The sequence below is a fragment of the Eptesicus fuscus genome, chromosome 14, assembly GCF_027574615.1.
Source record: "Eptesicus fuscus isolate TK198812 chromosome 14, DD_ASM_mEF_20220401, whole genome shotgun sequence".
NCBI classification, from domain to species: domain Eukaryota; kingdom Metazoa; phylum Chordata; class Mammalia; order Chiroptera; family Vespertilionidae; genus Eptesicus; species Eptesicus fuscus.
In genome coordinates, this window is record NC_072486.1 from 61879929 (window position 1) to 61951292 (window position 71364).

The 71364-nt window shown below is 42.3% G+C and overlaps 2 protein-coding genes, 1 non-coding gene and 2 pseudogenes across 5 annotated transcripts; 1 reads left to right on the forward strand and 4 right to left on the reverse strand.

Moving 5' to 3' along the window:
• Positions 1 to 8420: 8420 nt before the first annotated feature.
• On the reverse strand, positions 8421 to 17678 carry SSMEM1 (serine rich single-pass membrane protein 1). Of its 3 annotated transcripts, none has more exons than XM_054726393.1 (3): positions 17479 to 17678; positions 10771 to 10825; positions 8421 to 9022 (listed from the first exon to the last, which is right to left on the reverse strand). In XM_054726393.1, exons 1-3 carry the CDS (start codon positions 17563 to 17565, stop codon positions 8535 to 8537), a joined length of 630 nt encoding a protein of 209 aa, XP_054582368.1. In that variant the 5' UTR covers positions 17566 to 17678; the 3' UTR covers positions 8421 to 8534. The 3 variants fall into 3 exon arrangements, with proteins under 3 accessions (XP_054582368.1, XP_054582369.1, XP_008152236.2); XM_054726394.1 differs by lacking the exon at positions 17479 to 17678 and adding an exon at positions 17363 to 17430; XM_008154014.3 differs by lacking the exon at positions 17479 to 17678 and adding an exon at positions 14650 to 14880.
• TMEM209 (transmembrane protein 209) lies at positions 17531 to 49723 on the forward strand. Its single transcript, XM_054726392.1, has 15 exons — positions 17531 to 17566; positions 18496 to 18632; positions 18756 to 18814; positions 19634 to 19765; positions 20248 to 20486; positions 22970 to 23168; positions 32169 to 32344; positions 32974 to 33045; positions 35463 to 35559; positions 37091 to 37216; positions 40175 to 40272; positions 42073 to 42187; positions 42282 to 42379; positions 45164 to 45237; positions 48217 to 49723. Exons 1-15 carry the CDS (start codon positions 17564 to 17566, stop codon positions 48269 to 48271), a joined length of 1680 nt encoding a protein of 559 aa, XP_054582367.1. The 5' UTR covers positions 17531 to 17563; the 3' UTR covers positions 48272 to 49723.
• LOC114227254 (U4 spliceosomal RNA) lies at positions 39238 to 39314 on the reverse strand (annotated as a pseudogene).
• Positions 41562 to 41958, reverse strand: LOC114227246 (40S ribosomal protein S24-like; annotated as a pseudogene).
• Positions 43980 to 44081, reverse strand: LOC114227257 (U6 spliceosomal RNA). Its single transcript, XR_003613312.2, has one exon. It is a non-coding gene; the product is annotated as a U6 spliceosomal RNA (small nuclear RNA).
• Positions 49724 to 71364: the final 21641 nt, after the last annotated feature.

A 71364-nucleotide genomic window follows, 5' to 3' on the forward strand; every position in this document is an offset into this window, starting at 1 on the left:
GGCCGGGTCCACCCGCTTAAGGCAACAAAGTTTCAATTATAACCCCAACATAAATGGCTTCGGGCCTCGGAGGGAGTCCCAGGCTTGGCTCTGCTCCAGGCTACAAAGTTTCAATTGTAGAAAGAAAATAAATTCCAGATACCAGGGCTTCCGCTTGCGTTGCCAGGGGGCGTGGCCCGCCTGCAAACCACCACAGGCCCCTCGCTCAGGCTGCCCCACACCCCAAGGGAACCCCACCCTGATCAGGGACACCCTTCAGGGTAAACCAGCTGGCCCCCACCCCTGTACCAGGCCTCTATCCTATCTAATAAAAGAGTACTATGCAGATTAATCATCACTGCAACACACAATATAGCTGCCCCCACGTGGTCAAAGATCCTGCCCCCATGTGGACACAGGATGGCCACCACAAGATGGCCAGCAGGAGAGGGCAGTTGGGAGGCACCTAGCCTGCAAGGGAGGGCAGTTGAGAGGGACCAGGCCTGCAAAGAAGGGCAGTTAGAGGTGATCAACCCTGCAGGAGAGGGCAGTTAGGGGTGACCAGGCCGGCAGAGGAGGGAAGTTGGGGGCAAACAGGCTGGCAGCAAAGTGGTTAGGGGGTGATCAGGCTGGCAGGCAGAAGCGGTTAGGGTCAATCAGGAAGGCAGGCAGGCAAGCAGTTGGGAGCCAGCAGTCCTGGATTGTGAGAGGGATGTCCGACTGCCCGTTTAGGCCCGATCCCAATAGGGATCAGTCGGACATCCCTTGAGGGGTCCCAGATTGGAGAGGGTACAGGCTGGGCTGAGGGACAACCCCCCTCCGTGCACGAATTTCGTGCACTGGGCCTCTAGTTTATTATAAGAATCTGCCAGTGAAATGCCGTGACTCCCAGGAGTGGGTAAGCAATTGGGCCTCAGGAAGTAACTGGAATCAGGGAATTGACAAACACCAAACTTTCCATCACTTCTCTCTGCCCTTCTCCGTTTGTTTCATTCTTTTGTTGTTGTTGTTAATCCTTACCCCAAGGACCTTTTTTCCCATTGATTTTTTTTAGAGTGAAAGGAATGGGGAGAGGGAGAGAAACTTCGATGTGAGAGAGATATAGCAATTGGTTGCCTCTCACAAGTGCCCCATGGGGGCTGGGGGTGGAGCCTGCAACCAAGGAACATGCCCTTGACAGGAATCAAGCCCACCACCCTTCGGTCCACAGGCCAATGCTCTAACCATTGAACACCCGGGTAGGTCTGTTTGTTTCATTCTTTTCTTTCAGTCACAACCTGCTTTCTCTGGTTCCCAGTCTACTTGGAAGGAAATGTAGAGCCTGAAAACCTGCTCCAAGTCCAGTCGTCTAAAGAGACTGCTCTCTTTTCTGGTCTAAATTCTCAGGAAGGGACTCCGATGAGAAGAAAGTCTTACTGCCCTGGCCAGTGTTTCTCAATGGTTAGAGCATTGGCCCTGGGACCAAAGGATCTCAAGTTTGATTCCCGGTCAAGGGCATGTTCATACCTGAATTGCAGGTTCCACCCACAGGCCCCCCCACACCCTCCATTGGGGCGCGTGTAGGAGGCAACCAATCAATGTGTCTTTCTCACAGCCATGTTTCTCTGTCTCCCCCTCCCTTCCTTCCACTACCTCTAAAAATCAGTGGAAAAAATATCCTCGGGTGAGAATTAACAAAAGAAAGAACGTCTTACTGAAAGCCATGCCTGAGCCAGGTGAAGGTGGGGAGGGAACTGGAAGGGTCACACTGTACCAGCATTCATGAGACTTGGGGTAGAAGAGGCTCCCAGAAAGAAGAGGAATAAAGCAGTCACCCCCAAAAAGGCCCACAACATTTACATAGACCTTTATAAATTAATAGCCACAGACCCCATCAAAACATGCATTTTGTTTAGTATTTAACACTTGCGGTATTATAGAGTGCTTCCTAGGTTAAAGGAGCTGTTTTTAAAATTATAGATGCTAAGAAGATGACTAAGACCCTGTATTGGCTGCAAGTAACAGAAAAGCCAACTTAAAACACTTAAACAATAGAGAATTTTCTTGCCTAGTAAGTCAAATAGTAGGATGGTTCCAGAGTTTGCTAACTCAGCAGCTCAGAATTTAGTCTTTTCCACAGTCTCACTCTGACATGTTCAGAGTAATGCCTTTATGGACACGTGTAGCTGTCACAGTTGCAGACATCATGTGCAGACTTGAAATCCTCCACCAAACAAAAAGGGACCATTTCTTCCCTGTGCAAGTCTTTTTTTTTTTTTTTTTAAGACCAAAAAGACTTTTCTCAGAATGCCCCCACCAGCAAACTACCCTTTCCAGAATTAGATCATGAACCCATGCGTGAACCACTCATTGACAGGCCCGCATTGCCATGGTTGGCTTAAACAATCAGGACCTAATTCCAAGTCTTTAAGGGAGGTGGGACAATGGAACAAAAACGAGGGTCTGCTTGAATGGAAGGAAAACAATCAAAGGAGGCTGCCTCAGACCCTTTCTGCAGCTGAAGGGGTACAAGCAGAGAAGAGAGACAAAAAGACCCTGGTCCTAAGTGGCATTTCTCCAAGCCCCTTTGTCTCTTACTCAACTCTGACCTGCCAGTCAGTCTTACTAACCCTGGCTGCAGACCCTTCCACTGGGGCCTGGTTTTTATCTCCCCGTTTCCCCCTTTTGATTTACACTAATTAGTAGCAGAGTTGGCTCCCTGCCTGATGTTCTCACTGCTAAATCAAGATTTTGAACACATGAAACTTCATGGTGAGAGAGGGCCCTAATAAACAAAGACAATTATGGACAACAGACCCCTGTAATAAGGCAGCTTGAGGAACTGCCTGTGAAAGAAGCCAAGCTCAGAAGATTAAAAAAATAATAATAAAATAAGGACAAGAAAACAGTATTGCCCAGGATTATAACATTTTTGTTTTTTAGTTCCTTGTGTGTGTGTTTTTTTAAGCATATTATGTATTTCCTTTTGTGCACTAAGTGGATATTTGCAATGAGAAATGTAATTCATAAAAGGAAAAGTATATATTTTTTTCATAATGCATCCTTCCTCGGCCAACTTCTCTAGGCCTCTCTAAAAACTTCCAGTTGACATTAAAGAAAAAAATCAGTTTTTTATTTTCATCTGTACCTTTGTTAAATTTAGATTAAAAGTGCAACTCGGTTTTACAACAGAAAAGTGACTATAATCTAATATTGTTGATATATAATAGGTACCAAAAAAAACACATTTTCTCCCTTTATCTCCTTCCCACCCCTGCATGTTTGTGCCCTTACCCTCTCAATACCTCTGTGACCACATGTTCCTGACGGAGAGAGAATATCCAGGTGGCCTGGCACTTGGAAACTTGTCAGATGTTATTCAAAGCAATAAAGAACACATCATACAAGTCTCTAGTATATTGTTACAGGGAAACCCTATTTAGAATTCACTAATTGGGAATTTGTAATAATTTAAGGAAGGGCTGGCTGAAGTTAACCTTTGTACTATCCATGCAAAAAAATAAAAAGAGTTCACTAAAGTTTTGAATAGTGTAAACAAGATTGGAAGGGGAATAATTATCTACTTAAAAGAACCAGTTGTTTTGAAAAGCTTTAGAAGTATCCTTTTACATACAAACAGGGTAATTATGATTTAAACAAAGGCTGGCCTGTTTCTAAGGCTTCTTTGAAATGTCAATTACAAATTACGCTTGTCTATTCACCAAGGCTAAACCCACCCCTGTGTACCAGGCAACAGTTGGTTAGCTTGCTTCCACTTACTCTATATAGAAATAATAAACCTTAAATTCTTTTAAAGTAGTTGAATTCAGTTCAGGCTTTTCACTGATCTAAACAGTTGGTCCATCCTATAGTATGGATGAAGATTTTACTAATGACTAGCATACAACAATCAGAAATGCAGGGAGTGACAACTGCCTTCACTCACTCAGTGGCAGAGCTGGTTAATACCAAAAATCTGCAAAGAAAGCTACTCCTGAGCACTGGCTTTGTGGGCCTTTTTTTTTCTTACCGTAGTAAGAAACACATTTTGCATTGCAACTGAATACACACACTGGAACAGAAACAATACTTACCCTTATTATGTGCAATACTCTGTTATTTTCTACTTACTTTCTAATAAATGCTAGTCACAACCCACTAAATTTGATTTCACAATCTATTAATGGGTGGCTGTTTTGAAAACACTACTCTAGAATCTGCTGGGAGATAGTATTCCTTCATGGGAGAAAGGCATGGCAGTGGGGGAAGAGCAGTGGTTGCTACCTGGTTTTCTGAATGCTGTCCTCTCCCCCATTCTCCTTCTCTCGAATCCTTGGTCATCAACCTCACTGCCCCTTGTGCCTTGATACTCAGTGCAAAGTTCATTCTTACCCTCACCAACCCTTCCAGCTAATTTTCTATCTCCCCCCCTCCCCTTTTTATTTTCAAAAGACCCTATGTTGTACAGCCTCTCCACTCAACAGCGTGAGCCCTCTCCAACTTCACTAAACTGCTCCCATCGATGCTCCATTTCTGACTCTGCTCCATTTTCCATTAACAGGCCCCTATTCACTTTGGATTGTTTGGTATTTGGTTTAGTTCACCCAAGTTCTTATCTAATCGCTCTCTATTGAGAACACAGATAATGTATTATCATTGTGGCAAAAACAAAACCTTTGTGGTCAGACAAGACCCAGCTCCCCCACACTCACCAGCTGTATGACTTTGGGTATATCATTTAATTTCCCTACGCCTCAGTTTCATTATCCATAAAATTGGGAAAAGATGTATTCTGCAGGCTTATGAAGGGTAAATAATCTCTACAAAATGCTTACCTTGCTGCTTGGCATATGGCAAGCACTCTCTAAATGTTAGTGTTATCAGTATTATTATTGTTGCTGTTATTTAGATTTTACCTACTAGCTCATTTCTCCTGCCACCAAATCCACACCACCCAGTCCTCAAGGGCAGATACTGGTTCAGAGTTTGAGACTATCTATCCAGTGCCATAGTGTCCAGCTCCCCCAACCCTCTCCAATCACCTACCATGTGTATATTCTCATTCTTCACCACATTCATCTCTGTTGGACTTTTCCCTACATCACATAGTTCCCTGCATGGCAATTCCTGACAAGAATTAAAATGTTTGATGTAAGTGGACATTGCCACAGATGTCAGTTCTGAACAGTTAGCTGCATGGAAGGGCCACATCTAGGAGGCAAGCCCAAGAATTCCATGCCACCCAAGCAGGTCACCACCAGACACAGCCTAGTTTATCCCATTTACCAAGGGTGAACTGAAGAGGAGACAGTTATACAGCTCAGGGACCCCACCCTGATAGCCCACACCAGACTGCATACAAGCAACGTTCAGCCAAGACTAGAGTTTGCAACCCTGGTTCCATGAACTGTCTACCAGATCAATGGCTCTGTACCTTGCTCATTAATCCCATTCCAACATGCCTAGCTAAGCTTTCGCTCCTTATCCCATGCCTTTGCCTTAGTCCTTTGATCCAGTGCATTTCTTTCCTTGCCTTTGTTTGGCCTGTTTTCTGTTTAATGTACTCACAGATTACCCTAGTTAATCCCCTCATACTTACAGGCCCTGGTTTATCTCAACCCTAATTCCTTCTTCCTATAGGTGCTGGCTATCTTCTACCCGATATCTCTGATGTGTTCTAGCCCCATGGATAAGACCATGAAAAGTCTTTGATACAAATGACTCCTCAGAAAATAGTGTCATTGGTTTATATTCTAAACCCACAAGCAAAACATTTGGGGCATGTTCCCTTACTCTGCTATCTAGAAAATAGTCATCCTTTCCTGGTAAGATTATATCTGCTTAGACATCACTTATGGCTGTGTAGGAGGTAGTGATTAACTTACCTTGAAATCAGGATCTTCCATCTTCAGAGAATAATGGTTAAATCGTAGTAATTAGGAGCCCAAACTCTGAAGCCAGATTACTTGGGTCTAAATCCTGCCTCTGCAAATTACTACTATATTTTGAGCTTGTTTTGTTTGTCTTTTGTGTTTTGGTTTTTGTGTTGGTGCTATTTAGATAAACAAACAAGATCTTGATCTTTTCAAGTTAGAAATATCATACTTACTAAGTTTTAGATGTTGGCCTCTGCCTTGCTTTCTCTGTCACTTAGCTTTCCTCAGCTCCTCCTTTTTGAATTTGTGCATCCCTTTGTATATCTATTCAACTGCATTATTTATCTGCCATGTCTGGCGCTGTGCTGGATCACAGAAATACAAAGATGACAAATCATGGAGTCTACTTTTAAGGGTATGTATATATGCATATTCAGGAGTGGGTAAAAGTAGGTTTACAGTTGTGAGTACATGAAACAGAGAGTGAATAAAGCTATTGTAATAATCATAGCCTGCATGTATTTTCCATACAAACTGTAAACCTACTTTTGCCAACATATATACATATGTGTTATATATATATGTATATATATATATATATACATAGATATATATATGTGTATGTGTGTGTGTGTGTGTTATATATATATATATATATATATATATATATATATATATATCACATATATATATAACACATTCATTAAAATGTTAAGGGTGCTGAGATGGACGACTTCTCATCATGCACTGGAGCATTAGGGAGGGCCTAGTGAGTTTGCCTGAGGGAACACAGTGGAGTAGGGTGTGGAGAAATAAACATCTACTTGAGCTGACCTCAAGCATCAGACCTGTTTCAATCGTGAGGCAATCTGAATAAGACAGTCTCCTCAAATAAGCTCAGATATGGCCACCATGTCCTATACTCTAATAGCCTATTGGACTCTAGTTCCAATGGTTGGGGCTCCCACATGGCCCTCCTGGTCTCTTTGTTGTAATCAGTTAAGGAAGCTGCTATTATCAGTGAGTCATGAGTCCAGTGTCAGAGCTCTGTGATCTCCCTCCCCCAACCCCGCATAAAAGGCTCAGTCCTTATGTTGCAATCTTTATCACATGTAGCACTTAAGTCCTCCCCTAAGACCTAAAGCCCTTCTTTGAACTTTACAGCTTAGTGACCAGAATCTCTGCTGCTTATCAATCCTGGCCAGCCCTCTTCTCTGGAATCTGGGTTTCATTTTATATCCCAGATGGGTTCTGCCATCTGGAGAGTGATAGCCAGAATGGCCACCCCCTCCCCTAGGCCTACCTCACTGCTGGGATCCCTACTTAACCAGAAAGCCCAGCCCCAACTATGTCTAGGTTACAGCTTACTTTCGACAAAGACCAAACTTTAAGTCAGGCTCTTCTGAGCCCTCTTGTTGACCTGATCTCAACTCCGGTGTCTCTATCCTATCTTTGGCCTGTCCAGCCCAGTTTTAGCAAAAATACTGCTAAGTAGGTTTAGTGAGAGTGTCCCATCCACCCTTGATCGAGTTCCTCATCTTCCATCTTTCATATATAAGTCGTATAAGTCCTTGGCCTGCCTTCACCAAGAATTCTATTAGGTTAGTTTAGCAGAAAACCCCAATCCTTGATGTTTCCTCCTAATAATTTCTATTCACTGCCCCCTTACCCTGCTCTTTGGCTATAAATCATGGCTTGTCCTTGCTGTATCTGGAGTTGAGCTTGATTTCTCTCCTCTATTGCAATAGATTTGACCCCTGTAATAAAGTCATCCTTACCATAAGTGTCAGAATAAATTTTTTTTTAACATTTGCCATGCCCTTTGGACAATAACAATGGACAGCCCCTGGCCCAGCTGCCCTTCTAGGTCTACCTTCCCTCCTTAGTTTACTCCAAGAATCAGAGATCTCATTCCAGGCTCTTGAGCTCCTCCTCCTCCTCCTCCAGCTGACGCATGTGCAGCAATACAGCTCAGATAGAGTTAGTCACCTGAAAATATGGACCTGGAGAATATGGGCCAAGTCTATTCTAACCAACTAAACTTAATTCCTTGTCAGTCAGATCATCAAAACATATAATTGTAAATGGTTTCTGAACATAAATATATTTTTAAAGAGCTTCCTTAAAAAAAAAAAACAAAAGAGCTTCCTTAAACAAAATACATACTCAAGGGATAAAATATCTGTCTTGTGCTCTTTTGAATAAAAAAATCATAGTGGATGAAGATCTCTGATGCTCAGTGGTGCCATGAACAAATTCGTTTGTTTTTGGACAAATAATTATTTGAAATTTTACCTCTTGGGTTCCAAGTATTTCTGTTAATGTTTTAATTTTTTTTTAATCCTCACCCAAGGATCTTTTTCCATTGAATTTTTAGAGAGAGTGGAAGAAAGAGGGAAAGACCGATAGAAATATTGATGTGAGAGAAACACATGGATTGGGATTGGTTGCCTCCTGCGTGAGCCAACCAGGGCCCATGCTGGGGAGGAGCCTGCAACCAAAGTACGTGCCCTTGATGGGAATTGAACCCGAGACCCTTTGGTCTGCAGGCTGACGCTCTATCCACTGAGCCAAACCGGGTAGGGCTTTGTTGTTGTTAATAGACTTTATTATAAAAAGCCTCGTCACCTACAGCTCTGGTGATTTTTCATGTTTTATCTCTTTCATTTAGCTTCAAATAAGGTAAGAACTTGATAAAATTCAAAATTTACTGAATTTTGTGTTAATGTCAGGTACAGAATTTTCCTCTTGACTATCTCCCTTCCTTGGGGCTGTTGCTGTTGTGTTCTGAAGGAAATGGCGTGCCAACCATTCGCTGGTTCTCATGGCTTTGCAGTGGAGGCAGGGCCTTTCCCTGACTTGGTAGCTTCCCACACTCTTTTGCCTCTGAACTGTTTTTCTTTTCCCACCGGCTGGTGATGGGTGTTCATTTTCACTCTCCTTCCACGAGGAGGCTCCGGAGTCAGATTCTTCACTGTCGTACTCAGTAGTATCACTGTCAGGTTGGGTCTGGTTCACCTGGCTGAATTGAGAATGGTGCCTAGATCGTCTTCGTTCAAGATAGGCATTTACCAAAGCCACTTCTGAGTCAGTTATAGGAGTAAGCTGGATCTTTGGTTTTTTCATCTTTGGTGAAGAGTCCCAGGCACCATCTTTGTTTTGCCACTTACGGGAAGTATCTTTGCTTGCTAACAATCAATGAAATAAATCAACAAGTTAGGCACATTGTTGGTTACCATACCTTCACATTACCTAAGAGCCCTGATATAAGATCAAGGGAAAAGTCTCTAAACTTTTCTAGAGAAGGACCCTTTCTCCTTTGAAGTCTTAAAGATTCACGTTTATGTGAATGTGATTTGGGTAGCAGGAAACTAAAAAGAATCTTTTTTTTTATACAGTGGTGTACTGGAATTGGCTGGTCAATAACTTAGTTAAGCTTTCAGGAATTTGTGAGATAGTTGTTAAACACAGACATTAGTAAAAATTAGACTATCAAAAATTACCATTACATCAATTTATTACAAATAAACATAATTCTCAAAACATCACTTCCTAATTATTTTATTACATTTTATTATGATGTATGCTCTTGAAGCTATTTGTCTATTGTTGGGTGTGAGAAATACCACATAATTATGTGCTACTGTGCATCTCCTTCCCAGCTCCATGTTCAGTGACATGTTAGTGACTTGAAATCACTTCGGGTAGGATAAAAATCAACAAGAACCAAAAGTCAGGCATTTCTTATGGTTTGTTGACTCTCTAGGTTTAAAGTAATGGAGAACATGGTCCTAACCTAGATTTACTTTAAAAGTATCATGCCTATAGCCACTACATTGTGAATAGCACCTCCAAAAAATGAGGAAATATTCTTCCAGAGTATTCTAAAGCTATTATCCAATTTGCAAAGAAGTCACTCACATCATTGACAACCAAGTTAAGTTCCCAACATACATCTTGTTTCTTTCATATTACTCTTTAGGGAAAGTAACATTCATAATGGAACTACACTTGTTGATCAATTGCAGATATAAGTTGGCTAAGAATGCAAGAGTCTGGTAAAAATCAAGGAAAATATTTTGTGAGAATCAGTGGTCCATGTGGAATTTACCATAAAGAGTATGACATATTTTACTAAAGGATCGATGTACGAAATTCATGCATGGGTCGGGGGGTCCCTCAGCCTAGCCTGCGCCCTCTCTGGCTATCTGGAACCCCTCGCTCCTAACCCCCTCCTGCTTGCTCCTTACCACTTGGCTCACTGCTCCTTAGCACTGCCATGGAGATGTGAGAGGCTCCCGCCACTGCTGCTGTGCTCGCCAACAATGAGCCCAGCTTCTGGCTGAGTGGCACTCCCGCTGTGGGAGCGCACTGACCACCAGGAGGCAGCTCCTGCATTGAGTGTCTGTCCCCTGGTGGTCAGTGCGCATCATAGGAACCGGTTGTTCTGGTCATCCGGTCGTTCGCCCTAATGGTCACTGGGCTTTTATTATATAGATTATTTGTAAATTATGTGGTATACATCCTTTATATCAGTAATTTTTTTAAATGTATACACACATTTTTGGAGAGTCAATTGTTAAACATTTTCCAGCACACCACTGCTTATGGGTTATTGAAAAAAATGTTATTTACAGATCATAATCCTGTAATAACTCTAACCTTAAGTGTATGTAAAAAGGAAGCTGTGTGAAGGGAGAATGCTGAGGAATGAAAAGAAGTTGAGCTTTACCTACCAGTAATTCATAGCCCCTCCTAAGTTAAAGCAGCTAAATTATCCTGCACTAAAGCAAGAAGCTTGTCCAATGAGCTGCCATAGGTCTTGGGGAGGCCCCATAACAAACACTCTTGGCTATTCGCCTCTGTTGCTTGCTTTCCACATGCAGCACATAGTTCTCTCATCAAAGTCCGATACCAAACATGCACCAACTCTCACCTTTACTTACTGAAGAGCTTGTCCCACTATCTTCATTCTTTTTCTTCTCAGACATCTGTTTCAGAAATATAGATTAGTGATAGTGATCTTACATCATACACACCCTCAGATCATCCACACCTTCACAGTCCCAACTAACATGTACAGATGCAAAAGATGGACAGTGAAGAAGGCTGACAGGGAAAAAATAGACTCATCTGGAATGTGGTGTTGAAGGAAAACTCTATGGATACCCTGGACCACCAAAAAGATGAACAAGTGGGTCCTAGAGCAAGTTAAACCTGAAACATTGCTGGAGGCAAAAATAACAAAAGTGAAGCTTTCCTATTTGGGGCACATCATAAGAAGGCAGAGAAAACAGAAGATAGCAGATTCTTCACTAGAAGGGCCAAATATGAGATGTCAACTTCATCAAAGAAGCCATAGGCATGAGTCTACAGAAGTGGAGCAGGGCTGTTGAGGACAAGACATTGTGGACATCACTCATTCATAGTGTCACCAAGAGTTGGAGCCACTCTATGGCACCCACAATAGTCATCATAGTTGGTTGCTTTTCACTTTCACTTCTGCTGCCCATTAGGAAGACCATGCTTTGATAGCAGAATCTACCAAAATGTTTAAATCAAGCAAAAGGAACAAAGACTTGAGGGAAAATAATAATGGTAAGGAGCTATAGGTTATAAAGTTTTTCTGTATTCATATTATAGAGTAATATCATTTAAAAAGATATTTGATAGTACTATAATTAGTTTTTAAATTGATTTAAAAATTTTTAAGCCTCCCTCGAGGATATTTTTTCCATTGACTTTTTTTTATAGAGTGGAAGGGAGGGAGAGAAGGGGGGGTAGAGAGAGAGAAACATCTATGTGAGAGAGCCACATCGTCCAAGGTACATGCCCTTGACCAGGAATCAAACCCGAGGCCTTAGGTCCACAAGCTGAGGCTCTAACACTGAGCAAAACCAGCCAAGACTTTAAATTACTTTTTAAAGGGCATTTTATCAAGTCACATTTCAATAATTCTTTCAGATCTTTACTCAATTCACAGACTTAATATTTCCTAAATCCTTTAGAAATTTTTCTTCAAAATGCAACCATAATATATATTATCTGTGAATATGGCAACCAGAATAAATGGATTTCTCTGAATAGTTCCAATTTCAAATATTTTGCCCAATACTCCATAAATGTATTTGTCCCATTTATCAGATCAGTCTCCCACTTTTTGATGCTGAAGATGATTTTGTCAAATAATACAAATATAAAGCTCTTCCTCCTTCAGAATGTATCAAAAATTTTAGGAATACTCATAACACTTTTGACACATAATAATTCTTCTGGGAACTTTTCACCAGGAAATAAGCCCCCAAAGAGAAAAAGTTTTGTATATAGAAATATTCATCACAGCGTAATTCAGATAATATAAAGTATAAAATTCAAAAATAGACATGGTTAAATAAATGCAGTATAATTATACAATCATATAATATATAGTTGTGCAAATGATTATGGTAAAAGTATGTTATAACATGAGGAAATAAATGTTATAATATTAAGTTAAAAATCAAGATAAAAATTTGTATATACAGTATGATCACAAGTTAGCTAAAAATATGAAAAGAAAAAAGATATTAAAGGATTACAGGAGTGTTAGCAATGGCTAACTTTGAGTGGTGAAAGTATTTTTCCCCTATAATTTTTCAAATTGTCTAAATGAAGAAAAAATGAATTTATGTAAAGTCAAACACTCTTTGGGTTGAAAAGTGCCATACTTGGGTATTCATAATTGCAATCTAAGATCTTTAGCCCATTCCTTTCTCTTTTTTAAAATATATTTTTATTTATTTCAGAGAGGAAGAGATAGAAACATCAATGATGAGAGAGAATCATTGATCAGCTGCCCAAACAAACACTAAGCAAATATATAAGCTAAACACAGCATATATAGTCTCTGAAAGCAAAAGGTAAATGCATCTTAAAAAGTGGCAAATCCAGCCCTGACCGGTGTGGCTCAGTTGGTTTCCTGGTCAAGGCACATACCAGGTTGTGGGCTTGATCCCCAGTCAGGGCACCTATAGTAGGCAACCAAACAGTGTTTCTCATCCTCTCTCTCTCTCTCCAACTAAAAAATAATTTCTTAAAAAGTGGCAAATCCAGAGGAAATCAGTGTGCTTCATGTTTGAGGATAACTACCACCACACTTTTACCATTACTTCAAGGTTTGTAAATAAAGGCTTATAGTTTAGCAGAGAAGGGAATGAAAAATTCCATCCTCCTTAACTAGTCCTCATATGATTCTCAGATTTCAAATCTGGGACCCTTTAGAAGAAGCAGTTCAGCTGAACAAAGTAAAAGATGAAACTTCTAAGATAATTAAGGTTTTAATCAGCACTGAATAAATTTAATTCAACATTTCAACTATGTTTTGAAGCAAACAAATGATATGGCAGGAAACTTGGGTCTACTGTTCCCAAGTTTGTGTGAGATTGGACAAGTCAATTTCTTTGGGTCTTATCAATTTAAAAAAGGATAGATAACTGATATCTAACTTGCTTACAAACAGGAGACTGGACCATATGCAATCTTGAGGTCCTTGAAACTTGGGTCACTATGACTACGACAGAAGCAAGGGAGCAGAAGAACACAGCTTAGGCCTCTTAAGTGGTCTTCATGATGAAATTGCCAGGAATCAATTTCAATTTTTTGTTAATTTTCTAAAGTAGCTTTTCTCGCCAGACCAGACAAATTCAATATACTTAGCTAGGGAGTCTAAGATACGTATAAGCTATCGCTTCTAAATCTCATTTTGGTAAAGTATCTACCTTATGAAGCATTTAAACTTTAGATGAAACTTTTTAGGGGGAAGACATGATGAGGGAAAGAGTCTTTGATTATTATAATGGAATCCAGCTGGCATAGACATAACAAACCTCCTCCTCTCCATCTAGAGCAATATAGCACTCAGTCTAGCTGACCACCGACAGCCCAGGGTTCTGGCTGCAATGCTAAATGATGGTGGTTTGACTAACCATCAACCTGGTATTAATGGCCAGCAAGGATCCCATGTCAGCGACTTACAAGAGCTCGGTTACACTCATTATATGTTGGAACATAACAGTCCTGATAAAGTGAGCTACCTCATTCCTAAGAGGATGGTATTTTTTTCTGCTAGGAGGTGGTCTAGAGTGGCGACTTCAGTTCTGTTTAGTTTCATTTAGTTCTGCAGCTTATTCTATTCTGAGAGTATGTTGCCCCATTCTAAAATCTCCAAAATATTACAACGTATGTCCAATAAATAAAACAACTTTTTTATTTGTGATTGAAATTACCTGGCTACACAAGGAATTTCAAGGTCATTAACTAGTAGGGAAGTTTATCCCAGCATTACACAGCATATGAACAAAGTACAAACCACCTCAATATCTCAAAATTGCAGGTTTGTTATGGTGCAACCACAGACAAAACAAAAGTATGCAATCACTAAGAATTCTGCTGTGTGAATATAATTTGGAGAAGTGTTACAATAGAATATTAAGTTTTAAAAAGCAGGATATGAAAATATATACTGTAACATAATGCCAACCATGTAAAATCAAAGATGGAGAGACACATATTGGTATAGAGAAAAAGAAAATTAGAACATACTCCAAAATGTTAACAATGATTATCTCTAAGAAATACGATTACAGTAGTTTAAATTTTCTTCTTCATCATTTTCTATATTCTTGGATTCTCTAGAATAAGATCGCATTGTTTTTAAAACTAGAAAACAAACTTTAAAAGAATAGTTTCATGAAAGTAAAGTGAATTTATTTTATGAAAAAAAAAAAACACCTAGTGTACAGTAAACATATTATTTAAAATAAAAAGCATATCCTACCCAGATAGAAGCTCGAGAGAAGAACATCAAGACCAATATAATGACAAAATACCAGAAGAGTAAAGTCCCTATTGCCCCACAAGAGTCATCTTGCCGGCACTCATAATCCTGGTTTGGAATGCTAAAAATTAGAGGTCTGGGGGGAGGATCCACCTCCCAAAATAAGGAAAGAAGTTCTCCCATGATGGCTTCTTGCTTCAAAAGTAAAACATGCTCAAAGGGATGAAAATGACTGGAAAGTACCTCACTCCACATGTATGACAACTTCCTTGACACCTATTATGACATACACTTCAGCAACTGTGACAAGAACTGACAAACCCTTCTTAGATTCCTAAATTTTTTTTTGGAGATTTATTTAAATTACTTTTATGAAAGTTTATGATCTTTCCTTATAACTTAATATAGTGTGTTCTGCCTTAATTCCCCCCATCCCTGAAATTTGTATATATAGTAGACCCTTAAGCAACATTGGTTTGAATCACATGGGTCCACTTATTAGATTTTTTTTTTCCCAATAAAAAATAGAAATGTTTTTGATCTGCTTTTGGGAGCCCAAGGATGCACAAAACAGACTGTATGCATTGATCTATACCATTTTTTCTTTTTTTAAAATCTTTTATATATTCCTTTTAATCAAATTTCCCTTTTTTTAATTGTCTAAAGTTTTACATATGTCTCCTTTTTCCCCAATTGACAAGCCCCTCCCCCCAGCCACTATGCCATTGTCTATAGGGGATTGAAGCATTCTCAGATTTCGGTTTTGGACCCAAACCCCTGCAAATACTGAGAGTAGTTAAATTTGGGGGGAGTCAAAAGTTATACTTGAATTTTCTACTGTGAGGAGGTTGGTGCCCCTAACCCCCATTTTGTTCAATGGTCAATACTGTATTTTCTTTCTTTTTTACATTGAATTTAGAGAGAGAGGGAACCATCGATTGACTACTTCCTGCACACTCCCTGCTTGGGATGGAGCCCAAAACCCAGGCATGTGCCCTGACCCGGAATCAAACTGGCTATCTCTTGGTGCATGGGACAACGCCCAGCCAGCGAGCCACACTGGCCAGGGCAGTACTATATTTTCTTTACATACAGTATTTTAATGTCTTTACCTCTTAGTCCCTGAAGTACCCTTTTTTTTTCAGTCTCTTATGATTGTAAATTAGCATACACATTCTAATGTGTTATAGACTGAACTGTGTTCCCCAAAATTCATATGTTGAAGCTTTAATCTTCAATTTGTCTATAATTAGAGACAATGCTTTTAAACAGGTAATTAAGTTTAAATGAGGTCATAAGGGTGGGGCTCTAATCCAATATGACTGGTGACCTTATTAGAAGAGGAAGAGACAGTAAGGATGTTCAAGCACCGGAAAAAAAAAAAAAAAAAAAAAAGGCCAGAGAGAAGGTGTCCATCTGTAAGCCAAAGGAGACAAGCCTTAGGAGAAACCAATTCTGCTGGAATCTTGATCTTAGACTTTCAACCTCCAAAACTGAAAAAAAACTATTTTGTGTAAGCCACCTAGTCTGTAGTGTTTTGTTAAGGCAACCCCAGCAAACCCATGTGTAGTGCCAAGGATAAATCTAATTGGAGTAGTAGTCGTGTTCCTTATTAAGCCTTGAATAAATGCACAGTAATTTATAGATTGCATTAAAAGGGAAACTATCCATGTGTCTGTTGTGAATGACATCAAATGCATACAATTTCTTCTTAGGAAAGAGCCAGACATGGGGTAAGGAGGAACCTGGTATTCTCAATTTGACTGTACCTGGAACCCTTTCACTTTGAACAATTTTCAAGTTAGTTCATCTCTCAATCTAAAACTAGAGCAAAACACCATTGCTATTAAGACCATCTAAAAACTATAAAAATCCCACTCTAAAAAATCTGTTAGATCTTTAAAACCACAGCGTGCCTTCATTCTCTCAGTTTGCAATACCATAAGGAAACTTCATTTTCTTCTATTGGAACATTTTAGGAAAATTTTTGGTCTTTGGGACTTGCATGATCTAACAATTCACTAGCTTGTGATTCGGGGTCTTTTTATTAGGGGCACACTTCTCTGCATCAAGGGCAAGTCCCGATTCTGATAGTTGTCTGCCTGAGGCCTGCTTCGCTTCCTCCAGGCAACTAGTGGGGAGCCCGAACTGGGCCCATCGAGCCTCCTAAGGCACCTGCCCTCCTCCCCCCAGCAGAGCTCCTCCAGGCAGTAACCAGAGCGCGTCTACTTTTACACCCCTGCACGGCTCGGCGACACACTGTAGGCGTCTTTGTTAAATAAAACCGAACAACTCTATGATGAACTTTCCCTCAGGATTAGAAGCTCTTGCAAAGAAAATGCAGGAAATTTAAATATTTTTTTTAAAACCTCAAAACCACTAACAACTTTAACAAAACACATTTGAGTTTTTCTTGTTACTGCTGCACCTTCATCACACGGATATTTAAGAATTAACATGGGGTCAGAACATTTTTTTTTAAAACACGGTTGTGAGAAATGCTGTGTCATTGCTGATGGTCCCTGGACACATTACAACGTACCCTAACCTACAAATTAGCCACTCTACTGAATAAAGTGTTTTAAAATGTGAGTCCATAAATGCCCTAAAGAAGCTAAAATTATATTAATATTCAGGAGTTTAGCTTCTTACAGTTATTAATGAGGGTTCAGAACCTGGTCTGAATCCTCGCAGCTCAGCTTTCTCCCCGCACCTGAGCGCCGGCCACAAATCCGAGAGTGTTTCCCTGGTAACGCATTCAGTCCCCGTCCCTCCCCTCCCCTTCTCTTCTCGCGAGAAGAGATGAACCGTTCTTCCGGTAATGTAGACCTGTAAGCCGGTCTCTTTCGCCTGACCATTGGCTCCGCGCATGTGCAGTAGAGTGGCGCGAGTCAGCGGCTTCCGGCCAGAGATCATGGTGCGTTTTCGGGGTCATTTTTGTGCTTCCTGGACGCAAATTCCACGCGGGCCGTGGGAGTTCAGTGCCCGCAGATCTGCCACGGGCTTAGCCAAAGTGGGGGTCGTGGCCCGGTGTCCCGCCACCCTTAGAGGAACGGAGGAAAGAAGCAATAGGGGTTGCCGAAGTTGGGACTGGGAGAGCCAGGGAAGGAAGCTCGTTGGCCTGGGGAGTTTGGACTCCGGCTGGGTGGCGGGAAGGGCACTGCTCTGTACGCAGGAACGCGACTCCACATAACGAACAAATCTTACACTTGTACGCAAGAGATGAGGTCTAGCAAAACAAAGAAAATGTAAGTCCCAGTGTAGACCAAGACTGAAGGCATACGTCTCCCCACTCGCCCTCAGCTCCCTCACATGAATACTGGCCTTTCTAAAATTAAAACTGAGATCTCCAGCGTGTATCCGTCCGGGTGCAGAGTGAAGAGCATAGGCAGTTAATGGATTCTGCATAAGGCTTTATTTAGGAGTGCCTTTAAGGGCTTATTGCGTAAATGGAGTAGTTTCTCCCAAAACTTTTGAGTTTTTTAAATTAGCCCTCGGGCTAGTCCTTGTGACGTATTTCAAAAACACAATAGAAAGTAATTGCAGACGTGACTACCAACACATAAATTACAAACTAAGACATATTTATTTATCGGAAGCATGAAGTTGTTTTCTTAAGTGACCAGCCACTTCTTTGTTGATTACAATACAGAGCTAATGAGGTTATAATTCAGGGTTCCCTTTTCATAAACTAATACTAAAATGTAAAAAAACTTTGGAAAGACGTTTTAAAGATGAGGAAAAGTATGTGCATTTTTTTACGTACTGTTATAAAGGACAGGAGTGTGGTTTCTTAAACGGAGTCGTTTCTTCCGATTAATTCTTGTGCTTTTTGTTTTTGAATAGATGCAAGGGGAGTCTAACCCTAGTGCTTCCCTTATTGACAGAACCATCAAGATGAGAAAAGAAACAGAAGCTAGGAAGGTGGTTTTAGCCTGGGGACTCCTCAATGTGTCCATGGCTGGAATGATATATACTGAAATGTAAGTTAATTAGGGAAAAAAATTTAAGAGGCCAATGGTTGGTTCCACAGGTGTTTGTGTTTGTTTTTGCTTTGGTGTGTTTTGTATTTTAAAGACATTGAAAAGCCTTTCTAATTTTTTCAGGACTGGAAAATTGATTAGTTCATATTATAATGTGACATACTGGCCTCTCTGGTATATTGGTAAGTCATTAATTTTCACTGTGATTTAGAGTTACTGTCAATGAAAAACTGCACTCAGGTTTAACTCACCTTAGTATCCATGCCTTCATGCAACCAATGTTTGAGTGCCTACTATGTTCCAAACACTGAATGCAGCAGGAAGGGAACAAAGTCCCTGCCCTCGTGGAAGGAACATTCCAGTAGAGGAGACAATCGCATTAAACAATACAATTCTAGATAATAATGAGGTCTGTGAAGAAAAATAGTTTGGGGGTAGTGAGATTTGTATTTGTTACTCTCTCTGAAATGCCTTCCCTACTTCTCTTATTTTTCACCTTTCAAAACCAATCAGATTTCTACAACATTGATGCCTTCCTCAGTCTCCTCGTTTCTTCATCTCCCCGTCTGCTCTTCAGTAGTCTTTGGGTATAGAGTCCTATGGTCATTAAAGGAAATTCCATCATCTAATATACACGTTAATCTAAAGTCTGTGATTAGAAGTGGTGTGGAAAATGGAAGAGCAAGAGTTTTGGAATCTGTATATCTGAGTTAGAATCAATAATTAGCTGTGGGCTCTTGCAAAATCACTTTATTTACAACTGTTGGTTGATCTTTAAAGATGAAAATGTTTATTGTACTAGTTTTAAGGATTAGTGATAATATTTTGAAACTTACTAGTAAGTACCCTACATATAATAGACATTAAGTGGTAACTGATAGGAGGAAAAAGAAGTTTTCAATTTTGTTAATTTCCTAAAGTATAAAGAGTTCTGTTTCCCCTTTTAAATGTTCCACACACACACCCTTTTTTAAAAAAAATTAATTGTTGTTTTCTTACAGAGCTTGCCCTTGCATCTCTCTTCAGCCTAAATGCTTTATTTGATTTTTGGAGATATTTCAAATATACTGTGGCACCAACAAGTCTGGTTGTTAGCCCTGGACAGCAAACACTTTTAGGGTTAAAAACAGCTGGTAAGTGTTTGCATCTTTTGCACAGGTTGGGGAAAGGTTGGCAATAACTCTTTCTCGATTTAATTTTCCCTTTTCCTAGACTCAGCTGGAAGGGGCTTAGGCCATCTGGTTCAACTATATTAAGAAGGTCTAAAATATATTGTCTTAAGACCAGTGACTATTATTCCTATTTGTATAAATTAAATAGAACTAGCAATCAATAGCCTCATGAAAGTTTGTTCTGTTTAATTATAATTAAAATTAAATTACTGATGCTTGCTGCATTGAAGCTAATTTCTTATTTTGAACTCTGGAAATGGTAAACAACTAATTTGTGTCTTTTGGTAATAATACTTTATGTAATTTAACAACCAAGTTCTCTCCTACTTTCCTTTTTTTTGAATAAAAAGATTCAGTTCATTAAATGTTTTCATAGAAATTTTATTTATATATACACACACATTTTATTTATTTGCCATTTTTTATCTATCTATTTCTTCTAGTGGTACAGACTACTCCTCCACATGACCTGGCAGCAACCCAAATTCCTCCCTCTCCACCTTCTTCAATTCAGGGTCAGAGTGTGTTGAGTTATAGCCCATCTCGTTCACCCAGTACCAGCCCCAAGTTCACCACCAGCTGTATAACTGGATACAGCCCTCAGCTACAAGGTCTGTCATCAGGTGGCAGTGGTTCTTACAGCCCAGGAGTGACCTACTCACCTGTCAGTGGTTATAATAAGGTAAAGACTCTTTTCTCTTGGCCAGTCAAGTTATTTTAGAATTTGGAGGTACCTATACAATCTAGTGAGTTGAAATTCCTCATTTCATCAGTGAAGAAATGGAGGAACAGTGCGTAATGGAGTTGCCCAAATTGCCCATTTCAGAGTCAGTAATAAACCTAGATTTCCTAACACCTAGTTAGAAGTTTTTTGTGTGTGTGTTTTTTAAAATATTTTTTTATTGATTTTTAGAGCGAGAGAAAGGGAGAGGGAGAGAGAAGAGAGAAACACCAATGTGCAAGCATATCGATTGAGCCCGAAACCTGGCATGTGCCCTGACCAGAAATCAAACAACTAACGTTTTGGTGCATGGGATGACACTCCAACCAACTGAGCCACCCAGCCAGGGCTATAAAGGATTTTATAGGAAAATGTTTGGTTAAATTTAAATAAAACAGGGACATAAAATTAAAAATTGATAGTATTGTCATTTATGTAAAAAAAATACATTGACATAGCCATATACATTTAAAGATTTGAAAATACATAAAATGTGAAAAGGGATTATATTATCTCTGGGTGGCAAAGTTCTAAGTGTGACTTATTTTTTTCATACTTTTTAGGTTTTTTTAAACATGCATATGTTACTTTAAAAAATAGGCTTTATATTTAGAGCAGTTTTAGGTTCCTAGAAAAATTGAGCGGAAGGTGCAGAGATTTCCCATATGCCCCCTGCACACAGGCACAGCCTTCCCAACTGTCAACATCAGGCACAAGAGTGGTACAGTTGTTACAACTGAAGAACCTACACTGACACAGCATTCTCACCCAGAGTCCATGGTTCACATTAGGGTCCACTCTTGATGGTACACGTTCTATGGGTTTGGTCAAATATATAAGGACGTGTATCCACCATTTTGGTATACAGAGTATTTTTACTGCCTTAAAATCCTCACGCTCCGTGCTCCTCCCCATTCAGTGTCAGCCCTGAACCTTCCTTTCTGTAAGTTAAGGGGAAAGGGTATCATGTCAGCAGCAGTCATCAGCCTACCAATGGGATCTACTGAGTGATGAATGGATCGCTGTTTAAATGCTAAGAGTCACTGGCCTGACCAAACCACAGCATGGCCACCGGGTTCCTGTAGAGATGGCTCTCAGTTTCCAACTTTCCCCAAAACGTTTGCCTCTTGCCTGATGAGGGAGGGAGTTTCTCAAGACCCCTGACTGGAGCCCGTTGAGCTCTCTCCCTGCCTGTATAGCTAGGTGTTATGAAGTGGGGTTAGGGGCCGAGGGCTGTTACTGCCATTTGGAAATACTTGCCTTGCGTAGATCCAGCCTTATTGTTTTTCTGATATCCTAGTGATAGCAGACCCTGCACAAAGTGATATCAGAGTTTATACTGTGAGGAGACAAAATAATGAAAGTGGTTTTACCAAAGATAATGAACTATCACATAATGTTTGCATTTTACCATTGATTTGAGTGCATCCCTAGAAAACTGAATGTAACAAAAACCCAGGACATTTTTGGAAATTGTATGCTCTCTAGCAACTTTGTGTGAATTTTTATATAAGCACTGTTTTATGAGTTATATAAAATGTATAAAAATAGAAAAAAAATCCATATATTCCACTTATTCATCCTTCTCCCAACCCCTGGCAACAGCTGATCTTTTTATTGTCTCCATAGTTTTTTTTGTTCGTTTTTTAGAATCCTCACCTGAGGATATTTTTCCATTGATTTTTAGAGAGAGTGGAATAGAGCGGGAAAGGCAGAGAAAAATATCAACAATGTGAGAGAAACACATCAATTGGTTGCCTCCCACACGAGCCCCAACCGGGGCCTGGGCTAGGGAGGAGTCTGCAACCGAGGTACATGCCTTTGACCGCAATCAAACCCCAGACCCTTCGGTCTGCAGGCCAATTTGATATCCACTGAGCCAAACCAGCTATGGCTGTCTCCATAGTTTTGCCTTTTTCAGAATTCCACATAGTTATCATTGTACTGTATGTAACCTTTTCAGATTGCCTTCTTTCACTTAGTAATATGCATTTAGATTCCTTTATGTCTTTTCATAGCTCCTTTTAGTGCTGAATAATATCCCATTGTCCAGATGTGCCACAGTTTGTCTATTTACCTACTAAAGTAGGTTGCTTCCAAGTTTTGGCAGTTATGAATAAAACTAATATCTGTGTGCAGGTTTTTGTGTGGACATAAGCTTTCAACTCCTTTGGGTAAATACCAGTGAGCACGATTGCTAGATTGTATGATAAGAGTATGTTTAGTTTTATAAGAAACCACCAGACTGTTTTCCAAAGTGGCTGTACCATTTTGCATTCCCACCAGCAATGAATGAGAGTTCCTGTTGCTTCATATCCTGGTCAGCATTTGGTGTTGTCAGTGGTCTGGATTTTATTATTGGTGTATTACTCTTTGAAAGTCAAAAGCCAAGACAAAAGTAAATTTCAATAAAATAAAATAAAGGTTATTTTTATTTTGTACAGTTGGCAAGTTATAGTCCCTCTCCTTCTTCGTACCCTACCACTGTTGGGCCAGTGGAGAGCAGTGGATTGCGATCTCGCTACCGTTCTTCACCCACTGTCTATAACTCCCCTACTGACAAACACGACTACATGACAGACCTACGAACTTTGGATACTTTTCTTAGAAGCGAAGAAGAGAAACAGCATAGAGTTAAGCTGGGTATGTACATACATTTTTAGAACAACATATATATGGTGTCACTTTACTATACATTGTCCTTAATCTATTATTTCCGTTACTTTGATTACCTGTACATAAATGTTTTTTACTTATATACCTTGTGTAGCTTAGGAGAGAAATACATTTTGTTTTTATATTTTATGCAGTTAAGAGTTAAGTTCTAAATTTAAGAAGTAAAATAAAGCTGAACTAACAGAAATCTTGAACCTTTCATCTACATTAAGATTGAAAGCTTTCTTATATAATGTAAGTTATAATTTCTATTTAAAAGTTAAGACTATCAAATGTGTTTGAAGTGGTGGGTATAGCAAAGCTCAGTGATGTGATAGTTGTCTCCTTAGGGAAGGGTGGTGTGGCCTAGAAGGACGAAGGACAGAGCAGGGATTTACGCTGGAAGTGCTGCTGTTTTTCAAAACATTTTAAACTTATCTTTGATTTACCTTGGGAAACAATGTTAGAAAATGTTAATCTATTTGTGGTGGATTTGATTATTACAAAGTCAATTACTTGACACCAGATTAGGTTATTGAGCAGAGTAATGATTTTCCCCCTCAGGAACTTTCACAGAAAGCACATTAGGTGCTAAAGCATGGCCACAATGAGGAAGCCAGTTATTGGACCATGGCTCTTGTGTCACTTTAAATCTCTCCATTGATTTTTAATATAATTTGGCCTGGAATTGCCACAAATGTCAGAGAAACAAATCAATATTATCTTGTTATTTGTCAATGTGTGCTATTTCTTTTAAATTTTGAAATATTTCAAGAATACTGAAAACTACAGGATAAAGTACATAGAACAATCTATTAACCCTCTACATAACTTTGTCATAGCCAGAGTTTTTCTGACTTCCATTTTTATTTCTTTGACATAAAGGAGTTGTTTGGAAATATTGTTATTATTGATTACTGTTGCTTTTAATTTCCAAATATATGAAATGAAAGGCTTGTTTATCTTTTTTCTATTCTCTAAGTTGATTGTACTGTGGTTAGAGATTCTGGTCTGTACCCTATTGATTTTTTGGTATTTTTTTCAGACTTGCTTTTAGGCCTGCTGTGTGATTACTTTTTATAAATGGTTCTTGTTATATTGAAAAAAAAATGCATAGTCTCAAATATTGGACTCCATATTTGTTCATTTAGTAAGCTTTTTGGTGGTGTTCCTTAGTTCTTTATTAATTTTTCTCTGCTTGATCTATTAGTCACTAAGGAAGTGTGTTAAAAACTCTCATTGATTGTCTTCCAGTAAATATCTCCTCGTAATTGTGTCAAATTTGCTAAGTATCTATGAGATTGTTAAGTGCATGTAAATTCAGAATTGTTAATATCTTTCTGGTCAATTACTCCTTTTATCACTTAGGCTTTTTGCCTTTAAGAATATTTTGTCTGACATTAACACAGCTGTACTGTTTTCATTTGGTTAGCATTTGCTGGGTACATTTATGTTTATCCCTATACTTTTAACACTTCTGTGCCCATAGATTTTAGTTAAGTATTTTGTACAAATTAATTTGTAAATAATAAGTATTTGGGGGGGAGCTACTTTGAGACTATACAAATATCCTCTTTCTCATCAATTTTGACTTTCTAGTTTTAACATCCTTTTGAGATTATTTTCAAAATTAATAATTACTGTTTGTTGTCATGGCTTTCTAATTCTGTCATTCTTTTAACATTTATACCTTATTTGTTTAAACTTTTCTTGTGATAAGATATACTTGAGATTTATCATTTTAACCATTTTTTAATTGAATTTATTGGGGTGACATTGGTTAATAAAACTATATAGGTTACAGCCCAGGCCCAGTGGCTCAATTGGTTGGAGCATCGTGTATACAAAAGGTTGTGAGTTCAATCCCCAGTCAGCACGTATGGGAGGTAGCAGATCAGTGTTTTTTCTCTCTCCTGTCCTCTCTCACTAAAAAAATAAAACCATCGGGTAAGGCTTAAAAAAGAATTACATAGGTTTCAGGTGTACAATTCTATAATACATCAACTGTATATTGTATTGTGTATTCATCACCCCAAGTCAAGGTTCCTTCCATCATCACATTTTGACCATTTTTAAGTGTATAATTCAGTGGTATTAAGTACATTCACATTGTTGGGCAACCACCTTTCATATTTATTTATTGGCATTGTACTCTAAGATGAATCTTTTTCTTCTTCTCAATTATGTCATTTATTTTAATGGTTATATTGTCTCAGATTTGGCAAGTGGGCCTCTAACTTCAGTGTTCTTTAGACATGACATTATTCATTCTTGAGCACTTTTTTTTTTTAACTTTTGCGGACCACAAGATATTTCAGACTCCTTTTGTATTTTTCTTATTACCTAGCTCTGGAGTCAGTCTGTTTCTTAAGAGGCCATAATTGTTTTTAGTGAAAAATAATATTTAGAAATTAATATTTGGGTATTGGATATGCCATGTTAATGGGGTGTCATTACTCTAGGTCCTCTCAACAGACAGTTAGGAAATATATCTATACTAGAGACCCGATGTACGAAATTCGTGCGGGGGGAGAGCCCCTCTCAGTCCGGCCTGCGCCCTCTCGCAATCCCCTCGCTCCTAACCACACGCCTGCTAGCTCCTTACCGCTTGGCTCGCCACTTTACTCGCCAGCCGTGAGCTCTGCTTCTGGCTGACCGGCACTCCCCCTATGGGAGCACACTGACCACCAGGAGCAGCTCCTGCATTAACCTTTTTCCCCCTGGTGGTCAGTGCGCATCATAGCGATCGGTTGTTCTGGTTGTTCCACCATAAGGGTCGCTGGACTTTTATTATATAGGTATGTACATGCACATACACATCTATATGTATTTCTACATCCATCCATCTATATTAATCCATCAGTTGATTCTTCAATAACATGGGTTTGAACTACATGAGTCCATTAACAAGTGTTTTGTTTTGTTTTGTTTTTTCAATAAATATGTACAGTACTGTAAATACATTTTCTCATATGATTTTCTTTTTTTAAATATTTTTATTGATTTCAGAGAAGGAGAGGGAGAGATAAAAACATCAATGATGAGAGACAGTCACTGATTGGCTGCTTCTTGCACACCCCCTACTGGGGATCGAGCCTGCAACCCAAGCATGTGCCTTTGAACAGAATTGAACCTGGGAACCTTCAGTCCACAGACTGATGCACTATCCACTGAGCTAGGGCTCTTATGATTTTCTTAATAGCATTTTCTTTTCTCTGGTTTACTTTGTTGTAAGAATACACTATATAATACATATAACACAGAATATGTGTTAATTGACTGTTTATGTTATGGGTAAAGCTTCCGGTCAACAGGAGACTATTAGTAGTTAAGTTTTGGCAGAGTCAAAAGTTATACATAGATTTTTGACTAGAGGGGTGGGATAGGTCCCCTTAACCCCCACATTGTTCAAGGGTCAACTGTATTAAAAAGCTGGAGTTCATACTAATACTTCCAATTCCAATCCAGCCATACTGGGTTTATTCTAGCCTCTTCTCTCTTTCTGTATTTGTAACTTCTTTCTCCAGTAGTGAGAAACCAGGCACTCATGTACTCTTTCTCACATATACACTTTTTTGCTAAAGAGCCACTTCATCCCTAAATAGTTCACATGCATCTCCTGAGAACAAGGACATTTTCCTTTATATCTTAAGTATTTTCAATATGATTATCATACTAAAGATACTACCATTATTTATATTTACATTTCGTACACAGTAATGACCTTTGTAGCTTTTTTTCTCCCCTATTACTAATCTAATTAAGGTTCATGTATTGCATTTAGTTGTCATGCTTCTTTTTGTCTTCTTTAATCTAGAACACGTGTTTTTGCGTCCTTTATGACATTTACATTTTGAAGAGGTCAGGCTAGTTGTATTGCACAATTGGATTTATGTGATCATTTTCTCATTAGATTTAGTTTAAATATTTTTTATCAAGAATACAACTTAGGTGGTGATGTGTTCCTTTTAGTGTATGACATCAGGAGACACATGATATCTTCTTGTTCCTTTATTGATAATGTTAAATTGGATCATTGGCCAAGGTGATGGCAACCTGATTTCTCCATAATAGCTTTTCCCTTTTGTAATCCTCCTATATAATAAAAGGGTAATATGCAAATAGACTGAACGGCAGAACAACCAACCAAAGCGTAATATGCTAATGATATGCTAAGGCTGCTCAACTGCTCGCTATGATGTGCACTGACCACCAGAGGGCAGATGACCGGTAGGTTAGCTTGCTGCTAGGGTCCCACTGATTGGGACTGAGCTAGATGGGCCGGACACGCCCTGGAGCCCTCCCGTGGTCCCTTCCCATCCCGATTGTGCACCAGTGGGTCCCTCAGCCTGGCCTGCACCCTCTCACAACCCCAGACCCCTCAGTGGATGTCAGAGAGCCGGTTTCAGCCCAGTCCCGCAGGCCACTCCCCTTGGGAGGGCACCAGATGCAGGGCTCTTGGCTGGTGAGCCTCTCCAGATAGGGACTGATTGGGCATGAGCCTGTGGCAGGCACAGTGGGGCCGGGATGAGGGGGAGCAGCAGGTAGGAGCTGCAGGCAGTGTTGGACTACGGGTTTCGGCCTGATCCCTGCAGGCCACCCAGAGGGACCCCACCCATGCACGGATTTGTGCACTGGGCCTCTAGTTAATAAATAATCTGTAGTGTGATTCTTTGAGACTGTGAATATACTGTTCCCCCTACAGCCTTTCAACAAATGGTTTTAGCTAGCATCCATTGATTGTCATTTCCCAGTAAGTTAATACAGTGGTAGTTTCACAATGGAGACTTTCTAATACTTTCATTTCTTCTACATTTAGTCGTTTAGCATTCTTCTGTAAAGAACTTTCTGTTTGCTGAAACCGGTTTGGCTCAGTGGATAGAGCGTCAGCCTGCGGACTGAAGGGTCCCGGGTTCGATTCCGGTCAAGGGCATGTATGTTGGTTGCTGGCACATCCCCAGTAGGGGGTGTGCAAGAGGCAGCTGATCGATGTTTCTCTCTCATCGATGTTTCTAGCTCTCTATCTCTCTCCCTTCCTCTCTGTAAAAAATCAATTAAATATTTTTTTTAAAAAAAAGAACTTTCTGTTTACCCCTCACCCCACAGTTTGTTCATTTTAGCCAGTTGGGACTCATGGTTGGTTCTTTCTTTAGCAATGTCTAAACTGCTTTTTAATTAACTGATTTTTTAATTCGTATTTTTTCAGTTTTATTTGGCTTTCTTTTAAATATGCCTGATTTATTTTAGAGTATCTTGTTTTGTTTCTGTCTTCAATTCCTCTTCCTATCTCAGTCATTTTAAACATACTTTAACAAAGCCTCTGTCCAATAGTTCAGTTATGTGATGTTCGTGGAGGTGAAATACTAAACATTTTTTTATCTTGTGGAGTCATGCTTTGAGCTTGTTTCCTTGTGATTTATCTGGTTTTTCTCTTGTGTTTTTGGTAGGCTCATCTTCAGTAGAGTTTTATCTGTGCTTTTTCTATCCTGGGCGGGCTGGATGTAAGCCTTGTTTTCTCCTAGAAGTTTGTATATTATTCTGCCAGGTCCCTAAGGAATATCATTAACTTTGAACTAACTTAAGTAATGTCTAGGCTTAAAGGATTAATCTCCCAACAGCCTAAGACACACAAGCTTCCTTGTTATCTCCTGGTGCCCAGTGGTCAGATTATTTTCTTATCCACTGAGAATGTGGCCTTTGAGGTTCCTGGCCCTATGCCAGGTACAAGGGATAGGTTGGAGAAAGGTCTCAATCCAACTCTTTACATCTTTGAGGCCTACATCTTTATTTCCTACATCTTCATTTCCAGTTCCCATTTGGCCACTGAAATCCAAGCTGATAGATTTCCTAAAACCTACAAAATTCTTCAGAGCAGCCACAGTATCAGCTTACACACAGGCCACTCTGATTTTCAATTCCCTCTTCATTTCTAGCCACTGGCCATTCCTCTTAACTTTTTGCAAGCTCCATTATCCGTTGAAATGAAGTGTTTTATTTTAATAAACATTTATATATATACTAGGGGCCCAGTGCATGAATTGGTGCACCTTGAAAGGAACTGTGGGCCGTGAGGCTGCAGTGGGCACAGGGGGGGGTCTCGGCCCATCCTCCACACCCCCGCCCAGCCCCTCCCGCCATGGCCTCCTGGTCCCCCAACTGTCCTCTCCTGCAGGCCTGGTCCCCCCCAACTGCCCTCCCCTGCTGGCCTGGTCCCCCCACAACTGCCCTCCCCTGTAGGCCTGGTCCCCCCCCAACTGCCCTCCTCTACTGGCCCAGTCACCCCTAACTGCCCTCCCTGCTGGCCCAATCGCCCACAACTGTCCTCCCTGCAGGCCTGGTTCCCCCCAACTGCCCTCACCTGCAGGCCTGGGTCCCCCCCAACTGTCCTCCACTGCAGGCCTGGTCCCCCTCCAACTGCCCTCCACTTCAGGTCTGGTCCCCCCCAACTGCTCTCCCCTTCAAGCCTGCAAACCGCCCCCCAATTTCCCTCCCCTGCTGACCTGGTCTCCCCCAACTGCTCTCCTCTGCCATCCCGATCACCCCTAACTGCCCTCCCTGCTTGCCTGGTCCCCCCCAAATGCCCTCCCCTGCAGGCCTGGGTCCCCCCCAACTGCCCTCCCTTGCTGGTCTGGTCTCCCCCAACTGCCCTCCTCTGCTGGCCTGGTCACCCCTAACTTCCTACAACTGCCCTCCCCTGCAGGCCATCTTGTTGCGGCCATCTCTGCCCTCAAGAAGCTCACATTCTATTTGGAAAGAGTTAAACCATGACCCAGTGTTGCTTGGTTGGTTGGAGTGTTGTCCCATGGGGGCAGGCATCTTTGACCACATGGGGATGGCCATCTTGTGTCTTGGAGTGATGGTCAATTTGCATATTACTCTTTTATTAGGACTAGAGACCTGATGCATGAAAATCGTGCACTCTGGGGAGGAGAGGGGATCAGCCCAGATTGCAAGAGGGCACAGGCCAGGCCAAGGGACCCTACCAATGCATGATCGGGGATTGGGGCCAGGGAGGGATGTGGGAGGTTGGCCAGCTGGGGAGGTACCGTGGGAGGGCTCCAGGGCGTGTCTGGCCTATCTTGCTCAGTCCCGATCGGCCAGACCCCAGCAGCAAGCTAACCTACTGGTTGGAGCGTCTGCCCCCTGGTGGTCAGTGCATGTCATAGCAAGCAGTTGAGAGGCCTTAGCATATCATTAGCATATTATGATTTGATTGTTTGAATGGCCAACTGAACGACCGGACACTTAGCATATTAGGCTTTTATTATCCTATACTAGAGGCCCGGTGCACGAAATTCGTGCACAGCAGGGGGGGCAGGGATGTCCCTCAGCCCAGCCTGCACCCTCTCCAATCTGGGACTCCTTGAGGGATGTTCGACTGCCACCAGGATCAGGCCTAAACGGGCAGTTGGACATCCCCCTCACAATCCAGAACTGCTGGCTCCCAACCGCTCACCTGCTGGCCTGCCTGATTGCCCCTAACTGCTTCTGTCTTCCAGCCTGATCACCCTCTAACCACTCCCCTGCCAGCCTGATTGATGCCTAACTGCTCCCCTGCTGGCCCGATTGCCCCTAACTGCCCACCCCTGCCGGCCTGGTCACCCTCAACTGCCCTCCCCTGCAGGCCCAGTCACCCCCAATTGCCCTCCCCTGCAGGCCTGGTCCCCTCCAACTGCCCTCCCCTGCAGGTCTGATCACCCACAACTGCCCTCCCCTGCAGGCCATCTTGTGGCAGCCATCTTGTGTCCACATGGGAGCAGCCATCTTTGACCACGTGGGGGCGGCCATATTGTGTGTTGGAGTGAAGGTCAATTTGCATATTGCTCTTCTATTAGATAGGATAATAAAAGGGTAATATGCAAATTGTCCACTCAACTGAGAGCTTGACCAGAGTTTGACCAGGGGACGGGACCGGCCGGCCAACTACCCGAGGCCCATCCCTGCAGCCGGCCCGGTCCAATCGGCCCCGATCGGGGCGGGCCGGCTGGACCGCACCTGTGCACAAATTCGTGCACCGGGCCTCTAGTATAGGATAATTACCTTTCACAACTTGCTGTTTATTCAAATACTGTGCTAGGTGCTAGGGGAAAAAATATTATCTGCCCTCAAGAAGCTCACATTCTATTTGGAAAGAGTTAAACCACGGCTCAGTGTTGCTTGGTTGGTTGGAGTGTTGTCCCATACACTGGAGGGTCTCGGATTCGATTCCTGGTCAGGGCATGTGCCCAGGTTTCAGGTTTGATCACTGGTTGGGGCATGTGCGGGAGTCAACCAATCCGTTTCACTGTCATGTGGATCTTTCCCTCTCTCTCTCTCCCCCTCTTCCTTCCTCTCTCTCTCAAATCAATTTTTTAAAAAAGCATGTCCTCAGGTAAGGATTTAAAAAAGAAAGATAATTGACTTTAATGTATAATTACTCCCATAATTATAGGATTAAGTCCCTAAATATAACTATTTACATTTCCTAGAAGTAAATTATTCAGAAATGTGATCATCAGTCTCTTTTATTACAACACAGGAATTACAACAGGATATGAGTAGACACAGTATAGTGCAGGGAAGAGTGAGTGTAGTTGCTAGCCCAAAGAGTTGTTTATTAATAGAAGGCTATAGTTATCCCATTCAGAAAGATTTAAGCAAGAACTTCCTTAGCCTATTTCCTGAATAAATCTTTTTGTTTTTGAATCATTTGAAAGTCTTAGAGAATAAAACAAGCTTAATTTTACAACCAAACAAACCACTTTCCACCATTTATGATTATGGCTTTTAAATTAATACTGTTCAGAAATGACCTTGTTAACTTTTAGCATAAGTAGTCCATGTTCTCTAAAGAAAAAATAATGTTAAGGAGGAGAAAAAAGAGAAGCACCTTGAGGTGTCTTCCTTGGTTGCCATTGCCTCTGTGCCTAGATACCCTGTGCTCATATACTAACTCTAGATGTCAAAGTGCCTACAACACACTGATACTCTTTGAATTAATCATTGTAGGGAGCCCAGATTCTACCTCGCCTTCCACCAGTCCTACTTTCTGGAACTACAATCGTTCTATGGGAGATTATGTACAAACTCTAAAGAAGTTTCAATATCAGCTTGCCTGTAGGTCCCAGGCTCCATGCGCTAACAAAGATGAAGCCGATCTCAGTTCTAAACAAGCTGCAGAGGAGGTAAATGGAAAATAAAAATGACTTAATATTTATGATTTACAGATTATTAGAAAGTCATCTTTTTTACTTCTGGAACTTTTTTTGTCCCTGTAACCTCCACTTTTACTGGCTGACAACATAAATCTGGCACATTAAAGAGTGGAGAGGCTCCTGTCTAACTCTGTACCTAAAATGGAATTATACTGCATGTTTTACTCTTTATGACACATAGTTGTCCTTAGTATCCTGCCTAAGACATTTTTCTGCATTCATTTATAAAAAGGTATCTCAAGTATCAATTTCTATTTAACATAAACAGAACTCTTGCTTTTAAAATATATTTAGATTAGAACATTTGACAGTCTAACTTCATCAGTTTAATACCAAATACAGGATTTTTATTTTGTTCTTAAAAGCAAGAAGAATTTTTTTTAATCATACCGACATAAGGAATTTTAAAGATATGTCTGCATGAATAGCAACAAATGTGTAATTAAAAAATTATTACATATTAGATCATTATTGACATGTGTGAAGTTTTTTTCCCCCAAAGTATTCCAAATATTTTTGAGGTTGCGGAAAAGAATAACTGATTTCTGGCGAAATTTTTTTTCCTCACTGATTGTTCATTTTAAACATGTTTTTAATAGGTTTGGGCAAGAGTGAGTATGAATAGACAACTTCTTGACCATATGGATTCATGGACAGCTAAGTTCAGAAATGTAAGTTTGACATTATTCTTTGGACATGATTAGTGCCTCTTAATATGCAAAGTATGTTATTAGAATATCAATCAGAGATGTTAATTGTTAATTAGATATCAGAATTAGTAAAAGTGCAATATGGGATGGAACATATATAAGGATAAACATGACATTTACCTTAATGGTGTCCTTTGTGTGTGTGTGTGTGTGGTGTGTCCATTTTTAAGGGATTTTTTTTACCCCCTCTATGTTAAATAGATAAAGGAACAATATGACCTTCTTCCCTTTTCCAACATCTCAATTTTATTTTTCAAAGAGCTTTTTTGTCAGAGCCTGTTGTGTGTCTAGAAATGTGTGGGAAACAAAATGAGGTTCTTGTGCAAGGCTCAGTTGGTTGGAGTATTGTTGTGTATACCAAAAAATTTCAAGTTCAGTTCCCAGTCAGTTTACAGGCCTGGGTTGCAGGCTTGATCTCCAGTGGGGAGCATGTGGGAGGCAGCTGATCCCTGAATATATATCAGGTTCTTCGATTTCTTAAAGAAGAACCCTCTTTGTTTTGGGCCTGGAGGTTGGGAAGGCCAATTCTTCTATGTACAGAATGCGTTAATTCCTTTCTTTCAACCCCTGCCTCTTTTTCTTGCCTCTGTAGTACCTGTATGTCCCAAGTTCTGCTGGGCACATTGGCCCCTCCTCCACTGCAGGTGTCCACATAGATTCTGTAGAGGCCACCACTTCTTCCCCTGTTTCATATTGCAACAGTTACTCATCTGCAGCTCTTCATTTCTAGAAATACGTTGAAATCACTTCCACTCCTTTTGCATTCTTTTATCATAATTTAAATAGGGTATCAAGAGGGAGTGATGAAAAATAGCAGCCTACTTTCTTGAACCAGAAGTCTGGATGGCTTTTTTTTTTTTTTTTTTTTACATTTTTATTGATTTCAGAGAGGAAGGGAAAAGGAGAGAGAGATAGAAACATCAATGATGAGACAGAGCCATCAATTGGCTGCCTCCTGTACCCCCTCCAGACTTGTGCCCTGATTGGAATCGAACCCAGGACCCTTCAGTCCGCAGGCTGACGCTCTATCCACTGAGCCAAATCAGCTAGGGCTGGATGACTTTTTAAAAATAAAAATTTTTGCCCTGTCCTGTGTCCTCTGTGGTTAGAGTAACGGTCCACACACCACAGAGTCATGGGTTTGATTCCTAGTCAAGGGCACTTCGACCCCTGGCCCCTGTTGTGGCAAGTGTGGGAGGCAACCAGTTGATGTGTCTGTCTCACCACTCTCTCTCTCTCTGTCTCTCTCTCTCTCTCCCTCTCTCTCTCTCTCTCTCTCTCTCTTTCAATCCTCCTTCCCTTTCTCCTTTCCAGTCTCTCTAAAATTCAATGGGAAAAATATCCTTGGGTGAAAATCAACAAAAAATGAAATACAATTAAATTAAAATAGATAAATAAAAATTCTTGAGCCCAACCCTAGAAGTACTCAATCAGACTTTCTGGAAATGGGGCCTAGATCTCTCTCCTGAACCCCTTAGATCAGTTTGTTTCAGCGAAAGAGTAGCTGACAACGTAGAATGTGTTGAAATAAATGATGTAAGTGTGAATGAGTGAAATGATATCTTCGAATTGTACTCTCTCTTATTTCCACACATAGGCTTGTCTAAAATGCCAATATAAAGGCTTGGTTGAGAGTATTAGCTTAGAAGAAATATAAGCACAATCCCTTATCTGAATTCCTTAGACTACCAGTGTTCTGAAATTTAGAATTTGGGGGATTTTTTTTTTTTTTTTTTTTTTTTAAGGAATAGTAGACATTTATTTGACCTGAAACTTTTTTCATCCTTTAATTTTATGTTTAAACAGAAGCATGGAAACAAATGGTGGAAGCTTCTAAAAACATACACACACACAAAAAAAGAAACAACACGAATAAACCAGATGAGCCGTTTCCTTAGACAGTCTTTTCATTTCCCAGAATTAGTTTGATAGTAGCCGAACATAGTGGCATTTGAAATTCCTAGTCCTAAAGTCATATGGTAATATTCACAAGCCAGTTTCAAATATAATACATTTGTTTTCTACGTGGTTAGGGAATTGGGTGAGCCTGCTGAGTTAATCCTTTTAGCTTAGTATAATAAGCATAGAAAGAAACATTTAAGAAAAACTTAACATACAACTGGAAGTTTCATACATTCTTCAAAAAAAAACAACAACACAGGCATATGTGATTTAAGATTATAACTTAATCAACTTACACTCTAGTAGCATATTTACTTAACTCTGGACTTCAGGTAGCTGTTACTTCCATTCTCTTTCACTATACTCTAATATTTAAAGTACACAACAATAAAAAAAATCTTAGAGTCTTGTGAATAATTATTTGAGAAATGCTTTGGAATTACGTGTATAAAATCTTTCCCTCATTTTTTTCCTAGTGGATCAATGAGACAATATTAGTGTCACTTGTACAAGAGATTGAGTCTGTCAGCACACAGATGAGACGCATGGGTTGTCCAGAGCTGCAAATAGGAGGTATGTGGAAATAGACCCCAGCATTTGATTTACCTTCAGTGAATCTGCAGGTGGAAATTTCTTCTGTAGTGGACTATTTAACAACTTCCTTTGTTACCTTGAGGTGAAGAAAATAAAACTAAATCTCTATAATACAGGGTTTTTTTTCAATATTAAGGTTTATTGAAATATAATTTACTTACATATAGTTCATCAATTTAAGTCTACAATTCATCCCTAGCCGGTTTGGCTCAGTGGATGGAGCGTCAGCCTGTGGACTGAAGGGTCCCAAGTTCAGTTCCGGTCAAGGGCACATGCCCAGGTTGTGGGCTCGATCCCCAGTAGGGGATGTGCAGGAGGCAAGCCCATCAATGATTCTCTCTCATCATTGATGTTTCTATCTCTCTCTCCCTCTCCCTTCCTCTCTGAAATCAATAAAAGTATATTTAAAAAATAATAAAGTGTACAATTCAAAGGTTTGAGTTGTACAACCATTACTATAAATCAATCTTAAGAAAAGAAACCCACATACTCTTTAGCAGTCACCTCTGTTTTCCCACCACCACCCATTCTCCAGCCCTAGGCAACTATCAGGCTTCTTCCTGTCTCTATAGATAGACCTCTTCTGGATATTGTGTACAAATGCGATATGCAATATGTTGTCCTTTGTGACTGGCTTCTTTCATTTAATATAATAATGTTTTCAAGTTTTATCCATTTTGTAACATGTGTCAGTACCAATATTATGTGCTTTTTAAAAAAGAACAACATTGCTTTATGACTACAAAAGCAGTATACAGTGTTCAAGTAGAAAATTCAAAAAGTACAAAAATACACAAAGAAGAATATTACTTACCGTTCTGCTTCTAGCAATAACCATTATCAATTTAGTCACAATTATTTTTTAAGAAAATACTATGATATTAACTATATATATCAATTATAAGTTACCTTATAATTTAAGAACATGAAAAGTACCGTATTTTCCGGCGTATAAGACGACTGGGCGTATAGAATATTTTCCTGGGTTAAAAAGTCATCTTATATGCCGGAAAATACGGTATATATTTAGGAGTTGAGGAAATATGGTACATATATATGTATATGTTTCTAATTAAATTAGAGTTGTCTTATGTTTTTTTCCCCTTGCTCTTTCTATTTTTAAATATTGTCCAGTATTATTTTTATGGCTGGACTATATTTCCATATATGTATGTGTGTGTATGTGTGTGTGTGTGTGTGTGTATATATATATATATATATCACAAATATTTAGTGTATTAGTTGTTTATATAGCTTCCAAAATGGATCTGGCTGATTCTTTGGGGGGCGGGAGGAGAAGGGGAGGAAGACAGAGAGATAGATAGATATCTGTCCACCTTGTCAGAAATGATAAAATAAATTATAAGTAAAGTAGATAATGCAAATTGTTAAGATAAACTATTATTGCTGTCATTTATTCCTTCAATATTTATTGTAGGAAGAGATTTTTGAGTATTTTTTAGAGGCCCAAGGTAAAAATAATGTGTTCCGTGTGTTTTATTTTTAACAGAGGCTAATATTACCAGCTTGAAACAAGCTGCTCTGGTCAAAGCTCCTCTCATTCCAACTCTGAATACAATTGTGCAGTATCTAGACCTTACTCCAAATCAGGAATACTTGTTTGAAAGGATCAAAGGTAACTATTGATTTGAAGAGGGGGGGAAAATTATTACTTTTCACTACTTTGAGATTTTATAAATAAAGATAACAAAGGGGAAAAATTTTTTGAAAAAAATTAAAAGTATCACTAAGTATGATCTTATGTTTTATAAAAATACTAGAGGCCCGGTGCATGAAATTTGTACATGGGGGTGGGGGGTGTCCCTTAGCCCAGCCTGCACCCTCTCTAATCTGGGATCCCTCTCACAATCCAGGACTGCTGGCTCCCAACTGCTCGCCTGCCTGCCTTCCTGATTGCCCCTAACCGCTTCTGCCTGCCAGCCTGATCACCCCCTAACCACTCCCCTGACAGCCTGATTTCCCCTAACTGCCCTCCCCTGCAGGCCTGGTCCCCACCAACTGCTCTCCCCTGCAGGCCTGGGTCTCCCCCAACTGCCCTTCCCTGCAGGCCCAGTTGCCCCCAACTTCCCTCCTCTGCTGGCCTGGTCACCCCTAACAGCCCTCCCCTGCAGGCTTGATCGCCCCCAACTCCCCTCCTTGCAGGCCTGGTCCCTCCCAACTGCCCTCCCCTGCTGGCCTGATCGCCCACAACTGCTCTCCTTTGCAGGCCCGGTCCCTCCCAACTGCCCTCCCCTGCTGGCCATCTTGTGTCCACATGGGAGCAGCCATCTTGTGTGTTGGAGTGATGGCCAATTTGCATATTACTCTTTTATTAGATAGGATAGAGGCCTGGTGCCCGGGTGGGGGCCAGCTGGTTTTCCCTGAAGGGTGTCCCGGATCAGGGTGGGGGTTCCCTTGGGGCATGGGCAGCCTGAGCGTGGGGCCTGTGGTGGTTTGCAGGCCGGCCACGCCCCCCGGCGACCCAAGCGGAGGCCCTGGTATCGGATTTATTTATCTTTTATAATTGAAACTTTGTAGCCTTGAGCAGAGCCAAGCCTTCTGCTTGCTCCGTGGCTGCAGCCATTTTTGTTGGGATTTATTTATCTTCTATAATTGAAACTTTGTAGCCTTAAGTGGAGGCCTGGGCCTGCCAGTGTGTGCAGAAAGCTTGGCTTCCTCCATTGCTGGGGAAACCCAAGCCTCCTGCACACTTCGTGGCTGCAGACATCTTGGTTGGGTTAATTTGCATACCTGCTCCTGATTGGCTGGTGGGCATGGCTTTTGTAGCAGAGTGATGGTTAACCTTTTGTACTCAGATGTCGAGTGTGACTCGACACAATTAGCATTAGAATAAAGGAATCGAGAAAAAAGCAAGCGAGTGCAAAGGGTTAATTTGCATATTACTCTTTTATTAGATAGGATATTTAATTACAGCTTTATTAAGGCTTATATTTGAACAACTTTTGGGTTTTATGTTTTATATGCTTAAGAATTGTCAAAATAATATACTTAGCCTTGAATATGTTAGTTAATAATTTTATTCTATATAGAAAGACTTAAAAATGAGCTAAAAGGGCTCAAGTGGATATTTCACTCATTTTCTATTCTTAAACTATCAAAAATGGTGCCACTTTGACATTCATCTCTATATATTTCTAAAAGATAAAGCCTTTTAAAAAACATAACTAGAATATAATTATCACACCTAATATTTTTAACCATATATATTATTATTATTATTATTATTATTATTATTATTATTGATTTCAGAGAGGAAGGGAGTGACAGAGAGAGATAGAAACATCAATGATGAGAGAGAATCATTTATCGGCTGCCTCCTGCACTCCCCCTTACTGGGGATCAAGCCCGCAATCCAGGCATGTGCCCTGACAAGGAATCGAACCGTGACTTCCTGGTTTATAGGTTGACTCTCAACCATTTGAGCCACACCAGTTGGGCTATGATTATTTATTTACATCATGAAATATACAGTTTACATATACAAATTTCTAACCATCTCTTAAAATGTGTAATTACTTTTTTTTGGTACTTTTTATTTGAATTGGGATTCAAATATTATCACATGTTGTGATTGGTTGCTATATTTAAGTTTCTTTTAAGCTATAGGTTTCCCAACCATCTTTTTTTTTTTCTTTGCAACTTTTTTTTTCAATTAGCAATAATTACGCCTTGGATAAACCTCATTGGCTACGATACTGCCACTGCGCAAAGCTTATTTTTTGAAAGAACTGGATTGTTTGTCCTTTAGTGTTTCCCATGGTATGGATTTTGTTGAATACATCTCCATGGTGTACTTTTACATGACCCTCTGTTCTCTGTATTTCCTGAAAATTTAGGTTACCTCATAGGTAGGTTTGTATATATATAAAAAAAGGCGTGTGTGTGTGTGTGTGTGTGTGTGTGTGTGTGTATACAAATTATATGCAAAGTATTAATATATATCAAATATACAAAAAAGTACAACGAACCCTGTATAGATAGGCCTTCTAGATTGAATAGTTACCAACATTTTCCTATTTGATTCTCTCTCTCTCTACATATACATGTACATGTACATGTATGTATACACACAAAGTTTTTTGCTCATTTGTAAGTATATTGTATAGGCATTATTATTTTTCAGCATGCGAATTCCTAAAAGAATAAATTCCCTTACATTAACATAATACAATTAAAAATATTTCTATATTATCTAATAAACAGTTCATATTCAGATTTCCCAATTGTCCAAATAATGTTATATACCCTTTTTTTTCTAACTAGGAATAAAGTGTAGGTTAACACATTAAATGTATTGTTTCATCTTTTTTTTTTATTATCTCTAACAGTCTTGCCACCTTTTGCCTACATGACATTGACTTTAAGAATCAAGAATATTAGTCTTTTTTCACATTTTGGATTTATGTAATTCTTCTGGTGATATTTAAGTTAATCTTTTATATTTTGTGTTTATGTTACGGATCTTTTAATCAGGTCTTTAAGATGATATGCTTCTCTTATTATAACCCTTTAGCCGTTTTTCCCTCATTTTTGCATAGTCTTAGCTTTTTAAATTTCACCTTTGTTGCTACAGAACTTTCTCAGGGAGGCTGTATGAGCTCGTTTCGATGGAATAGAGGTGGAGACTTCAAAGGACGCAAGTGGGATACAGACCTGCCCACTGATTCTGCTGTAAGTCTGCAGTTTTATTTTTGTTGTTGTTTTTCAGTGTTTTGTTTGTTTGTTTTTTTATTGCTTTTGGAGAGATAGAGAAATACTGATTTGTTGTTCTACTTATTTACGCATTCATTGGTTGCTTCTCGTATGTGCCCTGACTGGGGATCAAACCCACAACCTTGGCATATCAGGATGATGCTCTAACTCGGCCAGGGCCTTTTTTCAGTTTTGTTACTGGATTTATGTGTTTTTATTTTCCCATTATCAAAATTAATATTAAAAAGAATTTGGAAACTAAAGTAGAAATAAAAAATTAAAATTGTACCAGCATCTTAACCCAACAAGTGTTACTATTTTGGTCTATTTTTTTCCCTTTTGTTAGGTTGTACTATTTTTTAATGTGTTGTTGTTGTTTTTTTATCACAGTTGTAATCACATATGTAAAATGATATATCTTGTTTTTTTTTTCACTTTTGCAATATTTAAGTAGGTTTTTCATTATTACACACTGTCTTTTAACTGTTCTTCAATATTAGACTTAAACATTTGAGAAATGTGATAGGGGAAGGGATTTTTGTTTTTCTATCTTAAATAATGTTGCAAGGAATATCATGATGCATATTTCTTTCTTATTTGAAATTACTACTTTAAGACAGATTCCTTTCCCTAGCTGCTTTGGCTCAGTGGCTAGAGTTTCAGCCTGTGGACTGAAGGGTGCTGGGTTCAATTCTGGTCACCGGCACATTCCTGGTTGTGGGCTTGATCCCCAGTAGGGGGCATGCAGGAGGTAGCTGATCAATGATTCTCGCTCATCATTAATGTTTCTATCTCTCTCCCTTCCTCTCTGAAATCAATTAAAAAAAATTTTTTAAAAAGAGAGATTCCTAGTAGAATTAGATTTGTAAGATCAAAGATTATAAAAATTTGGGTCATTTAAGAGTTTTTCAAAATCATGTTATTTTTTTATAGTGACTTTTGTGTTAAAATGATATTTTAAATGCTGATATTCAAATTAAGAATTGAATAGATATGTATTTTATCTTGGTTTTGCTGCTCACTAGCTATATGGGTAAATATTGAAATATCTACATAACAGAAAATTAGGAATGTCTTTTATCTTTTCAGTTTACAGATTTCATCTTAAAACCACTTGAAAGCATTTTTGCTAATTCTCTGTTTAGGGAAAAAATTTTAAATTAGAGTCATAAACACAGATTTTTTTTTTTTACACATAAAAGTTTAGTTTATTAATCCTCTCATGAAAAATCTGCACAGTCACCACAGATAAAGTCACTGAAGAATCTTTATTTCTTTTTGCCAGCACCAACATTGGCCTTTGCAGTCCCCCTGACTGTCTTCATTCTGTTCTTGCGTTCTTTTCTCTGTTTTCTTGAGGTCTTCTTCTCATATAGGCCATGTCTTGCAAGTCTGTGTTTGGGTTCATTTTTCTTTGTGTAATCCAAGGAATCATACATAAATCATGCCAGAGCCAGTTGTCTTGCCACCACCAAAGTGAGTTCTGAATCCAAACACAAAGATGACATCTGGTGTGGTCTTATAGATTTTGGCTAGTTTTTCCTGAATTTCTGTCTTGGGTACTGTTGCCTTCCCAGGGGGAAGGACGTCAATGACCATTTGCTTCCGCTTAAGCAGTCTGTTGGTCATGAACTTCCTGGTCCAGATAGTTACTGTGTCATTCATGATGAAGATTGATCTTCAAGCAGCCAGGAAGGAAAAGAACACAGATGTTTTTAAAGGGCTCCATCTATGATAGATTTTCATGCTGATTTTGAAAAATTGTTTTCTCATTTTTAGATCATTATGCATGTGTTTTGCACCTACCTTGATTCCAGATTACCTCCACATCCTAAATACCCTGACGGAAAAACATTTACTTCTCAGCACTTTGTTCAGACACCAAATAAACCAGGTATAAGCCTCTCCTAAAAGAATGAGTTGAACTTTTTACATGAAATACATCTGGTGATTTTGTTTGTTTTTCATGTAGCATATTTCCTTTACAGATGTGACAAATGAGAATGTCTTTTGCATTTATCAGAGTGCTATCAACCCTCCCCATTATGAGCTAATCTACCAGCGTCATGTCTACAATCTTCCAAAGGTACTTCTAAATGTAGAAGCTGCTATTATATAATGTCACGGATGACTTGCTTTGATGATGATTTTAAAATTAGAATCTCTTGTTCATGGAATAGGTAAAATTTTTAAATTAGGGAAAATGTGTTTCTTGCATCAGCCCATTTTTAACTATAGAATATATGTTTAATTGGGGAAAGTATAAAGAAAAATCACTCATTTTATTACTTAGAGGCAACTGTTATCATTTTGGTATATTGCTTTTGGTAAATTTCATTTTGCTCTTTGTACTTTTTCTTTTTTAATCCTCACCCGAGGATATCTTTTCCATTGATTTTTCAGAGAGACTGGAAAGGAGGGAGGGAAGATGACGGGAGGAAGAGAGAAACATCAATGTGAGAGAGACACATTGATTGGTTGCCTTCTGCCCGTGCCCCGACTAGGGCCCAGGATGGAGCCTGCAACCCAGGTACTTGCCCTTGACCAGGAATCAAATCCTCGACCCTTCATCCTTGGGCCAGTGTTCTAACCACTGAGAATATCAGCCAGGGCTCACTCTTCTTTTTTATGGGTTGAAATCATTTACGTAAATGACTCTAAAAATTACAATTTCCATACCATTAAAAATTTTCATTAAAATACTTTTTTAAAAAATATTTTTATTTTTATTTATTTAATATATTTTTATTGATTTCAGGGAGGAAGGAAGAAGGATTAAAAACATCAATGATGAGAGAGAATCATTGATCAGGCTGCCTCCTGCATGCCTCCTAATGGGGATCGAGCCCTCAACCTGGGCATGTGCCCTTGACCAGAATTGAACCCAGGACCCTTCACTCTGCAGGCCAACACTCTATCCACTGAGCCAAACCAGCTAAGGCATAAAAATACTTTTTTTTAAAAATATATTTTATTGATTTTTTTACAAAGAGGAAGGGAGAAGGATAGAGAGCTAGAAACATCTATGAGAGAGAAACATCAATCAGCTGCCTCCTGCACACCCCCCACTAGGGATGTGCCTGCAACCAAGGTACATGCCCTTGACCGGAATCGAACCTGGGACCCTTGAGTCGGCAGGCCGACGCTCTATCCACTGAGCCAAACCGGTTAGGGCATAAAAATACTTTTTAATGGCTATAAAAAACTTCATTATAAGATTGTAACAATTTATTCAACCATTCCCCTACTGTTAGACATTTTGTTGTGTTTGTTTTTTTAAATATATTTTTATTGATTCAGATAGGAAGGGATAGGGAGAGAGATAGAAACATCAATGATGAGAGAGAATCATTGATCAGCTGCCTTCTGCACACCCCCTACTAGGGATTGAGTCCACAACCCAGGTATGTGCCCTGACCTGGAATTGATCCTGTCACCTCTTGGTTCATGGTTGACGCTCAACCACTGAGCCACACTGACTGTGCTCTAATTCTTAATTATCATAAATATGGCTGAATATTCATCTTTATATGTATAGCTGTCTGCATTTTGGGTAATTGCTTTAGCTCAGAGTCCAAAAGTAAAATTGTAGGTTACAGAATATTTTTAAGGATTTTAAAATAGATATCAAACTACTTTATAAAAAAGGGAATTGTACCAATTTACACTTCTATTGAGGGTTTGTTTTTAATATGGAACACTTCATCAATTTGGGTGTTACCGTGCGCAGAGTCCATGCTAATCTTCCCTGTATCGTTCTAATCTTAGTAAATGTGCTTCTGAAGCAAGCATTACCCAGGTATTTTAGTCTTGATTGTAAACGTCAGTTCTTTTGATGACTGTTGCAGTTATTTTTATCAGTGCCTTTACTAAGAAATTTTTACATTGACTATAATTATAAAATGTGTTCTCCATCAGATCCTAAGGAAGAATATTAATTTCATTTTTCAAATTTAATATTTCAACTTTCTAAAAGTGTAAATATTTTGGACCATTGAACTTCCTTTGAAATCTTTCTTTTTTTTTTTTTTTTTAAACACACTGTGTTTTAAAAATTATATATTCTTAGATTCTTGAATCAGAGTAGTAGGTTCAAATTGATCGGTGAATTGAAAACCGAAGTTAGGAGCTAGTTTAAAGACCAGAAATTACATATCATTGCTTGATTTTAGGGCTAGCAAAATGCTGCCATGTAGTCACTTGTAGATAAAATAATTTATGTTTAACCTGTTACTTATATTGTCATTAACATATAATTGAAGTATGATTAAAAGTTTTTAAATCCCCATACTTTTGTTTATGCTGTTAATTTTTGAGATAGAGCATTTTGTGTGTATAGGATGCAGGGGCACCAGCCCAACAATAGCTCTCTTCCAGGCTTTTGTAAATGCTACTCTCCATGTGTAGAAACTTCCCAGTCTGTTTACTTTCTGCTCATCTTTCAGGTCTCAGCTTAAAAATCTCTTCCTCAGAGAGGCATTTCCTGGTTCACCAGTCTGGGTCAGAGGCCCACATGTATTCCCCTGGCACCTTCCTCCTCCCCCTCATAACATTCATCACCCTCTTTGTAATTCTGAATTTTCTGTCTGCCTTTTACTAGACTTTAAGCTCCTTCATTTAATGGATCCTCTCTGTCTTATTCACTGCAGTGTTCCCACTTCCTAGCACAAAGTAGGCACTGTCTTTAATGAGTGAATGAAAATCTGAGTTACATGGAATTCTGAGTTTGTAGAATGTGAATTGATAGGATCTGCATTTACCTAGCAGACTGAATCTTTTGCTTGGTTTAGTTTTTTGTGGTTTTTTTTGTTGTTGTTTTCTTTTGCTTGGTTTAGTTTAAATCTTGCTATCTTTTTTGTCTTTGTTCCAGGGCCGAAATAATATGTTTCATACATTATTAATGTTCCTTTACATCATAAAGACCAAAGAGTCGGGAATGCTTGGGTAGGTATTTGTGCTTTAAAAACACAAGTACTTAATTTATTAACTGATTTTCTTCCTTTAAGATTTTGCAGGAGTTTCAAGTGGTGACTTTGGGAAGTGGGCTTGGGTAATACAGGGAACTGCTTATTTCTGTCATTAACTGTTAGCACTGTATGATTTAGTAAATTATGAGGATGTATTCATTTTGATAAAAATTAAAAAAATATATTACAAAAATGCCCTTCAAAAATGGTAATTTCTAGCCCTGGGTGGCTCAATTGGTTGGAGCTTTAGACATATTTTAAATAAACAATGAAGTTTTAGTTTTTACCTTTTTGTTTTGTTTTTGTTAATCCTCACACAAGGATATTTTTCCCATTGATTTTTAGACAGAGTAGAAGTGGGGGAGAGACAGAGAAAGAGAAACATAAATGTGAGAGAGATACATCAATTGGTGGCCCTGGTTCAGGCCGGGGATTGAGCGTGCAACCAAGGTACGTGCCCTTGACTGGAATCAAACACAGGACCTTTCAGTCTACGGGCCAACACTCCAACCACTGAGCCAAACCGGCTAGGGCTAGTTTTCTGTTTTAATTGAAAATTTATCTTTTCCTCTGTCGATCCAAATTGACATTTAGATGCATAAATGATTTGCCATGATGGTGTGAATCTTGTTTTGAGTGTCATATACAATTTGTCCTATGCATAAAAATGTAAAAGCTTTAAAAGTATTCCATGGAACAGTAATTTACTCAAAGGCCAAAAACAAATTGATACAGTACTTATCTTTTAAGTGTACAACTTATATGTAGAAAATGAAACATTTTTGACTAAGACTAATTTGTGTTTTTTAACCAAGGAAAATAACTTTGAATTAAATTTAAAAGTATGGTTGCTTATTCTTTTTAATATATTCTAAAATAATGAAATAGTTAAAAACTACTATCCTGTAACTTAAAGGAAATAGCAAGTGGCTCAAATATACTCCATTTGGAATCATGCCCATAAATCAGCAGATTGATCCAAAAACATTTTCAATTTAATGCCACATATCTATGCCGTTACTGGAATAAGATGAATGTTTTACTTCCAAAAGGAAAAAAAAATCTAGACAGAATTGACCACATAGTAATTTAAGTGTTCTGTTCAACGAAAGACACCATAAATAAAGTTTTAAGTTAAATGTCAAACTGAAACAAAGTATTATAGTTGCAACACATATAGCAAATCTAAGTTAATATTCATCACATGTAAAGCATGTAAGTTAATTAGAAAAGAAAATTATAGAAAGTGGTCAAAGACACAAAAGACTTTTTCATAGAAAATGTTGTGCAAAATGGTTAATAAACATGAAAAGATGCTTAGCCTCATAGACAAGCCCAAATTAAAACATTTTTTTTATCAAATTGAGTTTATCATTTGCAGTGTCAGTGAGGATATGAAAAAATAGGAAAATATGGCCAATAGAAATTACCTTTTTAGAAGGGCATTTTTGTAATACATATTTTTAATTTTTATCAAAATGAATACATACTCAGCTGGGAGAAGGTAAAAAAAGAAAAAAATGAATACATACTCATCTACTCTAATAAAAGAGAAAGATGCAAATTGACTGTACCTTCACCATGCCCACCAGCCAATCAGGAGTGTGTATGCAAATTAACCCAACAAAGATGGTGGGTTAATTTGCATACACAGGTGCTGAGCAGCCTGGGGTGGGACACTTGTGTTGTCACCATGACACCGCCGCAGCTGTTCCAGGCCTCTGGGTAGCATGGGAAGGTGGAAAGGTAGCTCTGGGCCAGAGCGAAGGCGGTGCCAGCAGCCAGGGGAAGGAAGGCCCATACTTGCATGAATCTTTGTGCACCAGGCCTCTAGTAATTTAATAAATCATACAGTGCTAACAGTTACTGACAGAAATAAGCAGTTCCCTGTATTACCCAAGCCCACTTCCCAAAGTCACCACTTGAAACTCCTGTAGCTTTTCATTATGATATTACTCCTATGATTCCAAATAATAGAGGTGTGCAACTCTCTGATTCTTCAGTGTTGGACATAGTTGATTGATTTCTTACTCTGTTAGATGAGTAACTTATCTCTCTTATAGCCCTCTTCTCTCCATACTTTAAATACAGTTAGTTATATTACTCTCTGGAGTAGAAACCAATTTTTCTTTTTGTTAATCCTCACCCGAGGATAGTTTTTTTTCATTGATTTTTAGAGAGAGTGGAAGGGAGGGGAGATTGAGAGAAACATCAGTGTGAGAGAGACACATCAACTGGTTGACCCGTATACGCGCGCCCCCCCCCCCCCCACCTCCCAACTAGGGCGGGAATCAAGCCTGCAATCCATCCAGTCAGCGTGTGGGCCACTACTAACCACTGAGCAAATTGATTAGGGCAATTTTTCTTTATTTTTTAATATATTTTTTATTGTTGATAGTATTACAAATATCTCCCATTTCCCCCCCTTACCCCCCTCCTCCCAGCCACTACACACCCCCAATGACTTTCTTTTTGATACGTGAAATATGGTTTAGTTTAAGCTATATTAATACCTATATGCAAATCCACTAAAGCATCTCTAATATTGGAAAATTCCTAATTTAAGTCAAATAGGTAAATTTCTCTAAGAGGCCTATCTCTATATTCTTCATTTAAAAAAATTTATTGACACATTTACTTTGATTTTACCTACTAAAATTATTCTATTAACTCTACCTGATACCATAGTTCTTGAGGCTCACTGAAAAATTAATTTTCAACACTATAAATTCATTTATTCTAAATTTGGGTTTTAAGCATAATTAAGGAAGTAATTACTGTTACTAGAATTCACCTGATAAACCATGTGTACCATAACTTATTACAGAATACTGTTAAAAATGTCATCAATAAAATGATAGAAGAAACCTTATACTCTGTGTTTTAATTATATGAGAAAAGACCTTCAATACTTGACAATCAGTTCCACTAAAACTTTTTTCTTTTTTCTTTATAGGAGAGTTAATCTTGGTCTGTCTGGTGTGAATATTTTGTGGATTTTTGGCGAGTAGTTGGTCATTTAATTCCAAACATTTGGACTTTTATTTGGTTGAATCTAAGCATCTCTGAGTCACCACCTCTTTTGCTTTATGACACATGTGTATGTTACAGACTCTAGATTTAATGAAAAAGTAGCTATTTTGGAAACTTTCTTGTGAAAGTATGTCCTATATCTTCAACAACAGATATTACTCTTGATTTTTTATCACATTTCAGATTTTTCAGTTGCTTACAAAACCGAAACCCTTCAGGATTGTTGTTAACCAAAAACAGTGCAGTCCTCCCTTAATTAAATAAATATGAGTCCCTTTTCATTGTAACTTTCAAATAAGAATCATTTACCTGATTCTTCCCCACAAAAATTGACTCTTCAGTTACATTATTTAGTATAAGTACTAAAAAGAAACAAGCAATTTGTTTAACTTTTTTAATCTCTATCTTTTCCCAGTGTTTGGCAAATCAGCCCAAGGCCCATATTTTAAAAATGAAATCAGCTTCTAAGTAATGTATTAATTAGTTCATGTGTATTTTTTAAACTTTGTGAAAGAAGTTTGACAGTATTGTATTTAAAAAGTCAACTCTTTGATTAAATTTAGCTGATAGAATTAAACTATTTGGGTCTTAGTTAAGAAGCTGAGGACATCAAGAAAACAACTGCTTTGTTTTTTGTTTTAATCCTCACTCTATACGTTGTTGTATTTTCATTGAATTTAGAGAGAGGAAGGGAGAGGGAGAGAGAGAGAAACATCAATTGGTTTCCTCCCGTACACGCCCCAACCAGGGTTTAAACCGGCAACGTGGGCATGTGCCCTGACTGGGAATTTGACCGGCGACCTTAAGTGCATGGGACAAGGCTCCAGTCAACTGAGCCACACTGGCCAGGGCTGCTTTGGTTTTAATAACTCAAGTCAAATAGGAAAAATTTTCTAAGAGGCCTACCTCTATATCCTCCACTTGAAAAAGTTAACTCCATGATATTGTATGATTTTAAGAGTTCCCTTTAAGATCATATATGTTTAAATCTTTTAAGTATTCAAAATATCTGGTGAATGAGAAGTTACCAGGTTTATAAGTTTTGCATGACTATTTTTTTTTTAATGTGTATATGTAGTACCTCTAAGGCCAGCCAACAATTGCATATATTTTCTGAATTGACATATTAGACTGCTTCCATCACCTGGAAATAACTAAAACCAGTATCTTCTCAGTAACTGCATGTCAGTATTTTATGTACAGCCCGTTTTGTATAATTTTGTAAATTTTCTTTTTTTAAAACTTGTTTCTGTTTTTTAAAAGTCTTATGTTCACTGGAATGGTGTTTCTATCTTTTAACTGCTTTTGATATATGTTAATATGTTTGCTATGATATTTTAGAGGAAAATATTATTAAACGTGTTAAATATGAGGACATGTTAAGATCTAAGTCTACTATTTTTTTTAATAAATCTTTATTGTTCAGATTATTACAGTTGTTCCTCTTTTTTTCCCCATAGCTCCCCTCCACCCGGTTCCAACCCCACCCCATTCCCGCACCCCCCATACCCCCTTCCCCCTGATAATTGTCAGTCCACTCCCTTTCTTATGCCCCTGATTCTATTATATTCACCAGTGTATTCTGTTCATCAGATATTTTATTCACTTGATTTTTAGATTCACTTGTTGATAGATATGTATTTGTTGTTCATAATTTTATCTTTACCCTTTTCTTCTTCTTCTCTTCTTAAAGAATACCCTTCAGCATTTCATATAATACTGGTTTGGCAGTGATGAACTCCTTTAGCTTTTTCTTATCTGTGAAGCTCTTTATCTGACCTTCAATTCTGAATGATAGCTTTGCTGGGTAGAGTAGTCTTGGTTGTAGGTTCTTGCTATTCATCACTTGGATTATTTCTTGCCACTCCCTTCTGGCCTGCATAGTTTCTGTTGAGAAATCAGCTGACAATCGTATGGGTGCTCCCTTGTAGGTAACTGTTTTTCTCTTGCTGCTTTTAATATTCTCTCTTTCTCTTTTGCCCTTGGCATTTTAATTATGATGTGTCTTGGTGTGATCCTCTTTGGATTCCTCTTGTTTGGGGTTCTCTGCACTTCCTGGACTTGTAAGTCTGTTTCTTTCACCAGGTAGGGGAAGTTTTCTGTCATTATTTCTTCAAATAGGTTTTCAATATCTTGCTTTCTCTCTTCTTCTGGCATCCCCATAATTCTGATGTTGGTACGCTTGAAGTTGTCCCAGAGGCTTCTTACACTACCTTCATTTTTTTTTTTTTTTTTTCTGGTTGGGTGTTTTTTGCTTTTTCATATTTCAAATCTTTGACTTGATTCTTGCGATCCTCTAGTCTGCTGTTGGATCTCTGTATATTATTCTTTATTTCAGTCATTGTATGCTTAATTTCTAGTTGGTCCTTTTTCATATCCTCAAGGGACTCACTAAATTTATCGGCAGTTTCTAGAAGATTCTTGAAAAACCTTATAAATGGTTTTGAACTCTATATCCAGTAGTTTGCTTTCCTCCATTTCTGTCATTTGTGACCTGTTTCTTTGACTCTGCATTTTGGCTGCTTCCCTGTGTTGACAGAGTGGCTTTGTTTGCTAGGTGTCCTAAAGGGCCCAGTGGCTCAGCCTCTCCAGTTACCTGAGGTGGACACTCTTGGTGCACCTTTTTGTGGGCTGTGTGCACAGTCTTGTTGTAGTTAAGCCTTGATTGCCCGTTTGTATCACTGGGAGGAATTGACCTCCAGGCCAATTGGCTGTGAGGATCAGTTGTGTCTATGATGGGAGAACTTCTGTGCTGGAGACACCCTTATGAGGCAAGACTTGCTTCAGTGGGGCTTTGGTGCTCACTGAGTCTGCCCCCTGAGTGTGTCCCTTATGGATCTGAGGAGTTGTAATCTGGATGGTCCCTCTCTGACCACTGGGTACACTGGCTCTTGGATCTCCAAGGAGGTGCAAATTTAGCTCTGCCTGAGGCCACCCAGCAGGAGCTACAGAGAGATCTGCAGATTCCTCTTCTTTGTTTGAGGTTTGGAGGTGCCCAGATGAGGCCCAGCTGTGAAGCAGTGCAAGCTGCTGTGGAGCCTTGGGCCTTATTTTGGAAGATCTGGGGCTCTCTGACCCAGCTGCAGTTTGTTAGGTAATTTTAGATTGCAAAGGGCCAGGCCATTCATATGCAAAAGCCTCTGCACACAGCTGGGTTGGGGTTGTAAATTGGGTGGGGCAGGGTCTCAGAGAATCCATAGGATGGAGCAAACAGCAATGGCTTCCCATCAGCCCTGCCCTAAGCGGCCCCCGGGTCTCAGTGTCCCGTGGTACTCGCTCCAAGCACCTCTGAGAGAAAGCCGCCCTCGTGTTCCAGCCAGATGCCAGACAGTCCAGTTTCTCCCGGTATGAGTCTGGGTCCCCAGAGTCTTGCCCAGAACTGGAGTTCAGAGCAGTCGGGAGCTTGTGTCTCCCTCCCAATTGAAAAAGACAACTGCATCTTCAGTAGCCAGCCCTTTCCGTGCACACGCGCCTCCTCTGAGTCTCAGTGTGCTTTTCTCTTCCCTTCTAGTTGTAGAATTTCCACTCAGCCAGCCTTCCTGTGGTTCTGGATGATGTCCGTTTTGTCTTTTAGTTGTAGTTTTGAAGTGGTTGTGCAAGGCAGCAAGTTCAGGTGTTTACCTATGCCGCCATTTTGGTTTTTCTCCCTACTATTTCTTTTTGTTGTTGTTGTTGTTAATCTTCACCTGAGGATATTTTTCCATTAATTTCTAGAGAGAGTGGAAGGGAGTGGGAGAGACAGAGAGAAACATCAATGTGAGACTCTCACATCGATTGGTTGCCTCCCAGAGCTAGGATCAAGCCTGCAATGGAGGTACGTGCCCTTGACCAGAATTGAACCCCAGACCCTTCAGTCCACAGGGTGACGTTCTAGCCACTGAGCAACCCGACCAGGTCTAAGTCCACTCTTTCAATAGTTATTAAAGGTGTCATGGGATAACAGTTGCTTTGCTGTTAGACCATTTGGTGCATATTCTTTATTAAAGGCAATAAGAAAATATTAGCAATACATAAAACAAAACAAAATATTTCTCTATAGGATTTAAGGCATCTTTTAGTCCAAAAATTCAAAGCTACAATATTTTCTTTTTTAAAAATGATTGTCAAAAAATACAATATACTGTAAATACACAAGTAAAAAGACTAGGCATAAAAAAAAAAGATATTCTGTTTGCATGCTAAGTCTAGTGGGGCTTACTATACTCTGGGTAGCTTTCCTATATTAACACATCTTCACAAATGTTTGAGCCAGCCTATGCTTTAATGCAGCCTTTATTAAAAATTCACACTCAGGAAGACAGTGTACTGCAAATATGGTAAATTTATTGGTCCTGTGTTAAAAATGAGTAAATATTTACTTTCCTCTAATTAAATGTTATTTATAGGATATTTTTCACAAGTTTTTATTGCTTGACATCCTTGTGGGCTCAAATCCACTAATCTTCTAGATTATGTTCACTATATCATTTATTCTTTTTTCTCTGGATATGAGCCTTGAATTCAGCCAAATTTGTGTAGGGGCATAGTTAGGTTATTATAATTTAGTTCCTACTGAGTCATAAAAATGCTATGTTGCCTGGCTTTCTCAAACTGATATGCACTTTAAACTGATTTTAATGGTGAGGACATGCAGCATGTGGATGGCACTTTCTAAACTCAGGTTTGTAATAGAAACCCTTTAAATGTGGGCATTCCTCAGAGATCAGCCTTTGGTCCTCTGTTTCACTGTATTAGGCTTTTCCTTAGAGATCTCATTCATTCCACGACTTCATTTATCACTTCTCTGCACTTGATTCTCACGTTCATCACCAACCAAAACATCCCTCCTGAGCTCTAGTTTTAAATTTCCTGTGACCTATCAGACATTTCCACTTAGGTATCCTGCAGGCTCTGTCTGATCTGAATTCACATCTGCTGAAAACAGCTCCCTCTTCTAACATCCCTTTTTCTGTTCAGTGTATCAGCAGTTGCCTACGCTCAAAACTCTCGTGTCATCCTTGATTCCTTGAGCTCCCTGGGTCCCCAATCCAATCAGGCAGCAAACCTCATCCATTCTTTCTTAACAATGTCTCTTGCAGCTGTCCCTTTCCATTTCTGCTGCTGCTATGCTCATTTACACCCTTATCAACTCACATAGGACTACTACAACAGCCTAATTAATCTCACAGCTTCCTAATTGTTGCCATGCTTCCAGATTTTCCAATTCATCCTGCACATTCTCTCCAAATTCATCTTCCTAAAACACCTGTTTGATCATTTCATTTCCCTGATAAATTCCTTAGCCTGACATTTAAAGCCCTCCACAATCTGGTTCCAAGCTAGCCTTATCCCCCAGACCTTGGCTCTAGCTGGTGCAGGCTGCTCCTTCCTGGGCTCCCTGCAAGCTACCTCCGGTCATCCTGATCACTCTGGGAATACCCCATCCGCCTCCACAGTCTACCCTGCCGACAGACTTCACTCTAATGAAACCTGCGACCTTTTGGAGCTGATCCTGACTACTCCAGCTGACAGCCATTTCTCCCCAGGGTGATTAGATCTGTGCCCCTTTCTTGGTTACTTAGCAGTCATATGAATGACTTCTAGTCTCTCTAACAGAGTATCCTTATATCTGGCTTCATCCTCATTAAAAGAACAGTTTTTTTACAGTTGTACCGCTGTTGAAGAGGACTCGATGAAGACCATTACTTTTTGAGAAAGGCTTACATTCTCTTTGAAGGACAGACACCTTTTGAGCAGCCCAACACTGTGGCTTTCCTTTTGTGGTTAGGTAAGGTGGAGGACACACTCCTGGGCAGCTGCCGCAGGGGGGCTGCCTGAAAGTGAAAAGTGAAGGTGTTAGGAAAACGACACCACCAATTCCGTGGACTCTTGGGGTCTTCCAATGCACTCCGCAGCAGCACACTGTCCCAGATGACACAGGGCCCCGTGAGGGATGGGAGAAGCTGCTGGTTCACTTACCCCTCCGGCTGTCCCGGACAGTGAGTGAGGGCAGGCAGCAGAGGCTGAGCTCTCTGGCAAGAAGGCTTTGAGGAAGGATCTGTGTGGGGCCCTTGTCTGCCACTTAGAGGGATTTGCATAGTCAGCTCCTGTGCTTCTTGGGCCCCAGTGACTGCCACGTCTCTCGCTGGGTATGACAGTGGCTCTCTGCTGAATTGGCAGGATTAGTAGGCATTAGCTGTGAGCCATATCGCCAATTTGTTCCCTGGATGGCCATCAGTAATTTCATTTCCACAGTGAGTGAGCTGCACTGACCTGGGAACAGGTTATTGATTCTACGGGGTGGCACCTCATTTGGGATTAGGAAGAAGAGGGATACAGCAGGATGGACATGGAGAACAGCTTTGTGCGTCTCTGGGACCCTGTCCACCTAGGACAGCAGTGACCCCAAATATATTCCATAGCAAAGTCACACAGAAACAACCTTGGGCACTGCTATGGGTGAAATTGAAAGCTATAAGTACATTTTTTCATGCCCTAAAAACAAAATGAATATTCCAAAGTCTGTCTAACTAGGAGAGCTAGTGGCCTAAATGGGCTGTAACTTGTGAGGGCTGAGCTTGGTCACTGAATTGGGCAGGGCAATTAACCTTTTACACTGTGATTTCTGATTAACATAAAGATATTCCCCATGTCTCAGATCGGTGGTCGGCAAACTGCGGCTCGCCAGCCACATGCGGCTCTTTGGCCCCTTGAGTTTTTAGCAAAGGCCAGCTTAGGAGTACCCTAATTAAGTTAATAACAATGTACCTACCTATATAGTTTAAGTTTAAAAAATTTGGCTCTCAAAAGAAATTTCAATCGTTGTACTGTTGATATTTGGCTCTGTTGGCTAATGCGTTTGCCGACGACTGCCTCAGATCATTGAGAAGCTAAAAGTGATAGTACTTTTAGGTAGTTTAAAAAAAAAAAAAAAAAGCATGTAAAAGTCTTTCAAAATAACATTAGTGTAAACCTAGGAAATGGCCCCTTTGGCTTTGTAACAGAACTATCTTATTTTGGGGTCATGCTGAACTACAGATCTTCATGGCCTTGACACCCCAACCATCCTAGCCCAACTGTATCTGTGGCCTCCTCCCTCTGTCCTTCGCCCCCCCCCCCCCGTTCCCACCCCCTCAGGCCATCCCCAGTCAACAGTACTGTCCTTGTAGCCTAGGGGCAGGGCTTTCTGGTCTACCAAGAAAACCTTCTCCTTTCCCATTTCTAAACTAGAGGGAAAAATAACAATCCTGAATCAGACTCTGCTTTCATGAACTGCGACCCATAGGAGGCAAGTCAGAAGGTGGTGATCTGCTTTGTCGGGGGCAAAACTTGTTTTTTCAGGAGCAGCAGCCAGGCATGCTTCTTCCTCAAACACATGGTGTGTAAACGCGTCGGGCAGCTCTGTGATAGTTTTGGCTCAGGATACAGGCATTAGCTTACTGAGCTCCAGCTCCAAAGAAAGAGTCCTTGTGTTCCAAATGGGGAGGGCTAGCATCCCCTGGACAGCCTGCGGGGCGAGAGGAGTCCAGCTAACTCCTGAAAATGAGACTTGACACAAAGAAGTCTGAACGAAAGCCACCAGCCCCCGAACCCGGTGGTTTGAGAAAGTGTTATATGGCTTCCATCTCAAGTTTGTTAACCGCCCTTCAAAAGAAAGTCAGTGCAATGTTCTGCTTAAGTTCTTTGAAGTCTTTTTTATGCCATCTTGAAAATTCCTGGAGTTAAATGCCTTAAAGTGGTGGTTAGACTCCACTTAGACCAAGTGCCTTGGACAGAACTTGGAGGCAAAAATCCACATCCTAGAATAGTGTCTCTTCAGTAAGACTAGCTATTTTCCATGAAGCCAGAGTAATTACATTTCCTCGAGGTTACTGTATTACTGACTACATTGCTGCTTTTTCCCACCTTGCAACTCTATTTCCCCACACATACCCCCTCTCTCCTCACCCACTCCCGTAGTTTCTATTAGAGAGGGATCTGTGAGTGTTGCTAGCTTGCTCTCCTGCCCCTCTCCTGGCAGGTGCAATAGTGGGGCAAAAGCTAGAAAAACACGCAAGGCAAACTGCAGGTCTCGGATGAAACTCCTGTAAGCAATGGAGATTCCTACTAGACTGCAGCTTCCTTGTGAGCAGGTGTGCATTAGACGCTCGGTAAATATGTGCCGAATCAATAACTGGATTGAGTAAGCAGCATTCACTTGAAAAGCAAGGCTCTTTTTGGACTGAAAGTTTCAGTGGGCGCTTTTTTCATGCTGAAGACCAGGGAGAGCTCTCTGGCTGGTGAGTATACATGTGACGGAGAAGAGAAGCAAGCCCCTGGCAATGGGCAACTGGATCTAAACTCAGAAGGGAAGGCCAGAGGGCCCACTCTGCATTTCCATGCATTCCTCCTTGGTGGGCTCTATGAAAACATTCAATAGTATAGAGCAGTGGTCGGCAAACTGCGGCTCTGTTGACTAATGAGTTTGCCGACCGCTGGTACAGAGTATGTATTGTATATGGCTTGCGGGTGGGAAAAACCATCTGGATACATATCTGCCGGTAGTTTCTCAGTAGGATGCAAAATTGGTGGCATCACAAGCCCTCATAGCTGGAAATGTATTTGGGTGAATGCAAGGTAGGAGGGCTGCGAACACTCTGATCCAGGCCCAGGACACCATTATCCCGTTCTCTGGAACTATAGAGTCGTCTCCAAATCTGTGTGTAACTGGACTACAGGGTGTATTTTCTGAGCTGTTTCTCCGGAATCTGCCTTCTCCCATGGGGAAATCAAGATAGCCTTCGTTGCCCTGGCCGGTGTGGCTCGGTTGGTTGGGCCTCCTCCTGTGCACCAAGAGGTCGCTGGTTCGATTGCTGGTCAGGGCTCACGTCCTGGTTGCGTTGTGGGTTGGATCCCCATAGGGAGTTTGCTGGAGGGCGGGTGGGCAGCTAATCAAAGTTTCTCCCTCTCCCTTCCTCTCTCTGTAAAATCAATAAAAACATATTAAACATTTTTAAAAAACCTTTATTGTTGAAAGTATTACAGATGCCCCCCTTTTTTTGCCCCACTACCCCCTTTCACCCTATTCCTGCACCGCCCCGCCCCAGGCCTTCACCACCCTACTGTCTGTGTCTCTCTTCCCATCCTCCCAGCCCTCTTCCCTCTGAGATTCACCAGTCTGTTCCATGCTTCCACGCCTCCCTCTGATTCTATTTTATTCACTAATTTTGTTCTTTAGATTTCTTGTTCACTTATTTTGATTTTTAGATTCAATTGTTCATAGATAATGTATTTGTTGCCATTTTATTGTTCATAGTTTTTTTCCTTCTCCTCCTCCTCCTCCTCCTCCTCTTCCTCCTCCAGCTTTTCATTGTTTGTAAAGCTCTTTATCTCACCTTCAATTCTAAATGACAGCTTTGGTTGTAGGTCCTTGCTATTCATCACTTTGAATATTTCTTGCCACTCCTTTCTGGCCTGCAAAGTTTCTGTTGAGAAATCAGCTGACAATCATATGGGTGCTCCCTTGTAGGTAACTAACTGCTTTTTTCTTGCTGCTTTTAAGGTGCTCTCTTTGTCTTGGCATTTTCATTATGATGTGTCTTGGTGTGGGTCTCTTTGGGTTCCTCTTGTATGGGGCTCTCTGTGCTTCCTGGACTTGTAAGTCTATTTCTTTCACCAGGTGGGGGAAGTTTTTTGTCAATATTTCTTCAAATAGATTTTCAATATCTTGCTCTCTCTCTCCTTCTGGCACCCCCATAATGCGAATGTTGGTACACCTGAAGTTGTCCCAAAGGCTCCTTACACTATCTTCATATTTTTAGATTCTTTTTTCTTTTTGCTCTTCTGATTGGGTGTTTTTTGCTCCCTCATATTTCAAATCATTGATTTGATTCTCAGAATCCTCTCCTCTACTGTCGAATCCCTGTATATTCTTTATTTCAGTCAGTGTGTGCTTAATTTCCGATTGGTCCTTTTCCATTTTTTTGGCATTCTCACTAAGATCCTTGAAAGTCTCACTGAGTTCCTTAGAGGTCTCAAGAAGATTCTTGAGTAACCTTATAACTGGTTTTGAACTCCATATCCAGTAGTTTGCTTTCTTCCATTTCTTTCGGTTGTGACATGTTTCTTTGTCTCTGCATTTTGGCTGTTTCCCTGTGTTTGTTTCTATGTATTGGGTAGAGCTGCTACGTCTCCTTGAGTTAGTAGAGTGGCCTTAGTATAGGGCCCAGTGGCTTAGCCTCCCCAGTCACCTGAACTGGGCACTCTATGTATGTTCCTGTGTGGGCTGTGTGTACACTCTCGTTGTAATTGAGACTTGATTACTGTTGGCATTACTGGAGGAACTGACCTCCCAGGCCAATTGGTTGTGGGGACCAGCTGCGACTACAGTGGGAGAGCTGCTGTGCGGGAGACACCCCTATGGAGCAGGACTTGCTTCAGTGGGTCTTTGGTGCTCACTGAGTCTGATTTTTGAGTGTGTCGCTTATGGGTGTATAGAGTTGTTATCTGCTATTGGACTGAAGCTATCCACCAGGCACACTGGCTCTAGGGCCTCCAGGGAGGTGCAAAGTCAGCCACTGCCTGGGGCTACCCAGCAGGAGCAGCAGAGGGATTTGCAGATGTCTGCTACTTGCTATTTGTATTGGGCTTGGAGGTGCCCAGGCCCAGAGGTGAAGCAAGGCAGCTGGTGCTAGTGCCGGGTCATGGGCCTTTTATTGATAGGTTTGGGGCACACTGTCACAACTGCAGCTTGTTTGAGAGGTTTTAGTAAAGTCTGAAGCCTGAGCATGGACAGGCCATTCATATGGAAAAGCTGCTGCAAACAGCTTGGGTGGGGCTGCAAATTGGATGAGGCGGGGTCTCAGGGAATCCCCAGGGGGTAACAAACAGGGTGGTCCAGGATGATGGGGACTCAGATATGGTCCTGCAGGAGAGGTCCCAGCACAGGAACAATGACCCCTGGGAGTACCCCCATCTGGGAAAAAGCCACCCCCAAGTTCCTGCCCTGATGCCAGACAATCCAGTACCCTCCATATGTATCTAGGTTCCCTAAAGCTTCCGGTACTGGAAATCCAAGTAAGTTCGAGTGGTGGTCCTTTAAATGGAACACCTGGGTTGCCAGCAACCTCCCTGTCACTCAGCCACAATCCATGCTGTTTTTTATAGTCCATAGTTGCAACTCTGGAACCTTGGGCTGGGGGTCTGCTGTGGGGCTGCGACCCCTTGCTCCTCACAGGCAGCCTCCACAGAGACTATTTCCCAATTTAAAAAAAGCCACACGTGGGGTCGGACCAGCCTGTTCTCACCTCCACTCCTAATATCAGTCTTGATGTACTTTCTTTTCTAGTTGTAGGACTTTCATTCAGCCAGCTTTCGGGCAGTTCTGAATGATGATGGTTCTGTATTTTTATTGTAATTTTAATGTGGTTCTGGGAGTCCAGTCATTTACCTACGCTGCCATCTTGGTTCTCTCAAACTGTTTTTTTAAAGATAGCCTTAGTCTAGTCCAAGCATGTCAAACTCGTGGCCCACGGGCCACATGCAGCCCACAATGAATATTTTTGGGGCCGAGCCAATATAACGGTATGTAAGAAACATTTTAATAAAAATTTCGTAACTTAATTTTTATAATTTTATGTTATACATAATTATTAATAACGAACTATAACGTTCACTAATGACTGATTACTATAATTGTGTTGCATTCATTTCCCTTACGTGCCTTATGTGCAGGCACACCATTTCTCTCCACTAATACTAGCAGCAAATATTTTAACAGCCGATTGCCATGTCATTAGTCTTGTACTGACTTGTTTGGTGTGTGCAACAGGAAATATTTCGCTTTCGGAGAACAAGAAAAATAGGTTTATTTGCATTACATTTATGAATTTGTGCAGTTATTCAGTGTCTGGTAAGTTAATGTTCAAGAAAAAATATTAATTTTTATTAAAATTACTTTATGTTAACAATGACTCATTTATTTCAGCTCTTTGTATTCAGCATGTCTCTATTGAAATAAACCTACGTTTCTACGAAAATTGAAGCTTCTGTTTTTTTGTGGCCCACAGAAACTTAAACCTGGTTTATTTGGCCCATGTTAGCCTTTGAGTTTAACATGCTTGGTCTAGTCCTCGGTCATAGTCTGCCTCCTGACCAGGGCAGTCTCACAAAAGTACCCTAGTTATATATACTTTGAACAAATGTACCTGCATTTACCGAGTGCCTGCTCAGAACTATGTATAAAAGTGCAGTGATGTATCCCCTCAAGTTGCTTCCTCTTTAGAAGCAGAGATGGGATTTGGAGAGGATGGATGCCGAGAACCAATTCCAGCATGTAATAATTACAAGAGTTCCGTCAAAAGGTTGATGGGACTTGGGCAGCTCAACAAGGGTGAGCCACATATGTAGTTTACCTGTTGGAAATAGCTAAACGGCATTTCCCCCAAACCTGAATAGGACTGTTAACTGCCAGACAGCTCAGGGCATTTTATTGCTTCCTGTTGGTCCAACACCTGAACAGCTGTAGGCTATTCCCCAAACTGATAATGCTTCTGTATTCTACCCTTTGATACCTTACCCTTTGAAGTGTATTATCTCCACCTTGCCTTAGGATACATCGTGTTAATAAAAGCAGGGTCTGAGTGAAGGAGGAGAGTCTTCAGTTCCCTTTAGCTGAAGATCCTCTGACCCCCAATGCCTTTCAAAATTATCTTTCGTCTTTGGACTCCTTCTTGAATCTACGCGCAGCCCCTTTCTCCAGAATGCTGAACCCTTTGTAAGGCTGGGACAAGAACCCCGGCAGATGGAGTAAGTGCCCACAAAGAAACCAAGCTCCAGGGCTCATGAGGTGGTGAAACTGCCACGCCCCTCCACTGCTGGTGGCACTGCAAACTGGTACAGTCCTTTAGGAACACAACATGGGACTCTGTGTGTGTGTTAGTCGCTCCTGCTGCATAACAAATTACCCCAGAACAATAACGCTCATTTAGTATCTCTCTTCATAGGCAGGAATTTAGATGGGACACAGCGGGGATGGCTCCTTTCCACTCCACGATGTCTGGAGCTGGAAGAGAACCATCTTAAAGCTTATTCACTCACATGTCTAGTGGCTGGGAATGTGGACAGAATGTCCACATGTGGCCTGGGCTTCCTCAGAACATGGTGACTGAATTCTAAGGGCAAGGACCTTGAGAAAGAGGAGGAAGTGGGACGGAAGCAATTACCTCTATATTCTAGGCTTGAAAGCTGTGTTTCGCTGCATTCTGTTGATCAAAGCAGCTACAAAGAACTGACCAATTTCAAAGGGAGGGAACATAGACCCCACCTCTCAGTAGAAGGATGTCTCACATCACAGCCTGTGAGATGGAACATATATTGATGTGGCCATTTGTGGAAAAATACAAAATCTGCCACAATGTGCAATGCCCACACTCCCCCAAAATATTGTTACTTTGGTTCATTGAGCCCAGGAAAATATGTCCTAGGGAAATAACAGGAAAAGTTTTGTCTAAAGATGTTTGTTGTGTGCATTTTGTCACCTACTCACCTAATAAATACTGATTGAAGTAGTTTGCTAGGTGCTAGGACTACAGAGAAGATTTAAGATATACTTTTTCTCCCTTAAAAAAGCTTCTAGTTTATTATAACCCAAACCAAAACCCATCCAATACCCAGTGCTAGATCAACTCTGAGATACATCCTTGAATGAGACACTTATAGACGTGTTTTGACCTCTTTTTAAAACTCCTACAACTTTCAACATACTGTAGGAAGAGGGGGGAAATGTTGGGTAGAAGTCAAAACAATGTTGTCTGTCTACTGTGATTACAATTATATAAAAATATGCATTCAGATCGCCAAGGACTGGAAAAGAATATCTTTTTTCACTCACCATCCCCTTTACCCCAGTCAGATGTGAACTCGCTTGTTGAAATGGGAATTTGGATGATTGTATTTTCATTTTCAATTCTTTTCTCAATGTTACAATTGAAAAGGGCCAGAAAAAAAGGGGGTGCAGATCGAATTTTATAGGTCAAAGGAAGAAAAAGCTCTGCCGAGTGAGAACCGAGGAGAGACTTCCCGGGAGCAGTGGCGATTGAATTTCAGTAGGAGGAGGAAGCGGCAAGGCTCGGGACGGGACGTGAGGACAGGCGAGGGGAGGCTGTCCTTGGGGAACTGTGGGGAGACGGGGTGGGAAGGAAAGGGGGGCCTTCGGTTCTGGGGAAGGACCGCAGGCTATATTTGTAGAGGCGCTCAAGCTTTTCAAGAGGAGAATTAAGTCAAAGCAGTGCTGAGAGAAGCTGCCTGACCCCAGGTGGGCAGAAGCCAGAGCAGCTGCAGGCAGGCAGGCCTGAGAGGAGGCCCCTCCGTAACCCAGGGCCTGCACTCCAGAGGTGGCGGAGAAGATGGGAGAGCGTTTGTGGAAGCCATGAGCACGACCAGGGAACCTGGTGCACACAACTCCAAGATTTCCGTCCAGGTGATTACGGAGACAGTGGCACTAGTAACAGAAGGAGAGCTAGGAGGCCGAGGAGCTGGTGCAGAGCAGGAGGGAAATTTTAAACACACTGAGTTTGAGCTGCCACTGGGACATCCAGATGGAGAAGACAACAGGTAGCTGGAAGTGTAAGTCTGAATCTTAGTAAGAGATCCCCCTTATGGCAAAAGAATTTGAACGTATCCCTCTTGCTGGAGTGCTCTTCCCCCAGCTGTCTGTTACGGCTCAGATAGCACCTCCTTGACCCATTCTTATCACCCTAAAATAGCACCGCTATCGCTCACCACCCCCCTCACCCCACTCAGCTCTTCTTCATCGCACATGCCTGAGCTCTTACGTGTTCTCTGCTTCCCCCACCAGCAGCCCCATCCCCTTTAAAGACGGGACACTGTTTGAAGAACTAAACATTAAAGGGCAACTAGGCCCTGGCCAGTGCTGTTAAGTGGTTAGAGCGTCCACCCACACACTGAAGGGTCTCCGGTCCAACTCCTGGTCAAGGGCAAGTACCTGGGTTGCTGGTTCGATCCCTGCTCCATCATGGCTCATGTGGGAAGCAACCAATAGATGTGTCCCTCTCACATGGATGTTTCTCTCTCCTTCTCTCTCTCTCTCTCTCTCTCTCTCTTCTCTCTCTCTCTCTTTCTCTCCCTCCTCCTCCTCCCTCTCTTCCACTCTAAAAAAACAATGGAAAAAAATACCCTCGGGTCAGGATTAAAATAAAAAAATCAAAGGGCAACTATGTGCCAATTCACTCTTACGTACATTTCTATTGTGAAAGATCAGATAGCGTGTGTTCTGACGGCTTCAGATCCTAGTCTAAAGGTTTGAAATGTCTCTGCCTTTTGGCTCAGAAGGAGGAGACGCACCCACTGGTTCTGAAGGCTCCCGGATGGTGGCAGACGCTCCAGGTGCATCCGCTTGGCCAGCACTTGGCCGCTCGGACACATCTAGCTGCAAAGGGCTCTGGGGAAAGCAGTTTTTGTCCACCATGGCCATGGCCAGCTTATCACCCTAGCACAGCCTGCCTTCCCGGGAGCAAAGCGAAGCGTGCCCATCTGACACCTCGCCTGCCTGCTCCCTGTGACACATTCATCTGTCCTCGCTGCTGCCCCTGCTGTGCAGCACCCCCACCCCCGGCTTCCTGCTCCAACCTCCCCCATGGCAAAGGAGAGGGTGGGTACTAGACAGCAGTCTGTCACACAGGGAATGTCTGGCTCCAAGCAGAGTAACTGCTATGCATCTAGGACCACCATCCCCTTGGACAGTTGAACTCTCCCCAAGCACTGTCTTCCTCGGCCCACCCTCTCCCCCTCCCCCAGACACTGAAAATGGGAAACGTTCAACTTCTGTATTCCAGATGCCAAAACCCTCCAGAACAAAACATCGCGGACACGTCCACGCGGCTTCTCCTCGGCCGGCATTCTAAGCACTTTCCGCCGGCACCAGCTGCATAACGTGCGGGGCTCGGCACAAAATGAAAACGCGGGCCCCTTGTTCGGTAATTTAAAGGCGGCCACAGCGGAGCATGCACCTTCTGAGTGCAGGGTCCTGCGTGACTGTCCAGGTGGCAGGCCGGGGAGGCCACTTCTGTCAGGCCTCACAGAACAAAGGAGCCATTTCTATTGTGAAATACCAGGAACAAGTGCGTCTGCTTTGCAGACCGGCTTTTAGGCGAGTTGTTGTTTTTCTTGTCACGGCTTGGAAAGCTTAGGAGTGGCCTCGGGCAGCAAGCAGCGGGGTTGTTTCATGTTGCAGAAGCCCCGAGGGGCCTGGGAGTGCCCAGCGTCTGCCCCTCAGGCTGGCTCTGTGCTGCCAGGGCCGGGGCGTCTTTGATGCTCCCGGGACCTACGTGGGCGGGTCCCTTCTTCCAGCCTCTGGTCAAAGCAGACACACACCCAGGAGCCAGGTTTTGGCTTTTGACTCCCTTCAGGGGAGATGCCACCGGTCACAGAAAGGCCGAATGGTGGCCCAAAAGGGGGTGCTTGGCCACTGCGCTCTCTACTCCTCTCCGTGGACCTCCAGGCTGGGGGTGGAGGCCACACAGCTGCCTCCAGGTGCCAGGCTCACCTGACAGCCCTGGATGGGGGAGGAGGGGGGACAGGCACGTGGACTGTTGTCCTGGGGGAGGTTGGAGCAGGAAGCCGGGGGTGGGGGTGCTGCACAGCAGGGGCAGCAGCGAGGACAGATGAGTGTGTCACAGGGAGCAGGCAGGCGAGGTGTCAGATGGGCACGCTTCGCTTTGCTCCCGGGAAGGCAGGCTGCGTGAGATGTGAGGCGAAGGAGAGGGGAGTCATTAGCAAGCAGTGAGTGAGTCATGCATCCGGTCCCCTAGGCGGCCGCGTGCACCGCGGGCTCTCCTGGTGCAGGACCTGGTGCCAGGCTGCGCAGCTGGCATCGGAAAGGTGCCAGATTATCTGTGGGGCCTCGGGAGCTGGGGGCCGGGCGGCTGGGGGCCAGGCATCTAATGGCCACCTGCTCCTGGCTTGAATCCCAAGGCCGCTGGCATCTCTGCCTCTGGGGGGATATCATGGGGCACCCCTGACTTAGCAGGCCTGATGCCTCCCCGGCCCCCGCCCTCCGGCCCGTACCCTCCCAGCCCCCCTCCTCCTCCCTTTCCCCCACCACACACTGAAGAATTAGGGTTTCTAACGAGCTTTGAGCTGTGCCCTTCACTCCCTCGTCTCCCTCCCCCGCCTGGTGGCCCTTACTTAGCTAGAGGACAAAACCTGGGCCCTGGTGGGAGCGGAAGCCCAGGCAGTGCCCCAGGGCATGCCCCGCACCCAAGGGAGGAAAGGGCACCTCCCTCTAACGTGCCCAGGTGCTCTCAGCCTCGACAGCGTCTGTCCTGGCCTCTCCACGACGCCAGGCTGCTGACCACGTCCTTCTGGGGACTGGGGAGTTGTGGGCAGAAGAAACCCACCTGTTTTCCATCCCCTATTGTAAGCCGCCGAGCCAGGCTCCTGGTCCCAGCCTCCAGAATGCAGACTCTGTGGCCCATGTTTCTTCAGAGTCAACTGCCCCCCCCCCTCCGTCCCCCAAGGAACCTCGATGGGCACCTCTCTGGGTCTTAGAGAAGCATCAGAGGGGCCTGAGGGGTGGGTGGCGTGGGGAGGGGCTGGGGCTGGGGTGAGAGAGGGACTGTTCAGAAAGTGGAGGACCTCCAGGAGGGAGGAGCCTGTTTCTAAACTCTGCCCTCCCATAGGCTGCTGCTGAGCTGGTCAGTCTGTCTGTCCTGGGCAGGGAGAGGGAGGGAGGTCCCTGTGGCTGTTAGCACCAGCTCCCCCGGCTGTTCCGAGCTTCTGTCTGGATCCAGCTCACTGGGTGCTCCATCCAGATGTTAGCCTTTCCACAGCTGTGCCAATGGCTCCCCAGGATGAGGGGGGGTGGTTCTCACCCCTTTAGTGGTCACTTATGTTCGCCCCTCTCCTGCCAGAAGCTGCTCCGCCCTCGCAGAGGAGGGCAAGGGGGGCACCGACAAGCTGGAGGCCCCTCCGCGGGGCCGGCCCTGGGAGAGGAAGGGCCAGGCCAGCGCCGCCAGCCTCCATCCTGCCCACCTGCTCGGGGCCTCGGGAGAAGGGGTCTGGCTGCAACACTTCGGGCTCATTTCCGTCCTTCCTCCGCCATCTGCGAGTTTATTGAACACAATGTGCTCGGGGCCTCGCTGCTCCCACCTTTGGCTAATCACTTTCCTCCCCGGTATCTGTTTTCTCCGTCTGCAAAATGAGATCGATAAATCTCATTGCCGAGGTGAGAGGCTGCTCTGCAGCAGCCGCTGAAGGAACAATAGCCCGGGGCCCCGCGCAGCCCGGGCCAGAGCGAGGCGATGACGCACTCCGTCCCTAACGACAGCCGCGGGCAGACAGCCATCTCCTCACCTGCTCGCTGCCTCGTGGCCTCGGCGCACTTGCCTGCCTGCATCACAGATTCCAGCTCCTTCCACGGAATCTGGCCCGGGACAGGGTGTGTGCGTGCGTGCGTGCGTGCGTGTGTGCGTGCGTGTGTGTGTGTGTGTGGTGTGGTATGTAGGAGTGTGTGGTATGTGTGGGGAGGCATTGGGCATGGAGGGGGCTGCCTGTGGGAAATACCCTCCTTAAAGTTCCCTCCTGAGGTTTCTGGGGCGGGGCCTTGGTTTGAGCTCCTGCGAGAGTGACCCCACTGTGGGGTGTGGGGTGCGGCCGCAGCAGCTCCTACAACAGAACCACCGCGAGCCTTAAGGCGACGCTTTGTGCGCACCCCAACTGACGGAGGCAGAACCCCGGTGTGGGTGGGCCTCATCCGGTGTCCTTCCTAACAAGGTCCTCAGATGGGTCCAGGCAGACTCAAGCCAGAGCGCTGCCCGCCAGTGGGTGCAGCCCAACAGCCACCTGCAGGGAGCACCGTGGAGGGCGCTGGGAGGTGTGGCCCATCCTTAGCTCAGCAGCAAACAGCTCCCCGGGGACAGCTGTCCCCTGCACGCTAGTGTCCTTGAACTTGTATCGTCACCTCTGCTTCGCCGCCTCTGCCCCATCTCCTGAGGCCTCGCGGTTTAGCGTCGTAAATGCGCCTGCCGCTGGCTCTGTGCTCGGGTCACGTTGCGTAGATTTGTTTCCTGGCCATTCTAGAATATCCTGTTTCTTCTCTTTCCTTTTCGCTCCCCAGGGTCTAATGTGGGGTTCTGTACCCAGCTGGTGCCGAACCGCCTGCTGAATTAGACGGTGACAACCGGAGTGAGGCTCCAGGAGGCCCGTGGGAGGTGCCGGAGGGGTGGCGGGCCCTCGCGACAAGGCCCACACCCCCGCGCTGCCTCCTGAGCACCCACACCTGCGCAGGTGGCCTCCCTGCCCCCCCCCCACCCCCTTCACTAGACGAGGATGAGGCAACTGGTGGCAGACCCAGAGCAGGTGTGGGTGCAGCGGAGGCAGGGCAGCAGGTGGCCACCCTGTGCCCGCTTGGCTGAGCGCTAGGTAGGCTGGGGCGGGCCCTTCCTGCCCAGCAGAACGGGGAGCCCCCAGGCCCCGCTGCTCAAAGCTCCTCTGCAAGGAACAGGTCCTGGCCCTGCACCCCATGGCTAGTCCCCAGGCAGCAGGGCCTGGGGGAGTGCCCCCTCCACCCGCCTGGAGCAGGAGGATTTGGGGGCTTTCAGGGTCAAATGTCTTAACAGGCCTCTTAGCTTCCCTATCCCCCAAGCTGGGTCAAATTTTAACTGAAGCCCAGGAGGCACCAAGTCCTACGGAAGCCATTGCGAGAGTCTCCTGGAAAACGGGGACTGACAGCACCCCCTGCGGTGAAGAGGGAGAAAGGAACTCAAGGGTCGCCAAGGCCTCTGGTCAGCGAGTCCAGGGTACCCAGCTGGGCGGCTCCATCTCTGTTCCGGGTCCTCTCTCAATCCTGATCTCATTAAGAGGAAACCAAAACGACTGTATTCTCTGGCTCCCATCTGGCCTCTTGAACTTTAAGGACTTTAATCAGTTGGATGTTAAAGAATAAAATAACTAGAAAGCCGCCAGCTGGTCCTTCCGGCGGCCTTGCCAGAGGGCACGGGGAGTGGACGTGTCCACCCCGGGGGACAGTGAGCGAACACACCACTGTAGGATCCAAGTTGACAAAACAATTGACTCCCCAAATTAATAAAAGTTGTTCCCCCAAACCGCCTATGTCTAAGACATCTGCTTCCTGCATCCCACTGCCCCCCCAAACCAGCCCACCTCTGTTCCCTATTCTGGGTCCAAAATCCCAACATGGAATGTAAGAGCTCCCCGTGAAGAAAGGTGGACAATCTAAAAGCAGGAAGTAAATTCCAGTGGTTGAAAAGACAAGAAAAGTGGTGGAATTCTTCCTCCAAGCCAAGTGCTCTCCCTCCGCCCTCCCGGGGAGAACCTAAAGCTGAGTCTGTGCAGGAAAGAGGGAGAGAGGCAGACCGCCCAGGGGGCCGCCCTGGAGGGAGCAGAGAAGAGAGTTGGTGGTTCACGCTGGCCTTCGAGTCTGCAAGGAGCCTAAGTTCCCAGACCTGAAGGCCTCCCCGAAAGTCCCTCACACCCTCCTCTGGCGAAAAGGACTAGCCCCTGCTCATCTGCCGGGCCCCGCCTCAGACTCCTTTTCCTCAGCCCACGGAAGCCCGGAGAAGCTTCTTCCACAGCTGTGGAAGCTCCACCTGTGCTGGCCGTGCACCCAGAGGTCATCGGCGTCTTGGCCATTGTGCCCTTTCTGAAGGAACTGGCCGTCCTCCTCCCAGGGAGCACCCAGGCAAAGGCTGGAGGAAGCAGACCCGCACAAAGCCAGCAAGGGCCTGAGGGGAGGAGAGGTCTGGTGGGTGGTGCGGCTCCAGCTCTGTTGCTGGGACCGGAGCTGCTCCCAGGCTGTGGAATGTGGCATCAGTGGCCCAGGGAGCAGCTAACCGGACACCTACCAACGTCCTGGCACTTCCCTGGTCACCTCGATTTTCTTCTTGTGCCTGATCCTCACGACCTTTCCAGGCTGAATGTTCATATTTCATTTATTTCGTTTGATTAATCCTCACCTGAGGATATTTTTTCTATTGATTTGTAGAGAGTGAAAGGGAGGGAAGGGGAGAAGGAGGGAGGGAGGGAGAGAGACAAAGAGAGAGACGTTGATGTGAGAGACACATCAATTGGTTGCCTCCCCCATGTGTCCTTGGACCGGGACTGGGGATCAAACCTGCAACCCAGGTACATGTCCTTGATAGAAATCAGACCCTAGACCCTCACGGACCGATTCTCTAACCGCTGTGCACACCGGCCAGGGCTGGCATTTCTTATTTTAGAGAAAAGGAAGGCATGGCCCAGAAGGCCACATTCTAAGTAGAGTTGCTGGGACCCAAAGCCACGTATTGTTTAAAGCTCATGTAACCCAAACACCTGGCCAGCTGGGGCCAGGTGCACAGGCACTGGCGCCCCCTGGACCCCGCCGGCTTGTTCTCTTGGGGCAGGCGCTCCCCAAGTGGAGGAGGCCAGACCCCACAGCTCCAGCTCAGGCCAACGCAGTCAGCAACCCCGGGAGGAAAACGTTGAATCTTTTTAATTCTTTACAAGAAAGTATTGAGAATACGCTTACCTACTGTGGAGAGCGGCCACAGCGTTTGGGCAGGCTCAAGCCTCGGACCAATGAGCTAGAGTCGTAAGCTTGACCTTATGGTCCGAACCTGTGGTCCCACTTGATAGGGGCTGCGGGAGGTGCAGCAAGTAAACAAAGCTTGATCAGGTGCATGTAATTGAGTAGATTCAAAACCCACGAGAACGTTGTAAACATCTTGACCACGCCCTTACTTTGCCTCGTGGAATCTGGCTATACAATTAAGACGGGGTTGCAGGCCGTGGTGCTGTCTCTCCATCAGAGAGGAGCGTCCTATCCAGCCCCAGCTTTATTCTCTTGTCTGTCTTTTCTAAATCCTTCACCGCCCCGCCTCAGGCTCACCCATGGCCATGCTGGCTTGGCACACCTACCACCTACCTTTGTCACAGCTTTTCATTCTGTCCTGAGCCAGTGTTTTTTTGTTTTTTTGTTTTTGTTTTGTTTTTTTTTTAATTTTAAAGAATAATATAAAAATGGGTAAGCTGTGGTACATCTGAACAATGGAATGTTATTTGGTGCTAAAAAGAAATGAAGCTGGGAAAAGACATGGAGGAACTTTAAATGCATATCATTACTAAGTGAAAGAAGCCAATCTGAAAAGGCGACATATTATATGATCCCAACTCTACGACTTTCTGGAAAGGGCCAAACTATGGAGACAGTAAAAAATAAATAAATAAATAAATCAGTTGTTGCCAGGATTAGAGGGAGGGGAGATGACTAGGGAGAATCTTTAGGGCAGTGAAAAGTCTGTATGACACCCTAAAGTCTGTATGACACCTTATACATTTGTCCAGGCCCATAGGATGTGCACCACCAAGAGTGGACCCTAATGTGAGCCACGGACTCCGGGTGAGGATGCTGTGTCCGGGTAGGCCCCTCAGTTGTAACAAATGGACCACTCTGGTGCCTGATGTTGACAGTCGGAAAGGCTGTGCCCGTGTGCAGGGGGCATATGGGAAATCTCTGCACCTTCCGCTCAATTTCTTTCGGAACCTAAAACTGCTCTAAAAACATTAGTCTTTTAAAAAACAAAAAATACGGGAACATTAAAAACAATGACACCCACGTCTCCACAATGCCTAGGTCAGCCATAAGGAAGTACCACAAACTAGGTGGCTTCAACGGAAATTTATTGTCACGTGGTTCTGGAGGCTGGAAGTCCAAGACCAAGATGTCAGCAGAGGTGGCTCCGTCTGAGGGCTCTGAGGGAGAACCTGTCCCATCCTCTCCCCCAGCTCTGGTGTCGGCGGGCAAGCTTCGGTGTTCCTTGGCCTGTAGAATCACCGCCCCAATCTCGGCCTTCCTGTTCTCGTGCAGTTCTGGGTGGGTGATCCAAGTTCCCCGTTTTAAAAGAACACCAGTGATATTGGATTAGGAACCAACCACCGTAATAACCTCATTTTAATTGGATTGCCTCCCTAAAGACCCTGTCGGAATAAGGGCGCATTCCTCAGAACTAGGAGTTAGCGCTGTAACATATCTTTTTTTTTTTTTTTTTTGCAGGGGACACCTAACTCCCACCGAGGACACAGCCTTGCCCCAACG

Bases quoted from the DNA above. Each gene is read 5' to 3' on its own strand.
- SSMEM1 (XM_008154014.3), bottom strand. From the start codon at position 14,832: ATGGGAGAACTTCTTTCCTTATTTTGGGAGGTGGATCCTCCCCCCAGA. The intron at 10,826-14,649 runs GTAGGATATGCT...TTTCTGAAACAG, and splicing joins TCTCTCGAGCTTCTATCTGG to ATGTCTGAGAAGAAAAAGAA. The intron at 9,023-10,770 runs GTGAGAGTTGGT...ATTGATTGTTAG, and splicing joins AAGCTCTTCAGTAAGTAAAG to CAAGCAAAGATACTTCCCGT.
- TMEM209 (XM_054726392.1), top strand. The intron at 18,815-19,633 runs GTAAGTCATTAA...GTTTTCTTACAG, and splicing joins CTGGCCTCTCTGGTATATTG to AGCTTGCCCTTGCATCTCTC. The intron at 45,238-48,216 runs GTAGGTATTTGT...TTTTCTTTATAG, and splicing joins AAAGAGTCGGGAATGCTTGG to GAGAGTTAATCTTGGTCTGT.